Source organism: Mercenaria mercenaria, chromosome 4 (assembly GCF_021730395.1).
Source record: "Mercenaria mercenaria strain notata chromosome 4, MADL_Memer_1, whole genome shotgun sequence".
NCBI lineage: Eukaryota > Metazoa > Mollusca > Bivalvia > Venerida > Veneridae > Mercenaria > Mercenaria mercenaria.
Window position 1 is genome coordinate 45254865 of NC_069364.1, and position 72089 is coordinate 45326953.

General features: G+C 35.5%; 1 long non-coding RNA gene across 1 annotated transcript; it reads right to left on the reverse strand.

Moving 5' to 3' along the window:
* Positions 1-28973: 28973 nt before the first annotated feature.
* Positions 28974-41876, reverse strand: LOC123562684 (uncharacterized). Its single transcript, XR_008370580.1, has 6 exons — positions 41719-41876; positions 40524-40634; positions 39290-39416; positions 37339-37436; positions 36038-36127; positions 28974-29698 (listed from the first exon to the last, which is right to left on the reverse strand). It is a non-coding gene; the product is annotated as an uncharacterized LOC123562684 (long non-coding RNA).
* Positions 41877-72089: the final 30213 nt, after the last annotated feature.

The window sequence follows — 72089 nt, forward strand, 5'->3', positions numbered from 1 at the left end:
ATTTTGATGACATACACAGTTTTGCACACAAATCGTAAAACTGAATTTCATTGACCATGAATGTGACCTACTGACTTTCTTAATATTTTATCATCAGTTTGACATTTGAATCATGTAGCTCATATTACTCAGGTGAGCGATCCAGGGTCATCATGACCCTCTTGTTTTTGGTTAAAATTTGTTTTTAGCTATCAGACTTAAAACTCTTTTTCTCTAGAGTTTTGATATTTGGCATTTCATATAAGGGTTTGACTCTCTGCCATATTTGTCCAAATAATTAATTATTATCATATGGTAAAAAAATGGCCATGGCCCTGTGTCTGACATGTACTTACTACAAGCTTTTAATATATAAGAAATTTTGAAAACCTTTTTCTTTGAATCAATAATGGCTAGGACCTTGATAATTGGCATGTGATATCAGACTTGTAATTTTAACCGTAATTATTCAAATATTGCCCTAGGTTCAAAAATGTGTGTGAAATGTATATAATATAAACTAACATAGAAGAAAGCTAACTTTGTTCCAATACAAGCACAACTGAAGCCTTGTACACAGACGAGCGTTTTAGGGTCAGTGACCCTCTTGTTTCAGTGTTTGTCTCACTGATCGCTAGGTCAAGTTCAGTACTGGGTCTCTTGGGGTAAAAAACTGCACCGCTTAAAAAGCTAAGGTCATGAGTTTGCCACATGCTCTAGATATGGTATTCAGGTTATCATGATTCTCTTGTTTTGGTGCTGCTGATAAGTAGTGAAAGAAAGAGTACTGGAGTCAAACCCGTAATGTCCATAATCAGTCCAGTGTTTAATTTGAAATAGGGAGAATGCACAAACATCAATCATGGCAATGTGACAGTAGACATTGTCAGGTTTATCTAAACCTTAAAAAAATAAAATCTAAGGTAAAACTTGAAGTAGCATCTGACATTTGCATGAACCACGGTGTCGGGTGAACAGATAAGACAATAAAACTCGGTCTGCAACATTTTTATTGTGACCGCATTTTTTGGCTCAAGGGAATTCTCTTTGTGTCCTGACTATATTTAGTAACTTTTGTATCATTTTATACCTAAAAGGTCAGGATATCTTATGATTTGCAGGTGTTTCCTTTTCAAGTTATATGTCAGTGTATCCAGTTATCAACATAAAGTGCAACAAATGTACTTAAGTTATAATATTAACAAGCAAATGCGATGAATTGGTATCCGCCGCCGATGGTCTGTGGTGAGGAACGGCAAAAATATATCCAGCAAAAAGTTTTTTTTGGAGGGGGAGGGGGAAGGGTAAAAAAGTTTACATTTTGATTATAAATATTGATGGAAAATTAAAAATGAAAAAAAAAATGGTGGGGGAGGGTGTTGGGAGGGGGAGGGGGTGTGACAAAGGCAAGGTGGCGACCAGGTGTGGGTACACAACTTCACATGTTTATAATAAATGTTCATGGAAAAGAATGAAAGAAGTTTAATGAAATTCTTCCAATTGGTTGATTTGTTATGTACAAATCTGTGGATTTTTAAACAATTAAAGGGCAATAACTGTATGGAAAATTGACCAATAAAAAAAGAAAATGACGGGCATTATCAAAGTATGTTGGTTCATATTTATTTCAAGTTTGACGAAATTCTACCTGCTAGTAACTGAGAAATGGCTGCGGACGGATATTTTTGTTGGGAAATTGATCAATCGAGAAAAAAAACTTGAAGGGCATCATCGCAGTATCTTGGTTCATGTCTATTTCAAGTTTGATGAAATTCTACCTGCTAGTTACTGAGAAATGGCTGCGGACGGACACTTTTCATTAAATCAATAACTCTAAGGGAAATTGACGTATCAAAGAAAAACTTGACTGGCATCATTGCAGTATGGTGGTTCATGTTTATTTCAAGTTTCATGAAATTCTACCAGGTAGTTACTGATAAATGGCTGCGGACGGACGGATAACGCCATTTCAATACCCCTCCCGATTTCATCGGCGGGAGATAATAACTGTAACACACATTGGGAATATATTAAACTTGTCTTTTCTTGCAATGGATGTACAACACATAGCACTGCTGCTTTGCTATATGTATCAAAGTTTGCACAATGTAAATTTTCAGTTACAACATATGATTCTATGAAATTAGTAATAGTTTCACATCTGTCATTGTTTGCAGGATCATACTGAGCGGAAACAGCACCTAAAGCAGCTGATAGGTAGCATAATGGCCACTAAGAGGACAGAGCGGCAATCTGAGTCAAAGGTAATTGGACAATTTTACTTTTAAGAACCGTCATAGATCTATGGGCTATTAATTATTATGTAGTGGTGCTTGGGAAAATGAGTACCATAATATTTAACAACAGTAGTCACAGTAGTCCCATTTATAATACACAGTGTTACGATGCAGTTTAAACACAGATGGTACAAAACTATAGATAATGATTTTGTGTAATTGGGCAATAACCTGGTTATTAAAATAAATGTTTTTAAGGCGGCAATGACAGAGGACATTGTTACATAAGTAACATGACTCTTTCGAAAGCTGTGCTCTTTTTAATGCAGCTCAGTTCAGCAACAAGCACTATCAGTGAGGCATTGCTCTTGTTTATTTACAGTTTATTGTCTCCTTTTCTTTTATATAGGTTATAAATGATAAGTTTTAAATATTAAGTTTTAAGGAATAAGTTTTAAATAATAAGTAATAAGTTTTGAAAAATAAGTAATAGGTTTTAAATAATAAGTTTTAAGTTTAAATTATAAGTTTTAAGGAATAAGTTATAAATAATAAGTAATAACTTTTAAATGATAAGTAATAACTTTTAAATGATAAGTTTTAAATAATAAGTTTTAATTAATAAGTAGTGGTACACATAGTCCTTTCGGAGACATCCCCAAACTAGGCACAATTCTTTATATATAGCTTATTATCATTTTATTCATTTTCAGAGCACAGGTCCTTATACAAGAAGTGGTTGTGGGCGGGGAAAGCGCTCTGAGTATAAAGTCCATATTGGATGGCAAATTTATAGCAAGAATGCATACCGAGTAGTGACAAGTACCAAAGAAGGGGGAACACGATATATTTATATATTTATAGAAAAAGCAGTGAAGTGAAATCATTGAGGAAGGAAAAGCGTTATTCTTTAAGAATGGAAAGAGCAAAATGGGTTCATTAGAAAGAATGACTGTGTGTCTTGTGAATTCAGCGGGGATGAAATTTCAGACTTTACGGACAGGAATGGCATATCCTGCAGTTTTAGTGATTACCTGAAAGCTTATGGGCTGTTTCCATCCCAGTGTCATTTATACCTACACACAAAGTGCACATCAGACGACTCAGATACAGATACATGTATGAAAGAACAAGAACAAAAAAAAGTGTTTTCTGGTAAATAACACAAAAAGCGGGTACCCTAGAAATATCTTATGAGAAAATAACACATTCTGTATATGATAGTTCGACAAGTTCACTTTTCTGTAAATCATACAGAACTTGCATGTCACTGGCTAATGAAGTTCATGAAGGATACAATGTTTTTGATAATGGCTTCAAAGTGAATGGTTTGTCAAAGGAAAATAAAGGGTACTTGGTGGACAACGATAATGTTTATAACTATCTTGAATCAAATTTAGACTCAAATAAGTTAGTTTATTTTTTAATGGACCCGATGTGATACATGGGAGTGAAAAAGATGATTTTGAACATCTATTTTAGGATGTCTGACAATATTTCATAACAAGGGTCATCTCCACAATTGGTACAAGGATGGTGTACTGATTGACAGTGGCAATGATCATTGTCTTCTTCGTATATCCGAACCAGGAACTTACACTGTTAGGTAGTAGTAGTAGGTATTGAAATTTTGACATTCAGATCTGCATCTGTGTCTGTCAGTATTGAACCATCACATCAGTCGACAACACTCCATGAACAGACATTACAGCAGAGAACCAGCGGTATTGTGCAATCAGATCAGTCCACAGCATTGCCTGAACATAAATTACAGCAGAGAACCAGCGGTATTGTGCGATCAGATCAGTTAACAGTGTTCCCAGAACATACATTGCAGTGGAGAACCAGCGGTATTGTGCATTCAGATCAGTAGACAGCATTCCCTGAACATACATTACAGCAGAGAACCAGCGGTATTGTGCAATCAGATCAATTGACAGCGTTTCATGAACATACTTTACTGCAGAGAACCAGCGGTATTGTGCAATCAGATCAGTCGACAGCAGAACATATATTGCAGCAGAGAACCAGCTGTATTGTGCAATCAGATCAATTGACAGCATTGCCTGAACATACATTACAGCAGAGAACCAGTGGTATTGTGCAGTTGGATCAGTCGACAGTGTTCCCAGAACATACCTTACAGCAGTGAACCAGCGGGATTGTGCACTCATATCAGTCAACAGCATTCCCTGAACATACATGTAACATTACAGCAGAGAACCAGCAATATTGTGCAATCGGATCAGTCGACAGCATTGCCTGAACATACATTACAGCAGAGAACTAGTGGTATTGTGCAATCAGATCAGTCGACAGCATTGCTTGAACATACATTACAGCAGAGAACCAGCGGTTTTATGCAGTTAGATCAGTCGATAGCATTCCATGAACATACATTAGAACAGAGAACCAGAGGTATTGTGCAGTCGGATCAGTCGACAGCATTGCCTGAACATATATTACAGCAGAGAACCAGTATGATAACTCAAAGAACACTTGGACCTAAGATCAAGAAAGTTAATAGGGAGGTTGGTCATCACAAGCAGATGACCCCTACTGATTTTGAGATCAGTAGGTCAAAGGTCAAGGTCGTAGTGACCAGGAACAGTAAAACAGTTCCCAGACGATATTTCAAGAACGTTTGGGCCTAGGATCAGGAAAATTGATAGGGAGATTGGTCATGAGCAGCAGGTGATCTCTATTGATTTTGAGGTCATTACGTCAAAGTTCAAGGTCACATTGGCCAGGAACAGTTGAACGGTTTCCGAACAATAACTCATGAACGCTAGGGCAAAGGATCATGAAAGTTGATAGAGAGATTAATCATGACCAGCAGATGACCCCTTTTGATTTTGAGGTCAGTAGGTCAAAGGTCAAGGGTACAGTGACCCGGAACAGTTAAACCGTTTCCAGAAGATTACTTGAGAACACATGCCTATGATCACGAAACTTGATAGGGAGATTGGTCATGACCAGTAGATGACCCCTTTAGATTTTGAGGTCATAATGCCAGAGGGCAAGGTCACATTGACCCTGAACCGTTTAACCCTTTTCCGGACAATAACTGGAGAACACTAGGGCTTAGGCTCATGAAACTTAATAGGGAGGTTGATCATGACCAGAAGATGACCCTGTTGATTTTGAGGCCAATAGGTCAAAGGTCAAGGTCACATTGAACCAGAACAGTAGAACTTTTGTTTACAATGGGCAAATGATTTTTGTTTCTTGTGCAATAACTGTCGTGAATGCATTAAACGGGGCATTTCGTGTTCTACGAGCTCATGCTTTTTTCTTTTTCTTTGTTTTCTATTTTGGTGACAAAAAGGTCCTTTTAATGCCATTGGGTAACTAAAAATAGAAAAATATGGTCATAGTTATAATAAAAAATATATGTATAATAGAATATGACCATTTTTAAAAGAACCTGTTGGCATGGTGCAATTGAAAACCTGGTTTTAGTTGAATTTCCTCGTTTTTCGTTTCCCATCTTGATCTTGCCCGATCCTATCATGCATTCTAGGCATTATTATACCCCCACAAAACAAAGTTTGGGGGTGTAATAGGACTGAGCTTGGCGGTCGGTCGGTCGGTCCGTTGGTTTTGCATGGTTTCCGGATGATAACTCATGAAAGGCTTGACCGATTTAAATAATTTTTGGTACACAGATGTAACATCAGAAAATACAGGTCAAGTTCGAATTTGGGTCAGTAGGTCAAAGGTCAAGGTCTCAGTGACCCTGAACAGTTAAACGGTTTCCAGATGATAACTTGAGAACGCTTGGGCCAAGGATCATAAATTATGGTACACAGGTGTAACATCATGAAATGCATGTCAAATTCGACTTTGAGGTCTGTAGGTCAAAGGTCAAGGTCACAGTGACTTGGAACAGTTAAATGGTTTCCGGATGATAACTTGAGAACGCTTGGGCCTAGGATCATAAATTTTGGTAAACAGGTGTAACATCATGAAATACAGGTCAAGTTCTACTTTGAGGTCACTAGGTCAAAGGTCAAGGTCACAGTGACTTGGAACAGTGAAACGGTTTCCGGATGATAACTTGAGAATGCTTGGGCCTAGGGTCATGAAAATTGATAGGGAGGTTGGTTATGACTAGCAGATGACCCCGAATGATTTTGAGGTCAGTAAGTCACAGGTCAAGGTCACGGTGACCCGGAACATTTAAACAGTTTTCGGACAATAACTTGAGAATGCTTGGGACTAGGATCAGGAAACTTATTTTGGAGGTTGGTCATGTCAAGCAGATGACCCGTATTGATTTTGAGTTCCAAAGGTCAAAGGTCATTTAAACCTTTTACGGACAATGACTTGAGAATGCTTGGGCGGAGGATCATGAAACTTCATAGGGAGGTTGATCATTACTAGCAGATGACCTCTATTGATTTTGTGGTCAGTAGGTCAAAGGTCAAGCAAGTTTGGCTTTGACATTGGCTTAGTTCTGTGACAAGGCCATATTGTGGGGGTATAATTCGTCACTCCTGTGACAACTCTAGTTTTGCCTTCTCTGCATAATAGTCATTCCACTTTTATGATTTGAACTAGTCTTGCACACAGCTTGAGGCAAAGTGTCATGCGCAAGATCCAGGTCCAAGGGCACACTTGGAGGTCAAAGGATAAAAATTTGGACATTTTTGTGTCCAGGCCATAACTTCCTCATGCATGAAGGGAATCTGAGATAACTTGGCACAAATGTTCACTATGATGAGGCAGTGTGACCATGTCCCTAAGTCGTAGCTTCAAGGTCACATTTAGAGGCCAAATTTTGAATGAATTGGTTTCGTGTCACAACTTCCTCATGCATAAAAGGAATCTGAAATAACTTGGCAATGCACTTACAATGTCAAGGTCACATTTAGAGGTCAAAGGTCAAAAGTCAGATTCATTATCACAAAGAAAAACACAGCACCAGGTAGATGGAAATTATAGAAAATTTGTGGGGATTTGAATGAGGGGGTTGGGAGTACAGAGGAAGGGACAAATAACTCTGTAGTTGAATATTTTGTTCAGTGACAGTTATGTTTTCTACTTTCGGTTTTCATGGCCGGATGTTCATAACTCCACATTACAGTTACTAGTATTTATTTTTATTTTTCAAGAAGGATGCCTGGCGTTTTTTAGAAAGTGTTCAGTATCAACAGTTTTCCAAAGAAAGAAAACATATCCAGAATTATATTATTCAGGAAGTTTCTCTAAATTGGTGCAAAGAAATTGATATACAATTTTTTAGAATAGCATGCATATAAAGACTGAAAATGACCACCGTGACTTTGAGGTCCTACACTGTAGTAAAAGTAATACAAGAAACTTAACGTGCCTGCATGTAAGACTAAAGATGTTTAAGATCTAACCATTTTATGACATTTTCCAGATTATATTACACATACACAATATCATAATTATAGTGATAACTACTTCCCAAAACACTATGGTTATCGTGAATAGGTTTCATTTGATGAACATAGTCTGTTAGTTTTACCCCATCATATTTCTTGTTCATACAGACTGATCAGTTCTTCATATAACTTGAAACCATCATCTGCGTTGCACGGAGCCTGAAGATCTGGTTTGAGGATATACATTTGTATGCCAGTTCACGAAACTCGCACAACCTTTTTGTTTTGGCGAAGCATACATTTCTTGACAAAGAATTAAATCAACGAAATCAACGTTTTTATCTATTCATATCCACCAAACAATTCTGGAACGTTGAACAAGATTTCGGGTTTACCTGAGGGAAGCTCGTTTACTTTTTTCTGAGGCCGAATATTGTGCAAATTCCAGTGTTGTGCTATCCAGTCAAGTTCTGCTTGCAGCACATCCATAAGACAAAATCTGACGCATTTTATGTGAATCGAATTGAGTGCGTTAAATCTGCCAGAAACTCGTAAATCTTTTAGTTTATTCATCCACCAGTGTATACCTTGGCGTCTAAGGTAGCTCCACCAGGCTTCAATTCGTTGATTGGAAGTACTTCTCCCGGACATAAAGCTCTTGACTCCCGCCATGGTATCATTGTGACTCAGTCGAAGTAAAGGCTGTATGTAACTGAGTTTCGTGTTTTCAGTGCCGCAGTCAGCTCTGATAATCCGTGGAGCACGCGTCAAACTCTTTACTGTTTCCAGATAATAATTTGCAATGCATTTCGGGTTGTTGTACTTGCTCCAACCTCTAACCACATTATTCTGCGACTATACCCATCTATTGCTGCATAAATGCATAAACCAAATTATTTTAAGTTTGTCGTATCCGTCGACGTGCCAGATATAATTTGGACCTTGTGCACAGTATCTTCTTCTGTTTAGCCTGTGAGCCTTTCTCAAGCTTACTCCCTCAGGATCTATATCTTTTATCAACCTCATTACATCACTTCTCTTAACTTTCAATTTATAATCGTACATTAATTGATGCCACATACTTCTATAACCAACACAATTTCCACTGAGTTGGAGTTCCTTTTCTATCAAGTCTTTAACTTCTTCTAGCCGCGTATACACATCCCCACGGCGACGCAAATTATTCGCTTTCAATATTCGTTTCAAGTGTCGAATACTTATTTTAATATTGTGTTGACATAACAGTAGAAGAACAATTTCAAAGTATGTAAAACCAGCGTAAAAGTATTCTTTCACCAGTGTAAGTCTAGACTGCGTATTTCGACTTGCTGGCGGCAAATATGGAGGCACCACAGCTCCTACATTACCTATGGTCCACATCATAACGGTCGAAAAAAGTACAATCACAGCACTCCAAAGCATTTTTCCAATTACTTGTACATGTATCTGCAATTTATAATAATAGTTTTAGACATTTAAACATAAAAGACAGATAGTTTATACATTTATCCTTTTCGTTCAGCAGTACGACCATCTATTCATATACATTTTCTATTAGGTGTTCGTTCAGTTGTTGTGACTACATCTTATGTGGTAGCTTAACTATATTATTGTTTATAACTTATTATCTATTACTTTTTATTTATTATTTATAATTTATTAGTTATAACTTATTATTTATAACTTACTAGTTATTATTTATTACTTATTTCTTATCATTTGTTACGTATAACCTATTACATATAACTTACAATGCATGTCTCGTCTTCTGTCTTGTCTTGTGTCTCATCTTTTGTCTTTTCTTGCCTAGTGTCTTGTTTTGTGTCTGATCTTGTCTTGTCTGGTGCCTTGTTTTGCGTCTTGTGTTTGGTTTTATGCTTGGCTTCTGTCTTGTACTGTGTCTTTTATTTTGTCATGTGTCTTTTCCAGCTTTGTGTCTAGTCTTGCGTCTTGTCTTGAGTAATGTATTTAATCATTATTTACACTGTATGTTTTCAATTGATATATATTCAAAAGTTAACATATTGAGGGAACTTCAATGGGCCGTTCTTTATGGAATGCCTTCGAAATGTCGAACCGAACTTCGTCCGTCTGGTCCATTTTATTGTTGGTCTTCCCTTGGTCTTGAAGTGGATTGACCAAAGCCTAGTCGGGAACTACTTTATTGAAAGCTTTACTGTAATTACCATAAGTTTTGGGACAGTAAAAATAACTAATTATTTTTCTTGTCCCAGTATATTTTAGGGTCATAGTAATAATGCAGAAATCAGCAAAATCAAGCAAAACCTTCTCTTTCTATTCTGCTTTATAATATAAAAAGTTATCCAAATAGATGAATTACGATTCATTCGAAAATGAAACATTATTTGTAATTAAAACATTATTCGATGGTCACAAAAACTTAAAGCAAATACTGTGTGTACCAAAATTAGGGAATTCTGACTGCAAAGGTGTCACAAAACTTATGGTAATTACGGTAAGTTCTTTACATATTTCAATTCATATTTTTTCTAATAGGTTTTTGTTCAGTTGGTATGACTACACCCTATACAAGCAGCCACTGTGGTTTCATTTCATCATCAATGTGGACCAGTTTTAGAACATATCCCTGAATACCTCCTCTAATACACCCACTCACAAAGCTCGTAATATTTTTTTTAAAAAACAAATCAAGCGCCAAAACATTTTGCATGCCACTCGTAATACAATAAATTTATTTTCATCTAACCTAGCTGGAAACAACCTTAATAGACCACCTGCGCTAGGTCTTTCTGATTTTCACGGGTGTCGAAAAATTGTAATATTGCCTGAATATTATTCTATGAACTGCTTTCTTCACAGTAAAGCATCTGGCAATAGATACACTGTATGCAATAGGAGTCATACGCGTAGCGTGGCATACTCAGTTACTCGGCTGAGTAACATTTAAAAAAGGCTAAAAACTCATTAGAAGCAATATAAAACCGATCAGGAGTGGGTATGGTGGTAGGGACAATGTCATAGCATATGAGTATACTGTTGTCTTGGTCCTTGACTAATAAGTTTTGTGACGGCAGATTGCTGTTGCTCTTTTATCAAAAGTTCGATCAAAATTCATATATTTTGTTGTTTTTTTCTTGCTCCACTTGCACTTGTTATTGTAAATACATATTTAAATCTAAATACATTGAAACTTCTAAATATATATATGATTTCAGATGCATATATACTATAGCTGGTATTGACCATAAGAACGATCTTCCTAATGGCAATTCTCCATCACTAGTAAAATTTGGAAGGATAAGCAACCGTGTCTGTAACAACTATCAATTCCCAAGCATTATTTCCTAAACAAAAATAAGTTATCTATCCCATAATCAAAGAGAATCAACAAGAGCAAAAAGAACAAATTCATAAATTAACATTTAGACTTTGTTATCCTCATTGCCATAGTATAACATTTTATTTCAGTCATATAAACTATCAATTCATTAATTTCTACTTGGAAAACATACCGTTATGACTTCATATTTCCGGGTCATTATACTGCAAAGCACCTATTCAGTCCTACATCACTCCGTCGAAGGAGGGGGTAGTATAAAGAAACCAAATTTCAATTCCAGCCACCTTCTTCTTATGCCCTTACACTCATCTATCAAAATTTATTGCAGAAAAAATACATCAATCAAAATTATTTAACGCACGAAAAAAGTATACATCCTACACCTCAATACGTTTGAAATACGGTAATACCTCGATTTCTTTAAAATAAAAAAGTGGAAATCCACAGGCCGCCCAACACGACATAAACGAAAATGTTGCAGGTTCGGTTTGATTGACGGTAGTGGAAGTGCAAGCCCTCTAGCCCCAAGTTGAGCAGAACTAAACATTTACACATGTTATATATACCAGAAAGTAATTTAGAAACCTAGGATATACATATGTGCATATTGCCTTTTGTTTGAATAAACTATCTATCTGTCTATCTAACTGTGTAATAAATACTCAAAACCAGCAAATATTTAATTACTAATATCGTCTGGACAATTCCTTTATTATTGTTTCGTGATATAGATTTTATATTTCAGCCTAAACACCTGTCACAAGACTTTTGTCTCTGTATCATTACTTACTTGATGGTTTCCAATAATGCAATGATACATTTCACGGAAATTGTAAGTTTTGAAAGGAAGGCGATTGTGATATCAAAAACATGCAACAGATGGCAAACAATAGCTTGGTCAAAAAATTTATATAATGCTTACAACATTTACCTATAACTGCAATAATTAAAAGAGAATTTACCGTAAATTTAGTTGAAGAATGAAAAAAGAATCTGTTGAAGTAGCTTCGTCATTTTGTCTGTTTTGAAATTGTGCATAAGTCAAAGTTTGTCCTCAGCAGTCTGATCAGTTTATAGGCATTTTAGAGTATTTACTGCAAGTTCATTTGCATATATGAACACATGTGTACTTTATTTAAGAACTGAATGCTATTTTATGTGCGTTTATACGGGTATAAAGCACATTGGGACTTCCTGCAAATTCATGAATCGATCAAGCGATTCTTGGCCTTTCAGTGTGGTTCATACCCATATGAACGCACAAAAAATAGCATTCAATTCTTATATTTACATTTTACGATAGCTTGCTACAAAAATAACTGATTTTCTTTTTAGGAGTATCAGAAAATCAAAATAAAGGTCAAGATATTGATCTTTCCGCCATCCTATAACAGAACAGTCATAAACGCCCGCCCACGTTCAAATATAATTCGCCTTCCGATAAAAAATACAATTCCTGGTTTTTGTTTGAAATATTTTAACTCCAGTGAAAATTCATACAGTCGTGTTCTGTGATCTGTGACACCACAAAAATTAGTTAAAGCTATAATTAAATGTTCTTTTCAAAGTTTTGGCTTCCAATTTTTAAATAATTTTTGGAACGTGACCATTCTGTTCATGTTTTTGGTGAAGGACGTCAGTTTACGCGTGCAATCTCGCGGAAAGGGTCGTCATTGATATTATTACTCTAATGTTGTTTTTGTGAAAATTAACGCATTTGTCTTTCCATATAAAATGTATAGTGAATGCAAATTTTGTATACAACAAATAAGTTTGGAAACAGAACTCATGTTGTTAATTTGTGAATAACAAATTTCGTCCTGCCTAGTCCAAGTCTTTCCAAAATGTCTGCCCCACTCCTCTCCCCGACCCCGATTTGTAACGTTTATCAACTTATATAGACCTTTCTTTACATTCCGAGCCGTTTGTGAATATTTTGTTCTAAACTAAAGAAGCATAGTTTTGGTTAGAAAAGTCACCAAAAATTTGCTCTAAAATTTCCACGGGGAGGCTCCCCGGACCCCGCCGGAGGAGGGGATTCCTCCTCCCACACTCTCCCCTTGAGTAACATCTAAATTGATCACGCTACGCCCTTGGGAGTACCACTTTGAAGGCAAATACATGTAGGAGTATATGGGGGTCTATCATCAACACGACTGTATACTTCGTATTGCTCTTTGTTTAATGGTACTGTTTTTACAGTCTTAGCCAGAATGTCAATTTTCACAGGAATTACGTGGTGTAGCCTCATGGGTAAAGTGGGCAAAATTACAGTGACATTAGGGAAAAGATCGCCCCATCCTCATCAGTCACCGCAGGCAATCCCTTACCTTTCTACCTGATATAGTGCTGCCGAGATCTGATGGCACAATGATATTTACTAAAGGAATGAATGTCATATTTTTTTGTTTTACACACTTGTAAAATCCAAAACCGAAGTACACATATCCGATAAGGCCGTTATCGTAGATATGTGTACGAGGCTTCGGGCTTTACAAATGTGTAAAACAAAACAAATGACATTTATTACTTTGTTTCTTTTTATAGTCATTGTTTTCAAGTCAATCATTTTCAAGTATAAATAAAAAGTGAAAAAAGTAGTCTAACATCGGGAGCAGCACAAAAGTTATCCGAATAAATTTGTTTTTTACAGTTGTAAAAAAATTCTGTTCGCCAATCAAATTGAAGGAAATGGTCCAAAAAAGAAACAAATATAATATAAATATTATTGAGTCTTCAAATCATGGCAGTATCATACACCCTTGATAGTTACGTTGGAAAAAATGAGCGAAACAACCACAACACAAACAATTTAGGAGCAGTTCGAGAACAAACTTTAGTAGAACTATAGTATCATCCCGCATGTCAATAACCCGGATTAACCGAACGCAGTCTAGTCTTACCGTATTTAAGTTACGAAGTTGCTTTGTCTGCCATTTTAAAACTGGCTTTTAGTCTTATTTAAACACTGCGACATACAGAAAATTTTATATGTGTTTCGAATATACAATACACTTCTTTAAGTCATTTTACTCACAGTTTCATGAAAGGCTCGTAAAGTAGAAGGATTGCCTAAGGGTCACCGGGAGACCATTGGGTTGGGTCAAACTTGGTCTCAGATCAGTTTGGGTGTGGGTTACATATAGCACCAAATACTACTTTTCTATAAACACTGATAAAAGGAAATTCGGTATTTTCGGTTGCACATGTGTATTTATACCTTTTCTGTTCCTGTGAATGTTAAACATCAGAAGACGCCGCCTTTCGATGAATAGAAACGATGTACAAGCTCTCAGTGTACTCAAACATAAAGATCTCCCGCCATAATGAGCAATATCCATAACTTATAAATTATAAGTTATAAATAGCAATTAATAAGTTATAAGTTGTAAATTATAAGTAATAAGTAATAAATGTCCCTCCAGGGCTTCCGTAGCAAACCAATTAATGCGCATTATCATTGATGATTATGGATTAATGGACTTTTTATTCGGCACTTATGATCTCGACAAATTTAGGTTCAGTAAAATGAAAAAAAAAATCCATGAATAAAAGTAATAAACAAAGATTTTGTTTTATTTCCTAACGTGATCCCACATAACTTACAACGTGTCGCAGTTACAATACATATGTAGTTAAAAGTCGAACTTGGAAATAAAATGTTCAGTTAACAAAGTTCAGCCTATGGTTTTATATCTAAACATACTCCAATGGGGATCATTTCACTCAGTATTCAAAAATAACAATAATCATCTTAAAATAGAAAAGGGGCGGGTAGCGGGGAGGGGTGTTTTACACTTACATTCTTTATCTGTTCTATTTTTGCGGAATTCAAGTTTATCATAATTATGGATAATGACTTTTTTGCGCGGTACATTTTCGATATGAAAATGATCCAGCATGAAAACATAAAAAATAGAATTTTATATCAGGCATTTTCATTCAGTGTGTAGTTATAGTCCTTGAGTTGATTCATATCTTACGAATTTAGTTTTTTTGTAACTACACTTTCATCTTTTTAAAAGGAAATGTCCATTAAAGTTCCAAATATATAGCATAACATATATTCTTTTAGATTTTATGATACTAGATATCACGTGAAATGTTTATTTTTTGATTCACAAAACAGCTTCGCCACATGATATATTTATCCGTGTGCGTTCTTTATTATGACATTGATGACCGAAAGCATTAATGTATATCACATCAGCTTCGGTAACTTTTATAATCCACCCTAATTAGGGGACACTCTCGAAATTAAGTTACGGTCTTGATTACCCAGGTGACCTATGTTTTATCATGACATTTGCATAATATTACGCAATGATTTCCGGTATATCACTTAAAATAGCAACCTCAGTGACATGGAGCCGCGACATATCATTCAAGGTGGAAAAAATGTATATAACAACTATTTAATGTTGTGGTAAAAATAGATATTATGAAAAAAAAATATGAATTTTTAAACGTAAGGAACAAGTTTTATATTTGTATGATGTGTGAAAAAAACTGGAAATGCTTGTTATTTTCTGACGAAAGTACATGCCATGAATATACTACCACTTTAGATTTCATACAGTTTGCCGGGTTGTAGTGATGAATATAGCCAGTCTATCCCTCTGATCCGTGACATTCCGTGCAAAGCATGATTGCAAATTATCTAGATACATGTATGTACACATTGCTGACTAGTGTACAAAATAAACCAACTACAGTCAATGCGGTCTCAATCAAATTGAGTCTGCAATATTCACTATTAGCCTTGTCATTAGTGCTTCCGAGGGATCCACTTTTCAGATTTTGTTAATATATTATGTTATTATTAAATTAATAAGTATATATCTGTTTCAAGAATTTTACAAAAGCAGTTGATAATTTTAGGTTTTATTTATCAAAAACATCCTTACATCTTTTAACGATGTTTCAGCAAATAACTTCTTATTTACACTACAGTATGTTCTTTGAATTTTATTCCTCGAAGGTGGGCATATTAAATTCGCCTTGTCTCTCCGTCCGTCCGACTGTAAATTTTGTAAATTCTTGTCCGGGCTGTAACTCTGCCATCCATGAAGGAATTTTGAAATTGTTTTGCATAAACATTAACCTTAATGAGACGACGTTTCGTGTGATATACTCAGATCCCTAGTTTCAAGGTCAAGGTCACACTTAGAAGTCAAACGTTAATAGGGGTTGTTTCGTGTCCGGTTTTTAACTTTGCCATTCATCAAACGGTTTTGAAATTACTTAGCATAAGTGTTTATCTTTATGAGATGACGTGTCATGGACAAGACTCAGACCCCTAGCTCCAATGTCAAGATCAGACTTAGATCAGACTTAGATCAAGATCAGACTTTGTTCCCATGGGAACAAATTGTGCACCCCTTGTTGCAGATTTGTTTTTATATTGTTATGAAAGAGATTTTATGTTGAGCCTTTCTCAAGATACACAGGCAGACATTATAACTGCATTTAATGATACATCACGCTATCTGGATGATATACTTAATATGGATAATCCGTTTTTTGATCAGTTAGTGGAAAATATATATCCCAGGGAGCTGCAGTTAAATAAAACTAACAACTCGGATAATACTACTTCATTTCTAGATTTACATCTCTCTATTTACGACAATTTCATACATACCAAAATTTATGACAAGAGGGATGATTTTAATTTCAGTATTGTAAATTTCCCACATTTGAATGGAGATGTACCCCAGGCTACATCTTATGGGGTATATATTTCTCAGTTAATTCGGTTTGCAAGAGCGTGTAGTCATGTTGAAGATTTCAATTAACGTAACTTATTTATTACAAATAAGCTTCTTCAACAGGGCTACCGTTATTATAAATTACGTAAATACTTTTCTAAATTTTACTATCGTAATTCAGATTTGGTTTAAAATACAATAGCAATTTAAAATCACTTCTGCGGGAAAGTATATCAAAACCCGTTTTTTATGGGGATGTGGTTTACAAACTTCGTAAGATTTTGGGTCATGGCAATTTTCCAATTGTATTTAGTAAAGTAATTAAACGTTTTATGAAAAGAGGTTATGACCCAAATGTTTTGAGACACATGTTTGGTGTTCAACCCTTTTACAGTTGGACGCTACGCTTTCCTCTTTGATTGTGTCTGACGGATCAGGTGGAAGACTCTATGATTGGTAGTTCTTAAATCCCACCAGGACTGAGCTATTTTGATTTCTGTCTTCTGGCCTGTTCCGTCGGGCCCTTAAGGGTGTTTCCCTTGTTGCTCTGTCTTCTGCAAAAGCATTGAGTACATGCGTTTTAGGTTCTTAAGGATTGCATTTTTATATTATATCTACAAGAGCATCTTTGTGTTTTACATTACATACCTTCTGTTGCCTTTACGTATGTTAGGGTTTCACCTGGCGAGGATTACTTTTATTTACACTGTCTTGTGACTTTGGAACATGGTGGGGCTAAGAGTGAGGTTAGGTGCACCATACACCGGTTTAAACTCCCCAATGGTGGTTTTGCCACTGACCGTTCCAAGGCGGTGCCCCACTGTGTTCCTGTGTTTGTTTGTTTCGTCCTTTTGTGTTCGTTTTTGTGTGTGATGTGCGAGGGTTGTTCGTGCGTGTCTTTGGGGAGGATGCGTTTTTTGAGCGCGGCTTTCCCTGTTGGATATAATTCCTTGTTTTTTAGAGTTCAAATGTTAACAGGATCTGTTTTTGTGTCCGGTCCATATTTCTGCCATCGATGAAGGGATTTTGAAATACCATAGCATAAATGGTAACCATAATCAGCGTCATGCGCAAGACCCAGATCCCTTGCTCCAAGGTCAAGGTCATACTTAGACATCATAGGTTAATAGGATCTTTTTCGTGTCCGGTATATAACTCTGTTATCCACTGAGGGATTTTGAAACAACTTTGCATAAATGTTTACCATAATGAGGCAATGTGTTATGCTCAAGAACCACCCCTAGCTCCAAGATCAAGTTTACACTTAGAAGTCAACTCAAGTCTGAAATACATATATTATACATAAAAAACACCAACCAATCGACCATACTACAATTGCCTCGTTGGCGCAGAAGGTTAGAGTAAACGTCGCATACAATGTATGAGGTGTAGGTGTGGGTTCGAATCCCCGAATGGTAAGACTTTTTTTATTTTTTGGTAACTGCATTGTATTATGTCCAGCTTTTTTCACGAAATAAATGTGCAATTTTGTGAAAGCAAGTTTGTGAATATATTGTTCAATTTATTTGACCTGTCAAAAAATGGACCCGGCTTTCATTATATTCTGTTCGAGCCTATATAAGATTAACATGAAAACCGGGAACATGTTTCGACAGGTCAATTAAATTGTACAATACTTCATGTAAAATATGTCACAGTTACAATGTCGAAACCGGTGTATAGATATAGTGATGACGCTAGAAACGTGTACAAATTTTGTATGGAAGAGAAGGAATCTGGTTTGAAACTTCCACTTGCTCGTGCCTGCACTCACCGTCGTCAGCAGATCTACGGCACAGAAGATTGTTACTGAGAAGATGCAAACAACATAATGAGAAGACAAAGAATAACACTATCTTCGATAACTTCAACCAGGGTGTGGTGCGAGGAACTATTGCAGGGATGTACGAACAGAAGAAAGCTCTTCCAAAGTTGGCGAACGTTCAAGTTGCGCGTGATGAGATTCCTGAACCAATCGTTATCAACGTTCATGATACAACGGACAATTCAGAAACTGACACTGCCAGCGAATCGGAGGATTAACTTTGTTTGTGAATTGAAATAATTTTTTTTCTGATATGAAATAAATTTTGAGAGAAAAAAATATAAAAGAAAAGAAATGGGAAAAAACGAAGAAAAAATTATTCAAAACAGTAAATATTAAAGTCCAGTCAATAAAATATAATACGTACTTTTTGAATTATAATTCATAATACAATAAAAAAATCTGTTGGGTTTCGAACCCACATGTTGTGTGTGTGCAATGTTTCAGCGGCAATCACACTTACCAATAAACTGTGCAGTCTTTGATCGCAACTCATTTAATTTCTAACATTACATACCAATTTCTTACATAAATCATCAGCCGAGATGATCCGAAAACCAGATTCACCTTAGTTGATGAACTCGCCCAAAGGTCATTTTTGAAGGTCAAAGTATATCTAGATATACTTGTATTTTCCCTATAAAATGTCAATGTCAGTAGTGGCTATGGTTAAGTTACCTTTAAGACACACCATAAATAACTGTAATCTTTTGTATTTCCACGATGGTAATTATACATTTTTAATGAAGAAATGAGAAATAACAAGTATCTAGTTACAATTTGACAGTTACAGATACAGGGCTAAGACAATGTATTTAATGTCTAAATACATCATTCAGTTAATGTAGTAGTATGCACGATTATTTGCACTAAGTTCATGCGAGAGGACAAAGTGGACCACTAGGTATTGGTTGGTCTTTAACACTTTTAATTTCTTGAATACCGACGGATAAAAATAGATGCTATAGCCTATAATTAACGGTTAATGCGAACAAGATAATGATACACACCGATAGCCACACGAGAACTGCATGCAGATATAGACTTGCCACAGTTCGCTACTGCGAAAATACAAAGTGGTAATTTGGACTGGGAATTCACGGCATGAAGAATAAAGCAGACTTTTCAGGTAAGATATGTTTAATTAACACACATGTCTTTAATCAAAGTATACTGTATGATAAATTACTTGAATGAAATTATCTTTATAATGACAAAAAAATTCGTAACATGATGATAATTTTATGTAGGTTTTCTTATGGTTGAGAGTTCTTTTGCCACACGTAAAGAGCGCATGCGCGTTAAAACCAAAACATCCGCCCGTTAGCATAGTTACCAATTACTTGTGTAAAATCATCTATACCAAATTTTAGGTTGATGCAAGACTTCCAGTTGTGAAACATAAGTGATCGATCTAGGCCATTATAACTCTCCAGTTTAAAGGAAAACGTATCTCATGCGTTGTACATCTCCAGCACATGATATCTGAACTCGAGGGCACGACATCTTATCTCGAGAGCATGACATTTTACCTTGAGCGCGAGACATTTTACTTCGATGAAATTGCATCTTATGTCTCATTTCGAGATGTGAACATCTTTCATTATACCTATTTTTTGTCTACAATGATAAAATCCTATTACCCGAGAAAGAGATATTTTGACTATCGAAAACTTTTTCAACCTTTATAACACGTGACTAAGCGGAAGTGACCGTTAGGTCATGTGACCGCGCTGATATTTAGAATCTCATATAAGTACAATTAACTGCTTCATGGCTATATACCAATAAAAGAAATTGTTCTTTGTAACATATAAAATTCAGCTACTTCAGAACAATTTTGTTACAGTTCTAGATTTTCACTTTGTCGTAGACCTATTTTCCACAAGATAGCCATACATTTGCTTCGAGAAAACGAAAAGAAAAAGGGATGTTGAATACCTGTAGTATGCAGTGAAATGCAAGTCAACTGAAGTCAGGTACCCTCATTTCGCCCCATTCCAGAAAGCGGTCCGCAGAATAAACACTCTACTTTCCTTTTCAAGTAAACAACTCGAAATCATGCAAATACTAGCATGAAAAGTGTACTATTTTATATAAAATTCATTTCATAAGTGAATGCCCATTTGGCCCCTGATTTACGCGCAAATGCGCGTAAAACGGAAAAACGAGGATCTATTTATCAGGGACTTCTTTCGACTACATCACGGAAGCACATTATCGTCCGAATAACTGCTATATAACCTCATCTTTTAGCCATATGATTGCCTCCCTTGTACACATAATTGTAGTAGTAACGTCACTTTTAAGTGTATACACAGGCAATAACCGCGCTAAAGATAAAACTGTTAAATTAAATTTAATTAAAACATTTTAAAACATTTTGTACAAAAGATTGTTCGGTATAATAAAACAAATACTATATGGCAGCGTATGTGACACTGGTATTGTCAACCTCGAAACAGAATGTCACCACGCGGCATTCGCCTCGGTTGACATTCTGCCCTCGGGTTGACAAATTCAATTTCACACACGCTGCTGTATGATATTTATATACGAATGTCGATATCTATCTCGACAGTATGACATTATAATTTGAGCGCAAGACATCTTATTTCAATCGCACAACATCCCATCATGAGAGCATGACATTTTATCTCCAGCACTCGACATGTAAATTCGAACGCACGAAATCACGTCTCGATCACTTCACACCTTATATCTTCTGAAAAATGTATGATATATGCGTTATATAAAGGCCTTGCCACCGACGGATGATTTCCTGCCAAGTGATCATGGGTTCTAATTCTGTGTTGAAATTTTAGTAAATGTCATAAGGCGACTATCCAGCCGAAGATCATGTGTTGTCCTCATTGCACTATTTCAAATACCTTGATATTTTGCATATCTTTAGTTTCTTGGCATTGCCTCATAGTATCACATTATCATTCTACCTTTCTAAATTGATCCCTTAGTCATCTACCCTCACCCCACAAATCAATTTCTGTTTCCCTTAAAATTACTTCTTTACTATATTTTAGATTCCTGTATCATTATTAATAATAACAATATTATCATTATTCATTCACTCCCTTCCCCACCTTTACCCCATCCCTACCACACGCCTCAAATACACGACATTACCATCCCGTATCATTTAAGTGGAAACTTTTACATCTCCCGGTCAAAAACACTGTCCCTATTTCAAAATAATTTCACTTTTTTTCTTGCGCGACCCTCTATCAAAATCATAACTATAAAGGCAAGGTGAGCAAGGTCCTCGTCTTTCAATATGTACAAGGAAGTAGAATATAGATAATTATACATGTTAAGACTGCTGTCTTCAGAAAGTATACTTGTAATAGAATGTATAACTTCCGTTGGGCTTAAAGCTAATACCACATTATTTTACTATTGAAGATCCAAGCCTATTACATAATTGATTATAAATACATGTCTTAGTTTTCAATAGGCATTGCTGACATTAAAAGTTCATGTTACGATGTATATCTGTGTACAAATTCTTGCGACATTTAATGTCAAAAGTGCAACTTATTGTGGCAGACGATTTTTTCTGCAACACGTTTGCTAACGGTGGATGCAACATTTAATTTCATTCTTGCGACGTTTAACAGTACTTGCGACACTTAACGCTAGTGCGACAGTAAATGGTGCTAAAGTAAGTTAGCGTATGTTTTGGGCCGTATGTTAAATGTAGGATACGTCAGTACCTCAGTGAAAAATCATATATATGTGGGACCGCTGCTTTGTGGAAAATACACATTTCTATCCTATAAATTGACGTAAATACACATGTTTTGATACTTGTAAAAATAAATATCGTCATTATATGACCTTCACATTCGTTATATAGCACATTCTAACACGACCCGATTTATTTCCATACTAAACAAAGAAGACTGAAACTGTTTATTATTATTCAAAACACATACAGATCGTACGTCAGAATCATTACGCCAAGCGTAACGTCATAACGGTGCGCTGTTAAAGAAAATCACATGGAGCATGCAAATATTTAGAGAATATCTTGGAAAATGTAGACAGAAATCTTTAATAACTTGCTAAACTCGAAAGTATATTATCTCAAATTTCTCATGATGATGATGATGATAATAATAATGATGAAGCTAATAATAATAATAATAATAACTTGGTCATGCCTAAAAACCAACTTAATCACTAATGATTCCCAGCCGAACGTGTAGGACATAGCTCGATTTGTCAACAAGAGGTTTCCCTTGCCATTCATAAACAACAATTTAAGAGCTCTTTCTCTCTGCAAAATAGCCTCTGTGTTTAAGTATTGTCATTTAATAATAATTTCATATAAATACAACTAAAATTGCACCGATGCACTTAAAATTCGCTTGCCTGACACGTTAAACTTCCCAACAAATGCTAGCTATCTGCCATCGATACGTATCCCTGAATTAAATGTACGACAGTGACGTAATAACAATGCGGGGTCACTGACGGCGACAAGAACGACATTATAAGCCAGTGGGTGACTTTCTACGGGTATTGCAAAATGCTCATTTAGTAACATAGCATATGTTGCACAAAACTATCTGATACATATTTTTCTTTTCGTTATTATAAATTGATGTATTCACAATCATTTCCAGAAAGCTTAAGTACCTCAATGTTCGCAATTAAATTTAGATAAAGATTGAAAGAAAACTTTAAAGCGCTAAACCTTTTAATTCGGATTTCTTTTCTTTTCTTCCGCGGCTTAGATTATCCAAGCCTGAAAAAATCCTCGAGTCATATATAACATCAAAGATTAAGATACTGTGATAATAACTAATATCGTATTTCATATTAAACGAAAGAAACTTACTTTTTATATATGTAATTCGAAAAATATATGTATTGTTCTAAACAGAAAAAATATATGTCATATGATCACCGTTATATAATATTACAATTACATTTCATCAATTTTTATTCATTAAAACAAGGAAGTAAAAAACTACTCCTTGCCACTGAAAATCAATTAGCATTTATCCCAACAATGGTGAGATAATCTTTGTAGCAAGATTCTGTGCTTGTCGATTTAAATGTGCCAACATAGGAAATCTAAAATCTTCTCTGTTTCTCTTGTATTGTATTTCATAATCACTAAAATTATCGAACTTCCTTTAAAAAAAAACTTAATTTCCATGGCAAAATAAAAAAAAATCCTGAGTTATCGATATGAAACAACATATTTCTACCAATACATTCGTTTGGAGATAGTAAAATCACTTTTTATGAAAAAAATTTAAAACATGTAGCAGTGAGCTCATTGCCCAACTTCATAATGCTGCCTCACTAGAATATAACGCCGTAAAAACGTGATATGATACACCACCCAGTAACATTATACTGACACCGGGCTGACAAGTCCTAGGACTACCGTCTTGAGTGCCAAGTGAGGAAGCTTCTAGTACCATTTTTACGTCTTTGGTATGACACCACCGGGCATCGAACCTATAACCGGTTCCGCTGGTGTGTGACTGTCTACGGGTTTTGCAAAATGCTCATTTTTGTAACATAGCATATGTTGCACAAACCTATGTGCATGGGAAAATCTGATACACATTTTTCCTATTCGTCATTAAAAATCGCTGTATTCACAATCATATCTTGAATGCTTAAGTACCTCAATGTAGATCAAGAATATAAGAAAAACTTTAAAGCGCTAAACATTTTTGTTCGGATATTGTTTTCTTCTATTTTTCGGGGCTTAGATTATCCAAGCCTGCTAAAATTCTCGAGTCATATTTAACATCAAAGATTAAGATACTATGATAATAACTAATATCGTATTTCATCAACGAAAGAAACTTACTTGTTTTATGAATAGATATGTTCTGTAATTTAAGTAATATTTGTATTGTTCTAAATAGAAAATATATATGGCACACGATCACCGTTATATAATACTACAAATACATTTCATACATTTTCATTCATTAAAACAAGGAAGTAAAAAACTATTTCTTGCCGCTGAAAATCAATCAGCATTTATCCCAGTGATGGTGAAATAATCTATGTAGCAAGATTCTGTGCTTGCTGATCTAAATATGCCAACACAAGAAATCTAAAATCTTCTCTGTTCCTGCCAGTATTGCATTTCATAATTACTAACATTATCAAACTTCCTTTAAAATATTTGAAAAAATAAATTAATTGCCATGGCAAAATAAAAACAGCCTGAATTATCGATATGAAACAACATATTTCTACCAATACATTCATTTTGAAATAGTTAAAATCACTTTTTAAGAAAATTGAAAAAAAAAAATTGCAAAATCACGAATTTTCTTGCCATGGCAAAATTATTATGGCAAAAGACCGATTTGCCATGGCAAAACCACTTTTGCCATGGCAGAATCTTGCCATGGTAAATTTGCCATGGCAGAATCTTGCCATGGCAGAAACTTGCCATGGAAAAAATGCCATGGCAGAACATTGCCATAGCAAATGTAATTTTCTCGTACTGATTTACAAAAAACTAGTAAATTAATAATAATATTATATCAAAACATACTAACTTTAAAATAGGTTGGTTAATGTAACAATTTAAGGCAATTTACATTTTTGTAAAGCTCGTATAAATATGGACTGAATTTGCCAAATACCGACGTTGCAAAAAGAAACCGGCGGCTATTATTATTATTTTATATTCCTGTTACAAAAATGTTGATTTTGAGAAATTTAATTTTTTTCGACCAAACTGAGGGCGAGCAGCTTTAAGTATTTTTCTCAGAAACTGTTAGGTTTATAGAGTTTAAACTTCACATGCGCCTCCGTGGTCATTAGGCACTGCACAAAGCCAAGTTCCATAATCTGACATGAATGATAACAAAATTATCCCCATTTCAAAGTTAGAAATTTTAACGTTAAGTTTTTATGTCTCTACATGGAATGTTTTCCAGTTATGTCCCTATATGGCCGTCACTGCTGATTAGAATTTGTGGTCCAGCTTTATATAACGCAGACATTTTTAAAATTAAAGTGTATACAGCATTCCACGTAGACACGTCAATTTTGATACACAGAAGACCTGTTTTGTGTCATAGGTGAAACAATGCAGATCTACTGTACTTGTTTCCGCTGGAAAGCATGTCTAAAGACTTTATATTTTGGCCAATTAGTTGTCACATTTGCAGCTGTATAAATTCATAAACGGGAGTCCCAGACGATTGTATTTACACCTAGAACAACATTGTTTTACATGCACATTTGGTCAGTTTTTTTCCCAGCTATTTGCAACTGGTGGGTTGTTGTCCAGTGCATCTGTCAAAGGTCACATTGTTTCTCCCATCCCCATTCAGCAGGGTTTTCGACTTCCATTTGGCAAACAATGCCTGTCTCCATATCCAACCAGCTTGGTATGCAGCACGCTTTGTGTGTTTGGCGAGGGCTGCTTGTGTTGGGCCAAGAGCATCATGTGACATCTGTTTTCGGGCAAACATGTCCAGTCTGAATACATGAATAGCGGTGGCAACTAAATCTGTATCTGTAGCTTTTCTGGCAAGCTGTTTATGACCCTCCACAACAGCATGCATGCATAACAATCTGTATATCGAATTCCTGCATGGCGTCAGACCTTCAAGACTTATTCTCCTGATTGCATACAGTCGTTTCCTCTCTGGTCAAAATTACAGTTATTTGTGTGTGCATTTCAACATGCCTGTCAGTCGAAAAATAAAAAAATCAGTCTTGTTATCATTATCTCCCAAGAAACTGCACCAAATGGGTAGGATTTTCCTGTTGCTAGTAACCCTTCGTCTAGCGCCATGACCTCATTTCGTTTTTGTTGTCATCGCTTTTTTCATGTATTTTCTGAGCTGGAAGGGCTTGGCCTTGTACTGCTGTGGGTAGCCTTCAAACAGGGAACAAATTTGAATTGGATTCCATACATGATGCCATTCAATCATTCGGCCATGTCAATCTGTATTATCAGGTTTCAGGGGAAAGGGTATAAAGGCTGTTTGTAGAACTTGGAATGTTTGCCGGGAAGTGACAGATGTCTTTTAGAACCAAGGAGTATATCGGACAATGATGACTAATGGGGACAAGATGGTTTTTGAAAAGTTTATTGTGTCAGACTAGACATGTTTGCCCCAAAACAGAGGTCATATGATGTTATTCCCCCAACTCAAGCAGCCTTTGCCGAACACACAAAGCGTGCTGTATACCTAGCTGGTTGGATATGGGGACAGGTACAGTTTTGCCAAATGGAAGTCGAGAATCCTGCTGAATGGGAATGGGATAAACATGGTGACCTTTGGCAGATACACTGGACAACAACCCACCAGTTGCAAATAGCTGTAAAGAACTGACCAAATGTGCATGTAAAACAGAATGTTGCGGTAGGTGTAAATGCAACTGCACTCCCGTGTACAGATCTATACAGCTGTAAATGTGACAACTATTTGGCCAAAATATAATGTCTTGAGACATGCCTTCCAGAGGAAACAAGTACGGTAGATCTGCACTGTTTCACCTATGTCACAAAGCAGGTCTTTTGTTTATCAAAATTGATGTTTACGTGGATTGCTATATACACTTTTATTCTAAAAATGTCTGCCTTATATAAAGTTTGACTACAAGTTCCAGTCAAGCAGTGACGGCCATAAAGGGACATAATTAAAATATATTCAATTTAGGGACACAAAATCTTATCGTTACAATTTCCAATTTTAAAGTGGGGGGTGGGGGGGGGGGCGGGGGTAATTTTGTTAACATTCATGTCAGAACATGGAAATTGGCTTTGTACAGTGCCTAAAGAACATGAAGGCATGTGTGAAGTTTCAACCCAATTTAAACAGTAGTTTCTGAGAACAAACTTAATACGAAGACTTAACGTTGTTCAAATTCTGATGTTTAAAGGGGAGGTAATTTTGTTAAAATGTATGCCAGAGTTAAGGAACTTGTCTTTATACATATCGTTACAATTTCCAATTTAAAAAGGGGGTAATTTTGAATTCATGTCAGAATATGGAACTTGGCTTTGTACAGTGCCTAAACACCATGAAGGCATGAGTGAAGTTTCACGCCAATTTAAACTGTAGTTTTTGTGAGAAAAAACTTAATATGAAGACTTAACGTTGAAAATTCTAATGTTTAAAAGTAGGATAAGTTTGTTAAAATGTAGGTCAGAGTTATGGAACTTGTCTTTGTACAGCGCCTAATGATTACAAAGACGTGTGTTAAGTTTCAATCCAATAAACAGAGTAGTTTCTGAGAAAATAGAACTTGACATTCAACCTTAACGTTGACGTCACCACCGCCGTGGTCATTGCCGTCGTCGTCGGAAAAGCTACGCCTCTGTCCGCCATCAGTTCTAAAAGTCGCAGGCGAGACTAAACTGTCGTTCAACACTCTAAATATGTTATTTGTCCATAAAACAGTGTATTATTTAACTGGACTTATTATTAAATCAAGACTTCAGGCCTTTTGTGTTTTGAACAGGCTATACGTGGTATTTCTTAAATAATTACACTAATAAAGAGAACAGAAATGGCTCTCCTATCTTCCGTAATAACTAACAATGATTCCGTGGTAAAACCGCTTTCCTATTGCCTATAGTGTCGAGGGCTGACTGGAAACAAAACCAACTGCTTAGTGTTTACAGTTCAATTTCATGAATCAGTATTGCTCTAAGGATATACCAAGTCGTCCTTTACTTACCGCTTCTCCGCATCTGGTAATTTAGATAACTCTGTCGGTCTTAATCACAGGAGTGAGCATCGCTAATGGGGCATCCGTCGTTGCATGTTGTTAGACGTTCTGGAATGACTAACCTTCTGTTTTGAGTTAGACGTTCAGAAATGACTAAGTTAGACGTTCCGGAATGACTAAATCGCCTGTCTAAGTTAGACGTTCTGGAATGACTAACCCGCCTGTCTGAGTTAGACGTTCAGGAATGACTAACCCGCCTGTCTGAATTAGACAATCTGGAATGACTAATCCTTCTGTTTAAGTTAGACGTTCTGGGATGACTAACCCACTGTCTGGGTAAGACGTTCCAAAATGACTAACACGCATGATCTGAATTGACTAACCAGACTGTTTGGGATAGACAGTCTCAAACGAATAACCTCCGGTTCTGGATCAGATATATTCTTGAAAGGCTAATGTCAGGAACTGTGTTAGACATTCCTGAACAGCTAATTTTCAATAGGAGGTATATTTCAATACTTGGTTGGCGTATGGGGATTGCTTTAGTTTTGGATTTTTTTTTAATAATTGGGTTTAACATAATACAGAGCTATTTTTCCCAAATCACAGCCCTGGGTCGCTTCCCCGACTTGTAACAAAACCATGTTGTGAGTTATCGTTATTCTTAATACTCTGATATCCCAGCACTCAGCCTTTTGGATTCTACCATGCTAGCAATAAATGTTAAACGGGACATGTTCGCTACAGGCACTTAGGCAGGGATGTCGGAAGAAACCAATTTACATCTAATGAATACAGTCTTCTGTGGTATGGTTTATTCAGACTTGGAAAACGTACAAAAGTACAATAAATTTTATCAAGATTTTTATTCCATATTTTTTTATCATGCTAAACTGTAAGCAACGTAAATAAGTAGTGTTACCGATGAGGAGGTATTAGGTTTTTTTTGGAATTATAATGTCACCTCAGCGCCAGATGTGGGCTCATTGAAGTAAAGAAGCACAAACATGCATACAGTTTTTGCGCCGAGATGACGATTTTTGCCTTAATATATCTAATGGTGGTGGGCGGATAGCTCAGTGGTTTGCATACTGGCCTTCCAATCTCACTATTATTTGGTGCTATAACAAATCTACTTTTTGTACAATAAAATTTGCACGGAACATTATGGTCAACATGACAGATTTGGTCAATATATTCTTCACCGGTTCACCCACAATATCATTTCATCAAATGGAAAAACATCTATAGTGACCATATACAACATATTCCCTCGCATAAAAAGTGTAAAGCAGTTTTAACATTGTATTACCTTTTACTGCATTTATAATGAAAAACAGTTGTACATGGTTAAATATTACACTGATACTGTCACAAAATTGTTGCTGCATCAGGTTTGACTTCTTAACATTTTATCCTCATTAAGTCCTCGTTCATTCACAAAGATAAATATCACATTTAGTTTTAACTGAGTGTAATCTGTTCCTCTGAACCACTGGAAATACTAAATGATCACAGATACTTCCATCATCAAACAACTTCTTGTGACTTTGATTTCAAACTTCTTGCCACACCTGTATTATAAAAAGAGGAAAATGGAATGAGTGATGTTAGTTAAGATATATCATATACCATATACTAGTAAAATCATTCTCAAATGGTGTTGCAAAATTAATGCAAAGGATGAAAACAAGGTAAATTTCAGGTATTGTTCATTTAACAATGTTAACTAAAAAATGTAAACCTGACAGTTACACCAATTAAAAGACTTAAAACAAGAGGGCCATGATGGCCCTATATCGCTCACCTGTTATCATTGCACTTGAGGACAAGAAGGTCCTCAGAAAAAATATCTCAGTCCAAAGGACAGGAACAACAAAGTAAGAAATTTAACCAAACAGAAAAACAAAATTCTTACAAGGTACAGATATGTCAAAATACACCTAAAAATTGGAAGTACCATCCACGTTGTACCACAGAAAATTGGTCTCGGGTTTTCCCTACAGCCAATAATAAAAAAGTTACTAAAAATAAGCTATTTATAGTAACGTAAAAGGGAAGTAATCAAAAAGAAAATTATTGTAAGTGAACAAAAGAAGGATCTGCCAAATAAATCTGTTGACATAAATGAAATTCCAGATCAGTATCTTCATTAGTTACGGAGATATACCAATTTTAATCTGAAATAAAGGGAGGTAATTTGACATAAAATCAGTCCATAGTTATCTACCCTGATTGGCTCAGTCCAACTAATGACAATAATGAAATTTCAAATAAGTCCTAAGTACTTACTGATATAAATCCATTTTGACTAAAATCAGGGGAGGTAATCAGATATAAAATAACTCTGGAAACTACGACTGGACCTGATTTGTCATGGAATCCAAGATTTATTGTTGTTGAAGATATTTTGGAAGTTTGTATCAAATAAAACCATAAATGAAGTCTCTATATGGCTGCAAAAGCCAAAATAGCCAATTTTGGACCTTTAAGGGGCCATAACTCTGGAACCCATGATGGAATCTGGCCAGTTCAAAAAAGGAACCAAGATCTTGTGGTGATACAAGTTGTGTGCAAGTTTGGTTAAAATCAAATCATAAATGAAGTCGCTATTGTGCAGACAAGGTCAAAATAGCTAATTTTGGTCCTTTCAGGGGCCAAAACTCTGGAACCCATTAGGGGATCTGGCCGGTTCAACAATGGAACTGAGATCTTATGGCAACACAAGTTTTGTGCAAGTTTGATTAAAAATCAATTTAAATCATAAATGAAAAGGTCAAAATAGCTAATTCTGGCCCTTTCAGGGGCCATAACTCTGGAACCCATAATGGAATCTAGCCAGTACAAGAAAGGAACCAAGATCTTATAGCGATACAAGTTGTGTGCAAGTTTGGTTAAAATAAAATCATAAATGAAGCTGCTATTGTGCAGACAAGGTCAAAATAGCTAATTCTGGCCCTTTCAGGGGCAATAACTCTGGAACTCATATTGGAATCTGGCCAGTTCAAGAAAGGAACCAAGATCTTATGGTGATACAAGTTGTGTGCCAGTTTGGTAAAAATCAATTCATAAATAAAGCTGCTATTGTGCAGACAAGGTCAAAATAGCTAATTTTGGCCCTTTCAGGGGCCATAACTCTGGAACCCATCAAGGAATCTGGCCAGTTCAAGACAGGAACCAAGATCTTATGGTGATACAAGCTGCGTGCCAGTTTGGTAAAAATCAAATCATAAATAAAAGAAAAGAACTTTAACCAAAATTTTCTAAGTCCAAAAGGGGGCATAATTTGCTCAAAATACATGTCAGAGTTATGGGACTTGACCCAGAGAGGTTGGTAATTGACCTAGAAAAAGAAAAAATAAGTTTCAAAGCTATATGCCTTTAATTGATGGCTGTATGTACTTGCATGCAAAAACTTAATCAAGGTGTGACGCCGACGCCAGGGTGAGTAGAATAGCTAGACTATTCTTCGAATAGTCGAGCTAAAAACCCAAGAAACTGCAAAGTTGGAATAGGGGCATAATATTTGAAAAAAAAAACAACAAAGTAGAGTTATAGAACCTGTGCACTTCATGTCAGATCATCACAGTAAACGTGTGTGAATTTCAATCCATTCCCTTGATGGGTACTGAGATACTGGCTTACGCATGGGTAAGTCCAACAGCTCTACCTACCCAAACGAACAAAAAGGGGAAACAAAACACTTAAACAAAACACTAATACTATACTGTGTTTTGATGATGTTTTATTAGTATAGCAAATGACATGCAAATGAGGTAACAAAACACTAACAAAACACTAACAAAACATTGCTAACGAAATACCAACAAAACATGATATGCAAATTAGGTTTATACAAAACACTAACAGAATACCTTATGTTTTGTTAGTGTTTCATTATATGTGCTAAAGAAAACACTAACAAAACACTGCTAACAAAATACCAACAAAACATATGATATGCAAAAGAGCTAGGTTACAAATTTAAACAAAACACTAACAAAATATTTTATGTTTTCTTAGTGTTTCATTACCTGTGCTGAAAACATACCATAAACAAAACATTATTTACATGCATGAAACAAATTTATATATGAGCCGCGACAGGAGAAAACCAAGATACTACTAGTGGCTTTGCGACCAGCATGGATCCAGACCAGTCTGAGCATCTGCTCGATCTGGTCAGGATCCATGCTGTTCGCTTTCAAATGCTATTGCAACCAGAGAAACCATGGATCCTGACCGGACTGCGCGGATGCCAGAAAAAGTATACACACAATATGGTGCTAAAATGTCACCATTTTCTACTCAGTTCCAAAGTCATTGAAGTATATCAGTATTTTCCACTTTTTGCCATGGGTTTTTCAACAATCTTCTGATGTATAGTCAGTGTAAGATATGCCATTACTTTCAACTGAGTGTCACTATTGGTTGAGAAATTTTCTGTAAATGTTAGCCACCATCAGTGTAAAATGCGGGTTTTTTACTAACTGCCACAAAGCCATCATTTGCCACCATTCGTCTCACTGCAAAACCTGTAGATGTAATAAACCAAGAGATATTAAACCATAAAAGCAGTTTCTTTAGTTTTTTTCCTTTGTTTATAGTTTCAAAATTAAATTAATAAAATACATGGTAATTTTTGGTATTCAAAATAGTGCATCTTTATGATACAGGCAACACTGCAGATTTATTAGCAAGTAATAATTATAACGTTATTTGTTATATTTTGGACTTATGCATTGCTATTACCATTAACATATTGTTATAATAAATAGTAACATAGTTTAATTTCTGCCAGTTACCTGCACTTACACCTCAAGTTATGTTGACTGTCATGTGATTACTTAATATGGTATAATTTTTAATTATTATATATACTGATTTGGACTTGATATAAAGGAGATAATTATAAAACCTGCCATGAGTTTGCTGGAAATAAGTTTTAAAATTGTTCCATTAAGTCATGTTCAGGGAAACTTTTTCAATTGCCCACTTCAATCAAACATACAACTATGGTAGTGTGTACATGTATATAGTAATATATAATGCCAGTATACTAACATGTTTTTGAACTGCTGGATTCATTAAGTCTACTTTGAACACAATGCGTTTATAATGAAGGTCCCAATTCATTCATGTGTGCCATACTTAATATACACATATGGTGCTATATGGGAATACCTGAAAAATAGATTTAGTTTAAAACTTAAAATGTTCATAAAAACATTTGGTTTATTATTGGGTATGTCAATGAACTAAAATTTAAACTGTATACATTGTGATGATGGGGCCAAAAAATGTCACTAGTTCTACCAAATGTATAGCAAATAGAGGGTTACATTAGTCTTTATTCTTATTACATTATACTCTTTAATAGATTAAAAGAATTATCTGGATGAACATGATTAAATTAATAAATTTGAGTATTTTGGAGAAGTTATTCATTTGTTATGTTTTAAATTAATTACCCCAATCTTATAAAATAAACAATATGAGCCGTGCCATGAGAAAACCGACATAGTGGCTTTGCAATCAGCATGGATCCAGACCAGCCTGCGCATCCGTGCAGTCTGGTCAGGATCCATGCTGTTTGCTAACAGTTTCTCTAATTACTATAGGCTTTGAAAGAGAACAGCATGGATCCTGACCAGACTGTGCGGATGCGCAGACTGGTCTGGATCCATGCTGGTCACAAACCCGCAGTGTTGGTTTTCTCATGGCGTGGCTCATATAATCATTTTGAACAACAAGTAAATAATCCATAAACAATTCTTTTTGTTAAAAATAATTTTCATTTACCTTAACATAAATGTGTGCAACACCAATAGACTAATTAATAATTAAAAAACAGGTTAAAACACTAATTTTAAAGCAAAATATTATTCTCTAAATTTACAGACTGAAGTAAACAGTACGTGCCATGGTAAGCAGACTGGTCTGTAATTGGGGAGATAACTCTACTGGTTTAAAGCTTTTGTCTCTGTTGAATAATTAATCATTTAAAAATATCCACTTTTCCTTTTAGTAAATTAAAAGCATGATAAACTAAAAAATACAGCTGCTTAATAGTTGCAAAACAAAAGCATATGAACAAAAATATATGTGAAGCAAAAGTCATTTGTGAAAGCTACCCAAACAAAAAGTAAACAACCTGCTTCCAGTTTGAATCCATAATTTACTAGTTACAGGTAATCTAGATTACTGCTGGAAAATGAATAAATTATATTGACTCACCATTTGTATTCTTTTCTTTACTCTTAAACTTCCATGTTAAATGTAAACTGCACATAGTAAACAAATAGCTAATATAAATAAACTTCTTTGTAGTGAAATAACTCCATCCTGCTCTCAAAGAACTTCCTGTTTAGATTTGAAATTTTGATATTCTTGGGCAGATGTGTCATTTACAGTCAGCTAATGAAGGATACATCTAGGATGTTGAAACTATTTCTGTACTAGAGTAAGATTTTATTCCATTTAGATAACACATAAATTTTAAAGGTTACTCTGATAAAAAAACCCAAAAGTTAAGGATTACTTTTTGTGGTACATGCACACACCCCAGAAGTAGTTCACTGACTTTATTTTCATTGGCTGACCACTTGATAGTCTAGAGTTTCTAAATATAAAGCAGACTTGTTTAAGATCTTATCAGTCTGTGGTAATCTCCTGTTGTGAGACAAGCAACATGTACACTGCAGTAGATTAATTTATCAACCCTTAATAGCCAGGTGGAAAAAATTGCAATATTATCTATGCAACTACTGATAGTGATGTTCTTTTTGGTGTTACTCTAGGAGAAAAAGTAATGATAATTATTTCAATAAATTTTTAATTAGTTCAAAATGAACTTTTCTGCAAGGTGCATGAATACATTATATATACAAGTTGCATTACAATACATGTTTTAATCCCATTTGTTTTGTTACCTATCTAATTAAGTTTATTGTAGTTATTGGTCATAAAAATACTTATCCATTAAAATATTCTTTTTTTTTTTTCTTTTTTTTTTGGATTTAACGTCGCACCGACTCATGATAGGTCATATGGCGACTTTCCAGCTTCAGTGGTGGAGGAAGACCCCAGGTGCCCCTCTGTGCATTATTTCATCACGAGCAGGCACCTGGGTAGAAACACCGACTTTCCGTAAGCCAGCTGGATGGCTTCCTTACAAGAAGAATTCAATGCTCCGAGTGAGGCTCGAACCCACATCGATGAGGGGCAAGTGATTTGAAGTCACCGACCTTAACCACTCGGCCATTAGGAGGCCCCTAAAATATTCTATGTTCACAAGAAATACCTCCCAAAAATTCCGTGACTATAGTTTCCATCACAAAAGCTTTCTAAGTTATTATTTTTCATGCTATTTTCCATTCCAAAATTTTACTAATTAAGTCCAACTTTCCTAGACAAAAGCTCGTGTTTCTACAAGTCAAATGAGATACCAACAAAATATAGCATGTACAAATTCAAGTGTAATGAAACACTAAGAAAACATGGTTTTCATTCTTCAAAGTGTAATAAAACATCAATAAAACATTACTGATATAACAAAACATTAACAAAATACTAACCACATAAAATCCTGGAAGTACAGTATTGGTGTTTTGTTAAATGCTGTAGTAACAAAACATCCTAACAAAATATCAAAATATGTTTTGTTGACGTTTTGCTAGTGTTTTGTTAGTGTTTTGTTAATCATTTTTTTCGTTTGGGTATTCTTTGAATAGTCGAGCTAAAAATATTGACAATTGTGGAATGTAATTTGCCAATAGAAAATTGAGCATTCAGCAAGGCCTTTTACTAGCCAGATAGTTTTAACCCTGAATTCAGATTGACAGCCTGCACTATAATTCATTATATTGTTTTTCACTGAAACATTTAGACTATTGTTTTGATTTGCTCATTACCTGGTACTGATTCTCCAAAGGGTTATCAATGGTTTGTGCACTTTCACTCCACAACAGCATGCTTCTGTTTAAAGACATTACCCCTATAACCTATTGAAATAAAAAATTAATTTACAGGCATTGTTCCATATCATTGCTGCATTTTGTAAATTTAACAAAATTTTCATTGAAAACAGCCAAGTAGTGACCTAAACATCCTTCATTACACAGTCATGAAACTGTTAAGTTTTCATTTAATTCAGCTAAAATACAGTGAAACAAAATGTTTGAAGTTATTTCTTATCACACTGATAATGTTAACAAACAGATAAATGCTTATTAATTAAGGTTTAGGAGTGTATCTTCAAAACACAGAAATATTTGATAAACGAACATCTTTAAAATTAATCTACCTGACCATTATATGTTCTGCTGTGCTGTCCCATACGATTGATACTTAAAATATTCCCAACAAGAGGGTCATGATGACCCTGTATTGTTCACCTGTTAAATATGCTAAATGCAATATATGTAAGGTCTGTGCCCTGTGGTAGAAGAAGATTTTAAGTTTACTACTACCTGGTACTTTATCTATGTGACCCCAGGGGTCATGATTTGAATAAACTTGTAATTTGAGCACCTGAACTAGTTTTTGACCCCACATGACCCAGGTTTGAACTTGACATAAAGGATCATCAAGATAAACATTCTGATCAACTTTCATGACAATGCTGCGTGGTGTTAGCAGTCTAGCTGTATAGCAGCGTGAAGTTACGTCATCTTGTACTCTTACTGGTTATCGACCTTGGTCAAGATATTATGCCCACAAACATTGTCACCAAGTTTGGTGAAGATCAGATGAAAACTGTTTGACTTAGAGAGTGGACATGCATTTGGACGCCGACCGCCACGGGTGTTCTTGTCATAACTCAAGAGTGCCTGGGGCGATTTTGCTTTTTATCAAACTTGGCCTAGATATTATGCCCACAAACATTATCTGCAAGTTTATTGAAGATCGGATGAAAACTGTTGGACTTAGAGAGCGGACAAGGCTAAATTTGCAGTTTTTCGAGTAATTCAAGGGCCAAAAACCGAGAGTGCCTGGGGCAAACTTGCTGGTTATCGATCTTGGCTAAGATAATATGCCCACAAACATTGTCACCAAGTCTGGTGAAGATCGGATGAAAACTGTTTGACTTAGAGAGTGGACATGCATTTGGAAGCAGACCGCCACGGGTGTTCACATAATACGCCCCGCTCTTCCAGAGACGGGCGTATAAAAAGCTGAAAACATAACACAAATTATATCAGGCCCTATTTACCATAGAATAGTTTATGCTGCCAAGCCATCAGTCTTTGCAAGAGCACCTGTGACTGTACAAAAAGTTCAGTCTTCATACACTGGCTGTAACATCTTGTCCTGAAAACACAAGCCAACAAATGACATTAAAAATTGAAGTACAACAACAGTAATAAACAAGAGCTGTCAGTGGACAGCGCGCTCAACTATTTTCAGTGCTTGATAGTATAATATAAGCTATGAGTAAAACTATAACATTACAATAAGCATATTCTAAGTCGAAAAGGGGCCATAATTCAGTCAAAATGCTTGATAGAGTTGCCTCCTCCTTTTTACAGACTGGGGTCATAATGGTAAACAAGTATGCAAAATATCAAAGCAATATCTCAGTGGACTTTGAAAATATTTTGGGTGGTGCGCAAACTTTAACATTTATTCTAAGTCGAAAAGTGGCTATAATTCAGTCATAATGCTTGATAGAGTTGCCTCCTCCTTTTTACAGACTGGGGTCATGATGGTTAACAAGTATGCAAAATATCAAAGCAATATCTAAATGGACTTTGAAAATATTTGGGGTGGTACGCAAACTTTAACATTTATTCTAAGTCAAAAAAGGAGCCATAATTCAGTCAAAATGCTTGATAGAGTTGCTTCCTCCTTTTTACAGACTGGGGTCATGGTGGTTAACAAGTATGCAAAATATCAAACCAATATCTCAATGGACTTTGAAAATATTTGGGTTGGTATGCAAACTTTAACATTTGTGTGACGCTCACGCTCACGCACACGCTCACTCTGATGCCGACGCCAGGGCGAGTAGGTTAGCTCCCCTATTCTTCAAATAGTCCGAGCTAAAAAGTGTTGTTTTTTTTTCTGACAGTCGAGTTATTTCTTTTGAACCATTTTGGTTGCAAAATATCCTTTGTAAAATTTGTTGACGACCCTGAATCACTCACCTGAGTAATATGAGCGAAATGTTTCAAATTTATGGCAATTTGATGCTAAAGTATTAAGAAAGTAGATTAGTAGGTCACATTCTTTCAGAAAAGAAGATTTTTAATTTTTCATTTCTATATGCCGTAATGAGTAGGATAGCTCTAGTTATTCTTCAAATAGTCGAGCTAATAACATTCATACACACACATACAGATCCTCAACATTTGATACTTTTCAGTACTATAACCATTATTACAAACTGTATTTTATTTGGTTATTTTACTTTTTATCAATCTTTATTTTATCATATAATTATATGATTCATAATTACCTGGTTGCATATGTAGCTGTTAAGATAATATTATCTAAAATTTAGGTAAAATATGTCACACTTGGTACCTGAGGTAATGCCAGTGTTACTTTTAAGTCATAAAAATTGTTACATCAAGGACATAATTATAGTGCATAAATTTCAAAATTTTTAAAGATTATCTAATCATTATATTTTTTTACGACCTCATGACTTTTTTATGTCTGAAACAGTATTTGATGTAGAACAGTTGTTTCATTTTATAACTGAACACTAAATACTGACAGTTTTCATATCATTACACTGTGGTTATAAAAAATTCTGTAGCTGTCATCTTGCCAGTTTTAAGCAGCCTAGTAATTGTGGCGAATATAAGAAATTAAAATCATTCATATTCAACTGTTGCCTTTGACCTGTTGTCCCTCTTACTGGTTTTTATTATTGTTTAAATATAAGAATAGACTGTTCTCCTACTTAGATATGTCATGTATAATCATACCTAAATCTTACAGAACTTATAGACATTAAGCGCAAAATTATGTGCATAAATCTCCAACACCATGGCAGCACCATTTACCCTGCACAAATTCTTACACTGTGTAACACAGCTGAACTTTCGGGCAAAAACAGCTCCTAGCTGTCTATTTAAGGTATGAATTAAGTGTTCTACTTTGCCCGCAGAATTTTTCAAACTCTACATTGCTGTAAAAACATATGAAATACAAACCGGAGAAACTACAATTGATTCCCACACAGCGGCACTTTTTCCAGTGACCAGTTTGAATTACAGTTACCATTCGTGCAACTGACCCCTCAACTTGACTGAGATTGAAAGTCCTGTAGTTGTACAACATCTGAAAAATGATGGAAGCCAGTCTTAAATAAAGGAACATCTTAAATGATCATATGTTTGTGCAACAGTGTCAAAACAATCTGACTGCCAAGAAAATGTGAAATTATATAAATAAAAGTGCCTTTGGCTTTCACAGCAACTCCACCATGAACATTTATATCATAAATTACTCTGACCTTTTCAAAAAAGTAAAGTGTCAAAATGTGATACAAAAACTCTAAACAAACTGATACCTGTATGTAAATTGTGCCATAATCTACAGTTTAAGTAATAAAAATATCAAGTACAAAGCAGTGTGATCTTATACCTCACTTAAATCTAACCAAAATTTGAATTAAGCCAAATTTTTTACCCATATTCTAGTAAATTAGGGTATTGCGAGAAATACTCAACAAGGCATTCTCACCACAAACTAAATTCTGTACCGTAGTAACACTTTAAACATGAGGCTTACTCTGCGGACAAATTGGCTCGGAAACCGGTATTTCAAGTGAAAATAGATACATTAGGAAAATTGTCATATCTTGAAAAAATTTTGATGGATTCTTATGAAATAAAGTTTGGTGTCACCGGCTTGTCTTGTAGAATCTTTTATATAACAGTATGCCTTATTTTTTTCTGCAAACTTATATATCAAATAAGAAATTACTAAAAAAATAAGACATTTTTATTTAAAAAATACAGAATTTGCTAACTAAAATGAAAATAAATTGATATTTTAAAGATTTAAAGGACAAAATTCCATGACTGAGACCAATTAGGATTACTGCAACTAATATCTGAAAGTAAAACACACCCATACACCACACTATTTACTAATAATATCAATTAAGATCAAAAGTGATTATCTAAGACTTAACACCTCTTAATGATGCACTTCAAACAGACTTTCTGATAGCAGGATTAGCAATTATTTTCCTTGAAAAAACAACCTGAATGTGTTAATAATGGCACAAAAACGCTTCTACTTACAATACTGCCAGTCTTTAAGCAGACAGCATCAAAATCTTACATCAACTGTATAGAATTCAACATGGCAAAAGGCAAACTTAAGCGCCCTGCTGCTGGCGGACATTTCAAGCCAGGAAATAAGAAATCACCTGCTTACCTTCTTTCTTCTAAGGCTGCAACCGATCCTGGATGTAGTTCAGCTGTAAATGAAGACCAGCTGGATAGGGGCTGCCCAAAGAAACCCGAACTTCGACCATGACAGCTGGATCTGAAAATGGAATGTGAACCAATTGGGAACAGGGTTGTGAATCTGGACCAACTAATTTACCTTATGAACAGTGTGTATCAGCAACATAGTTCTGGAAAGTGTAAACAGTTAAATATCTCACTGCACAAGGAAGAGAAATATGGACTAGGCTCAAAACCGCAGTTCAAGTGCAATTCCTGCCATTTCCTCTCAAATAAAATGGAAACATATAAAAAAACGTCGGGACAGCAAAGGAGCAGCAATTAACATGTTACTTGCTTCTGCCCTTCAGGATACTGCCATCGGAATAGAAAAAGTGAACTTGCTCTTAACATCTATGGACATACCACCACCAGCTAGAAGCAACATGCAAACTTTACTGAATGCTGCAAGCCTCAACACTGTCAAGCTGAATGAGGACATGGCAGCAAAAAGGCAGCTAGTCATTCAGCATAATCTGGAACAAGGACATCAGAACCCGCCAAATTCTAGACCTGTCCTTTGATGGCCGCTACAATGCAACAAGAATGGTGTCTTCTTACAAACCTGGACAGGCAGCTTCACAAGCTTATGGAGTTGCCATTGAAAACCATACAAGCTACAAGTATATAGTGGGACTAGCTGTACAAAATAAACTCTGCTGGACAAGGGCCTATCTGAGGAACAAGGGGTTCGACATAACTTGTCCTGGTGGCCATGCTGAATGCACAGCAACAATATCATGCATGCAGCCTCATTCTGAAAGAAAAATGGCATATGGCATTGCTGAGCAGTTGTCAAATGAAGACCTACTTGTCCGCACACTGACAACTGATGGAGATACAGCAGCTCATCTGGGAATGAAGGGACTACTATGATAAGCTAGGCTATGCCGGGAGTGTCAACCGCCAGCAGATCCGCATCATCTTGGCAGCAGGCAAGTGAGAAAAGCCCGGACTTCCAACTGGAGCCAGACAGTATTCGAAGGCAAGAAACTGAAAAGGCAGTGCCAGACAACAAGCCATTTCCGCTCTGGGTAAAGATATCAAGGCCAGATGTAGCGCCATCATAGAGAAACTTCGAACCGATGGAAATGGACTGACAGAAGAAGTAGTAAATCGCTTACCGGCAATAAGAGCAGCTACTACACAGTGCTACGCTGGAAACTGCAGCTTCTGTCCACACGACTCGATAGTTTGCTCTGGTCTAGGGGGTGTTGGTGACTGGTGGTACCATTCTAAGTTTCTACCAACCCATGGAATTCATCACCTGCAATTGAACAAAAATGACCGTGAGCTGTTGTCAACAATTCTTGAGATAAGACTCAGTGAGTGTGCCATCATGAGTGTGGAAAACAACACTTCAACACAGAATGTGAGGGTTCAACAGGGCAGTACTATCTACCATGCCGAAAGATATTAACCTGTCCAGAAACTTTGCTGGTAGTCTGGCATCAAAAACACTTCAGCTGAACAATTCATTGCAAGCTTCTGTGGAAAAAAAAGTCAAAAGCATTACCGGACTGGCTCTTTCACCACAGGCAAAAAGGTATCTGAAAACAACTTCAAAGAGGTCACAGAGACACAGAAATCATCAAAAAACAGCCAAGTTCAAGACCCGCAGAAAAAATAATCGAGCAAAGCTGGAATATGCTTATCATCAAGCTCGCAGTTCAGGCCAGTGTTTCTAAAATTTAATGCCTTAGAAACATGGCGGTTGTTCACCTACAAGGAAAAGAAACAGAAAAAAGGGAAAGAGCACTGTCACATTCATGGCAGAATGTCTGATGATGGCCTGATGCCGGCCGAAACGGAAAGAGCTCTTGAACATTTACTGAAACTAAAATAATACATAAACAACAACAACAACAACAACCAAAACAACAGGCATAACTAGTATCCATCTCAAATTCATTGTAATACAAACATTGCCCTGTAAATTAAAAAAAAATAACAGAAAATTAAAACTATAGTCAATGTGTTGATAAATGCACTAGACAGTCTGCTAAGCGGTGCCCTGCCACATCAAAATGCCCATAACACCTAGAATGAGAAAAACATTTTTCCTTAAATTATTTGTACTGTTTCCCTCAAAAACAAGGTGTTCAACATTTATGCACAGTTTATTATTGCACAAATGTGATGCCTGTTGACTGCCTGAAATATCAAAATCTCTATAATGAACCATTAATGCAACACGGTGACTGGTTCGTGTTCTATAACCGGCAGACGGTGGGTCTCTTGGATCTCTGTAACGAAACTGGCCGTAGCCAAATTTGTTAAACTGCACGTGGCTTCCATGTTACTCCTTTTAGTATTGACCGCGTGTTAACAACTTAACATCACATTTAGTATTTGCGTTATATTTTCGTAATATCGGGCTATCTTCTACCTTATAATGGATTTCCAAATTGAACTGGAAGCAGACGTTTCTTCAATTATTTTGGCGGGAAAACTGCACGTGCCTTCCATGATGCTCCTTTGGTATTGATCGTGTGTTTACAGAAAATTTAGTATTTGCGTTATATTTTCGTGTCAGCAGCTATATTAAATTTTCATGGAAGTGTAAACAAAATATTCTTCAACCAAATGAGAATGCATGCTTCAGGGCTTGAATTTATTTCGTTTCTGTAAGCCAGTGACCGTTTCTGAAATGGTTGAGTTCATAGTATTTTTCATTCGAGTGTGCTTAATATTTCATTGATGTTAAAAAAAAAAATACCGACCCAGAAGTAATGGGTCGGAAATGGCAAACAAACATATTTAAGGGTGGTCTTGAAATGCGAAATGATTACTTGCAGGCTTAATTGTCTGACTTGTAAGACTTATCGACTGAAAAAGCACATGACTGCTGCACAATAAAGAAACAATTATAACATAGTCAAACATAAACACTCATTATAAGAGAAGTGAGACATTTTACACTCAAATGTACTCACTTTTATTTTTCATAAAATTTGATGTACAGCAAAACCTGTCTGTAGAATTGATATTCCGTTGTAATTTTTCACCCGCAATTCTTATCAAATTTAGACGCATAAATTTCAGAGGCTATTTGGCTCAGTTTTATTCAATTTTTATATGTGAAACGACTTAAGAAAACTAAAATTATCTAGTTGATCGACACTGAATGCGGGTTAAGCCCGCCCACGTTGCATACAACTAAGTTGTTTTTAACTCGACTATACGAAGTATGGAGAGCTGTCTACTCGACCTCGGTTAAATTTTTTGATGCGCTTTCCTTATATCTCTGTAATTGCTTGAGAGATTGGACTGAAACTTAAAATAGTTATTCATTCCTTATCATCATCCACATCATGTGGCACAAGGGTCTGGTCATAAGTCTCGCACCAATATTTCATGAATTATCCCTCCCCTTTTACTTAGAATTTCAGGTGATATTTTTGGTGCACTTTCGCTCTATCTCATTTTATTATTAAATGGATTTCATTCAAAGTTAAAACAATCATCCCACATCATAATCCACATCATATGACACTAGGCTCATAACTCTGGTACTATTTTATCTTGAATTATGCCCCTTTTTACTTTGGATTTTAGGTTAATTTTGATGCATTTTCATTAATCTCTGTCACCGCACAAGGGATTTATTCAAACATAAAGTATTTATTCTACATCATCATGCACAGCATATGACTCAAGATAACATCTCTTGCACAGTATTTCATTAATTAATCCCATTTTTACTTAAATTTTCAGATTAAAGTTTGGCGCCCTTTCACTTGACACAAGGGACATAACTCTGGTAACCGTACCAATATTCAGTTCGGATCAATGTATATAATGAATGTAAAAAAGTAAGAAACAATTAATGCAAGATGAGGTAATATTCTCAACTATTATGATAATGTCTTCTTACTTGCAGAAACTTAAATGACAGTATTGACTGGAGTTGAATTACTCAAAGGGAAAAAGACAAAACAGTCAAAAAAAAAACAGTCGTCCATCTTTCATCCGGCATATATCCATAGTGTTGGATAAAAAGCGAAGTTATGGAGCCGAAATGGAGTACTTGGGGAAATTATCTTTGAAGGTAAAGTTTGTATTTAAACAGCGTCAAACGGAATACATTAGAGAAATATATTTATAAAATTAATTAAACTTAACTATGAAGAAGAACAAACGTTCCCGGCGGAACTCGAACCAAAAATACAATAACCAAATTTTATATGTAGTATGCTTATAAATATTCTACTTGTTCGTGTCTGCCGGTCTGTCTCTATTATATCTTCAAATGTATCAATCAGTTTATCAATCCATACGTCCGTTCGCACATCAATCCATTTGTGAAGTCACCATATACGTCGAACTCTACATACATTTGCCAATTTTTGTTTTACTTTGTTTTTTTTTTTTGTTGAATGTTCCAAGTGGTTACAGAGCGACTTCAGAACTTAGATACTGGAGAACCTATGATAACAACCTGCACATCACGAACTGCACTGTAATAACGCGGTTTAATGACGAACATGTTATTGTGACAATAACTTTTCAACTCGAGTGGTGAGAGATAGAAATTGGCTAGCTTTTGTTGTCAAGTAAAAAGGGAAATAAAAATAGGCTGCGTACTTCCGTCCGAATGACTTTGTACTGGTTGGAGCGTTCGCTTGTGAATCGAGGGGGTCATAGGTTTGGTGTCCGGTACAGTCACTCTATCCGTGACTAATATTTTTCAATGGGACAGTTGTAAGTTACTGTGGGAAAGAGCTTAGTGCTTGTAAATAACGAAATGTTGTCGAAAACGGGCGTAAAACCAAAAAATAAACAATAATTATTCCCGGTTAATTCTAACTATTATGTTGATCGAACTATGCACAGTCAAAACGAAATGAAGTTAATGTGTACGGGCATGAAATAAATAAGTTATTGCACTTGCGCAATTGATAACTATTATTTGTGTTGGGTTTACGCCGTTTCTCAGCAACCTTAAATTTACACAGCCTGTCTTTATAGTTTCTAACCCGTAGACACTCCATAAAAAAAGACAACTTTCACTTCATGGAACGCTGTGCTGGTCGAGCTTGAACTAACATCTCCAGATTCCGGGGGGAAAATTTTATTTAAATTCCAAACTTTCATTGTAGCGTGAAAATGGACTCGATAGTCAAGGAATTTTATAATCTTATTCTGTTCAAAAACATTTCAGGAACATTTTCAGAAAATTCAAATTAAAAAAAAAAATGCTATGGAGGAGAGAACGAGCAGTAAAATGAGCCGCGCCATGAGAAAACCAACATAGTGCGTTTGCGACCAGCATGGATCCAGACCAGCCTGTTCGCTTTCAAAGCCTATTGCAATTAAAGAAACCGTTAGCGAACAGCTTGGATCCTGACCAGACTGCGCGGATGTTGGTTTTCTCATGGTGCGGCTCAAATGTTTAATAGGAAGTATCTTTTTTTTACATTACGCTTTTTTGTACGTAACATGCATTCATGTATACAAGTGTGACAATAAGAATCGGAAAGAATACAAAATTAGAATACGCTTAAAATGAAATTTATGTTGTAGTAAACTTTTTTTGGGATTAACTTATTTTTCTCTAAAATACAAACAGTTCTTTTTTGTGTGAAATTTTGATGCCCAAATTTGCGCGTGAAAATGGGGATAGGGAAAAAATTAAGATAACATAGCGAAAACGAAGTCGGAGACCTCCGATCCTTTTCGCTCATTTTACAGTAAAATAAATTGATATGATAACTTTAGTGTTTTTTTTAAAAAATCTATGGACCAGTTGCTACACACTATTTAGTCATTCCGCTCGCAAACAATAATTTCGTAGAAAGATTTTGGCATGATTTTTGCATAGAGTAAGCGTTCCTTCGGGGAATAGTCGGAGTGCATGTTTGAAAATTACATGACCGTATATGCCATATTGTTTTTAGCTCACCTGAGCAATGCTCAGGGTAAGATATTGTGATCACGCTGTGACCGTCGTGCGTCCGTCCGTGCGTCCGTGGTCAACAATTGTGTTTAAAAGACATCTCCTCCATAAGCACTGAATGGATTTTGATGAAACTTGGCATGAATGGTCCTCTACCAAAGTTATTCAAACGGTTCCGCTTGGTTGCACACAGAAGCCACCAGAGCTAAAAACAGAAAAATCTTCAAACGACATCTCCTAAAACCGATGGTCCGATTTTGAAATAATTTCACACAAATGGTCCTTATATCACCCTATACCAAGATTGTTCAAACTATATTGATTTGTCAAAAATCATGGCCGCCCGGGCTAAAAATAGAAAATCTTCAAACGACATCTCCTCCTTAACCGATGATCCATTTTGAAAATTTTCACACAAATAGTCCTTATGTCACCCTCTACCAAAATTTTTCAAGTTATATTGATTCGTCAAAAAAACATGGCCGCCAGAGGCGTGGTCACTTTTCCCTATATGGATATAGTGGAAACTTTAAAATCTTCTTGTGTGAAACTACTGGCCCGATCTTAGAATAACTTTACACAAATGGTCCTTATGTCACCGTCTACCAAGATTGTTCAAATTATTTTAATTCGTCAAAAAACATGGCCGCCAGAGGGCGTGGTCACTTTTCCCTATATGTATAAAGTGGAAAATTTAAAAATCTTCTTGTGTGAAACTACTAGACCGATTTTAGAATAATTTTACACAAATAGTCCTTGTGTGACCCTCTACCAAGATAGTTCAAATTATTTTGATTTGTAAAAAAAAACATGGCTGCAGAGGGCGTGGTCACTTTTCCCTATATAATATAAAATATATATAGTTGAAACTTAAAAATTCTTCTTGTGTGATACTTCTAGCCCCATTTTAAAATAATTTTACACAAATGCTTCTTGTGTGACCCTCTACCAAGATTATTCAATTATTCCGATTTGTCAAAAACATGGCTGCCAGGAGGCGTGATCACTTTTCCCTTTATTTATACCATACTTGTCCAAATTATTGCCCTAAGGTGACTAGGTCAAAAGATGGCCACACCCCTGACATATACTTACTGTAGGCTTTTATATTAGAAAGTTTGAAAATCTTCTTCTCTATATCAGTAATAGCTAGAGCCTTGATGTTTGGCATGTGATATCAGATTTGTAATGTCTATCGTAATTTTTCAAATGTACATGAGATATTTTATGAAGCTAATAGCGTACGACAAGTAGACGGAATATTGTGAACTTATATGCCGTTCGTTCGTATTTCCATCTGTCTGTATGTCGGTTCCGAAAAACTTTTATATATTAGTATAGATTTTTTTTTTACGAAACCTGGTGGATATTATAGAATAAATGAGTTCATGTTTCGTTTCCTTGCTTGTTTCTGGGTCTGTCTGTAAGTCAGTGTCTGCACGGCCTTCAGTCGTCACAAAAAAGTTGGTTCTGCTGTAAATTGTAAAGGAGCATGAGATTTATCTCATAGAATGCTACTTGGGAAATTTGAACCCAGGTCCTTTTATTATGCTGCATTTTTTTTAACAAAAGGCAATATGGAGAATATACATGTACAGGCAATTTAGTTTTGCTACACCTAAAACTGTAGATGATATGTACACTTTTCAAGAATATTTATGTCTCCCACCCTCTGGGGCAGACATATTGTTTTTGCCCTGTCCGTCCGTACGTCACACTTCATTTCCGATCAGTAACTGGAGAACCATTTGATCTAGAACCTCCAAACTTCATAGAGTTGTAGGGCTGCTGGAGTAGACGACCCCTAGTGTTTTTGGGGTCACTCCGTCAAAGGTCAAGGTCACAGGGGCCTGAACATTGAAAATCATTTCCGATCAATAACTTGAGTACCACTTGACCCAGAATATTGAAACTTCATAGAATGATTGTACATGCAAAGGAGATGACACCTATTGATTTTGGGGTCACTCTGTTAAAGGTCAAGGTCACAGGGGCCTGAACATTTAAAACCGTTTCCGGTCAGTAACTTTAGAACCACTTGACCTAGAATGTTGAAACTTCATAGGATGATTGGCCATGCAGGGTAGATGACCACTATTAATTTTGGGGTCACTCTGTTAAAGGTTAAGGTCACAGGGGCCTGAACATGGAAAACCGTTTCCGATCAATAACTTGAGAACCTCTCGACCCAGAATGTTGAAACTTCATAGGATGATTGTTCATGCAGAGTACATGACCCCTATTGTTTTTGGGGTCACTCCGTTAAAGGTCAAGGTCACAGGGGCATGAACATTGATTACAACTTCCGATCAATAACTTGAGAACCTCTTGATCCAGAATGTTGAAACTTCATAGGATTATTGAACATGTAGAGTAAATGACCCTTATCGATTTTGGGGTCACTCTGTTAAAGGTCAAGGTCACAGGAGCCTGAACATGGAAAACAATTTCCGATCAATAACTTGAGAACCACTTGACCTAGAATGTTGAAACTAAATAGGATGATTAGACATGCAGAGTATTTATTTTGGGGTCACTTGATCAAAGGTCAAGGTCACAGGAGCCTGAACAGTGACTTGAGAACCACTAGGCCAAGAGTGTTGAAATTAGCGGGATGACTGGACATGCCAGTAGATGATCCCCATTGCAGCCAACCATCAGTGTCTCTTGACTTTCGCTTCATGACCCCTATTGACTTCTTGCCCATAGACTTTGCAATGGGGGAGACATGCGCTTTTTTACAAAAGCAATTTCTAGTTTTATTATGCTTTGTGCTTAGTATACTTCAGGTTTAAAGGGATGACTCGTTTTCAAACATGAAATTAAAAATAACGCTCGGAAATTAAAAGATGGATGTTGCCACTTTTACGCTGATTTCATTGTAATATTACTGATTTTATAATTTCAGGAAAAGTTACCAAGAACCAGGCGCAACAGGATTGTTCAAGGATACAGAAAATTACTTACTGTATTACTATCCCCACTTAGATGATTGCCGACATCTGTCAAAAAATGAAACATTTCAGGAGCTCTAAAGAATTGTGAATTTAACTTAATCATAATGCATCTGAATGGACATATATTTGATATTTGTTCAGTGGTATTCAGATGCAGACGACGGTGCAGAATACTGTGATTGTAATGCTAAGAACTGCTTCATGAGTAGTTGATTCATGAGATTATTTCCCAATACATTTACAGACATATGTCATTTAGTGCAAACATTTTGTAGTGAGTTACACAGGATTGTGTCTTCCATGATTTATTTGCATTAATATGCAGAAGAAAAAAACAGTGATCATAAGATGCATAGTTTTGTTTAAAATCAGAGACATTTTCTTACTGTCACCAAGTTGTTACACTTGAAATTATTTTCATGTTATGTTTTTTTGAAAGCGTCGTTTATAGACATATCTTTGGTAGTTTAAAAGACAATGACTTGAAATTAAAAATATTTCTTTATAATCATCATCTGCGTGTGTGGTTGCAATCACAATAATTCTAATTGTATTTCTTGACAGAGTTATGCCCCTTTCATACTTAAAATCAAAATTAAAAATAAAGAATGTCAGTACGCCTTCTTTACTTGACCTTTAACCCCTCTGTGTAGTAGGGGCTTTTCATATACTGGTGTATCTTCCTTTTAAAGTAGAGGTCTCTTATTGAGACATTAATTTTATTTATTTTACTGTCAAATTGCCGAATAGTGGAGCGTGCTGTCTTACCGACAGCTCTTGTTATTTTCACCCTTATACATTATTCACGATGTTGACAGGCACAATGCCAGTGAAGTTTCTCTGAAGTTATGGCCACTGAATTTCTCAAATTTGCTAAAGTTGACCAGACTTGAGCAGTTCTTATCCCTTGTTCACCAAACTTGACTACTATGCTTACAGGCATAATATCTCAGAATAGTTCTATAACTAGCTGGCTATTCCCAGTTATGGCCCTTCATTTACTACGAAAAATGACAGTACCTTAGCCAAAATTTTGTCAGCTCATTATCTGGATATTCCCAGCTATGGCCCTTCAGTTACTACGAAAAATGACAGTACCTTAGTCAAAATTTTGTCAGCTCATTATCTTTGCTACTCTAAACATCGCTCTAAATCTCTTGCCCTTGAATTAATCAAAATTTTAAAAATGTTACATCTGTCTCAGAATTCTGAATAAGGGGTTTATTTTGGTGGTTTGGTTCTGTTGTTTATTTTCGTATCATATGTCAGGTATCACTATATAAATCTAAACTTGATAGTCCTTTGAATAGAGATGTGTTATAAACATTAAATAAATTTCGTAGAAGCAAGATTTGAGTTGCATTTATACAGTGTTCGAGTGAAAAATATGTACTGTAGAAGTTTGAACACTTTATCTCCTGCTTCAGAATAGGACGGAAAAGGGAAAACTTTTGACAAATGGAAATTATTATTTATAAATATATCGATCGTTGCTAAATTTGCTATGATTTCTTTCGTAGTCAGAAACATCAATGTTTAAATACAGCTTGGATACCAGTAATGAATACTTACCCAATATGAAGGAATCAAATGCGTTGTAATAAGAAAGGACACGCTTAATCAATATCATACTGAAAAGTTGATTCTGATACGCTTGTTGCTGTTAAAACACGCTTACGCTAAATGACGTCATGTGTACATGCGATGACGTTAATATTTTTGTTGCAACCAAGAAAGAGCGCTATTACATTTTATCTACTGACTTAGATTAAGGGCATATTACACTCGAAACAATATATAGCAAAATCCTCTTTTACTAAAATTAATACACTCATAATCACTCATACGTCGCGAGAATAATTCACTTGGGCTACGATCTCGTGAAATTAGAGGCTATAACCAATCTAATTGCTGAAATAAACAGATACTTGAAAAGAAACTGTATAAGAAGGTCAAAATTAATTACGCCAAATATGTTAAACCCAATTATTAAAAAAAAATCCAAAACTAAAGCAATCCCCATACGCCAACCAAGTATTGAAATATACCTCCTATTGAAAATTAGCTATTCAGGAATGTCTAACACAGTTCCTGACATTAGCCTTTCGAGAATATATCTGATCCAGAACCGGAGGTTATTCGTTTGAGACTGTCTATCCCAAACAGTCTGGTAAGTCAATAAAGATCATGCGTGTTAGTCATTTTGGAACGTCTAACCCAGACAGGTGGGTTAGTCATCCCAGAACGTCTAACTCAAACAGAAGGATTAGTCATTCCAGATTGTCTAATTCAGACAAGCGGGTTAGTCATTCCTGAACGTCTATCTTAGTCATTCCTGAACGTCTAACTCAGACAGGCGGGTTAGTCATTCCAGAACGTTTAACTTAGACAGGCGATTTAGTCATTCCGGAACGTCTAACTTAGTCATTCCTGAACGTCCAACTCAAAACAGAAGGGTTAGTCATTCCAGAACATCTAACTTAGTCATTCCTGAACGTCTAACAACATGCAACGACGGACGCCCCATTAGCGATGCTCACTCCTGTGATTAAGACCGACAGAGTTATCTAAATTACCAGATGATTACCAAATAGTAGATTTGTAGAAGCAGGTGAAGGCACAATAGCAAGAGTGATGTGATCCCCTGCAGAACCCAGAGACGAGGCCGAGGGCATCGTGGCTCTCGGCATAAACAACGCCTGTTGTATGACCAGCACATATTGTTGAGAAACTAGACGGGTCTACGGAAGATGTTTAAGGAAGGACGGAATGATCTACTGGACCGGGCTAAAAGGGGCGATTTCCTTAAAAAGAATTATTAGGAAAGGGGTTTGCATGTTGTTTTGTTTTTCTGTATGAGGTAAAGCCATGTTTGGTAGCAGTAATGCAAAGTCGATGAACTTGTTCTGAATTTGAAAAAAAAAAAAAACAAAGAAGTCTTTAACATAAGCAAATATTCATGAACAGCAGAACATAGTCTAGAAAACAGCTGTAAGACAAACATAATAAAATCAAAACACTGTGAAACTTAATAATACTATTTCATGTATATATCATACGTCAGAACAAAGTCTGGAAACTCGGAAAAAAATCTTGAACCTCAGAACATAGTCTGGAACATCAGAACATAGTCTGGAACCCCAGTGCTTAGTCTGGAACCTCAGAACAAAGTCTGAAACATCAGTCAGAACAAAGTCTGGAACATCATAACATAAGACTAGAACATCTGAACAAAATCTATAAATTCAGAACAAGAATACATACAGTCCCTGCCTCACGGATTTTGCTTTTTCACCGCGTTACCACCGGCACAAATATTTGCCTTGAGTGGAAAATTGCGATGATTTTTTCACATTGAACGGCTGTTGACAAGGGGCGAAAAATCGCGATGATTATATAATACACCGCAATAAAAGTATCACTAAATGCCCACGGCGAGTCACGAGGAATAATCTCAGCGGGTCGCGATGAATTGCGATGGATCGCGGTGAACCACCGGCAATCACCGCAAAATCCAGGTAAATTTTGTAGGTTAAATACATATAAACTCTCTACTGTTGTTACATGTAAAATTGCATTAGTTTTTTTCTGTTAAAATGGACAAATAATAGGGTTTAAGAACAAATAAATAAAATTAATGTTGATATTTGATCATTCCATTAGTTTAATAATTTATCTATAGTATTTAACAAATTAAAATTTATTCCTACCTTACCTTTTGGATAAATTTCAAAATTTACACGTAGGGCTTGGCGTCGCAATTTTGTAGTTTTATGTTGAAATTTAATGATTTCCTGTAGAGGATGAATGTTTATATTCATTCGCAAAATAAAACAGAAATATAAGTAATATATAGCATTTAACAAAAACTGTCTCATGTCATTGTGGAGTACCTAGGTTGGAGAAAAAAAAAATTGACCCGTTTCATACTTGCAGGAAGTGTCACTTTTCATACTGTATATTGCCATCAATATTTTAAGCATAGTCAAATACTATATGATACACATACTTGACACTTTTCTATTTTTGTAAAGAAACAGTTGCACAATGTGATATGTATTATCAACAGACATTTTATCAGGCATTTTTATTTTACAGAATATGATATAAAATTTATAAAGAAATAGTTGTTTAAGTACTTTCTAAGTAAATCACTTTACATTTCGGCGAGGATGGTCACCTGTTTTACCAATTTAGTTTTAAATATAATTTTATAATAAAATTTTATTAAATCTTTAGGCACAATAAAAATCAGAAATAAGAGTCTTTGCGATTTCGTTTTCGGCAAAGGCCGACTCTTATTTTATCCAATTTTAGGTAGTTTTAACAGTTTTAACCAATTTTTACACAATTTTTACATGTTTTACGTAGAAATAAGAAATAACTTTAAGAAATTCAGAAGGAATCACAGGCAGTAAATATTATTTAAAGTAAAGTTAGGCAAGCATTTGTAGATAGATGTTAGGGACCTATGATGGCATAAACAACATACAGAGCAGGTAATAGGTATAAGAAAGAAGTCACCATATGAAAATCCAGTATTGAGGAAGTACAGTAAAAAAGCAGACGACGACAGGCAACCGAAAGCAGGCAACAGGTAAACAGGTAAATTTTAGCTAACTTAAAGAATTATACCGCGAAATTGAAGTGTCCCGTACACAGGAAATGCGTGTAGAGCTTTTATTATCCAATAGATTTGCTTCAAACTTTCCACATCGTTAAAAGATAGATACAGCTAGATTGTCAGGGTATTTCCATTAAGATACAAATATTAAACGAAACAAAATTACATAAAAACGGCCGATTTTATCTGACGTAAATACATTGTTGTTATAAATGTGTTTTTAAAGTTTTAATATATTTTAAATGTTTTAAAGTTAGTAAATAAAGTAGTAGTGCATAGACTTTAGTTCATGAGCAGTGGCAGTCTTTTTCTTGCGTACCGTAACAAATTTCACCAAACTGTTTCCAAAATAAATATAACAAAACAATGTCGCGCAAAAAGTAAAATGGCATTATAATTATATTCAAAGCGCATCTATAGGTTATCGGTGTTGTAATCTCTGTGTTGTTTTAACGCTCCTTATTTAGTGGCAATTCGGGGGCCAATAAAATGGATAGATGGATCCCTTTTTTTTCTAATTCCATAAAAAGTTAGTTTATATAAAGAAAACATACGTATTTCTGTTGGAGGTTAAAGCACTGACTTAAAAATACATTTATGATATTTATTTTGCATCCATGGAAAATTGATCATGATATATATTTCAAGTTTTTATTAAATCGATCATGAGTATTGCAAATGTTTCATGAAAGTTATCGTGTGGAAAGTCAATTTCCGTTTTAAATACAGATACTGGTTCGAGTCGTAAATTCGGCCGGGTTGTAAATAATCGGCTACCCACTTTAAAGCTTTTTTTAGAGCCAGGTGCTTGAGAACGCATCTGAGTTATCACAAGCGATTGCGTTAGCAACTTAGTCGGAAAAAAAAACAACAAGTTAAGGTAATAATAAGATATAAGATAACGAAGTGAAATCTTCAGTTACATCGTCGTACGTTCTAATAAATCCTTTAATTCTGATCTGTTTCCTGTCGTCACACAAGTATTTTACAAGAAAATGCGAAATTTGATTCGTTCATTGACGAAGTGCCATCATAGGTTACTTTTTAATTCCAGCGTAATTCTATAACTTTTAAGTTAAACACAATATCACAACTATGTTGAAAAATGACTGTTTTCAAGTCTTTAATTTTCACGTGTACTTGATGCTTGACTAGTAACATTTTTATTGGTTAACGAACTGATCAGTGGAACATAAAACACTCAAATAAGTAATAAACTATTATTAAATTCATATCTCGGAATTAAAACAAATGGGCATCATTGAACTTGGGACAATTATCGACCACAATACGTTGATGAATGAAATCGAATTTTCGATGTGTAATGTATTTTCGCAACTCAGCCATCAACATCAATTACTTCAACATAAATAGTGTTTTATTAAATATTGTTGCAATATTATAAAAAACCAAACTCATCTGGTTAAAATGAATTAGCTAATTATAGTATACGAATTCAATGAAATTACATAACGCCGGAATTTTAAAATAACAGTCTTTTGTGCAATTATGAAACTATAGAATTTAATGGAAATTATACTTGAAATAGAATAGTTAGAAGATATAAATGCTTGCAAAATACAAAATACTATTTATTTTCATCTTGTCTAAATGAATTAACAAATTATACCGTAGTACATGTATATATACATGTATTATACAAGTTCAAAGACATAATGATATTAAATTTCATAACCCTGATGTTTTGAAAAAATAAAATAGAAAAAAGTGGACACTTCACAGGTCGCTCAACATGTTGCATTTAGCCTGTTCATGGACGGTAGTGGAAATGCATGCTACCGTCCACGCCCTCTAGCCCCGGGTTGAGCAGAACTCAACATTTACACATGCTAAAAGTACAAAAAGCAATTTAGAGACATCCGCAGATGTATTCAAACGGCGGTGAACATGGAACCTTCAATGATACACGTGTTGAGGCGTGTATAAGCCTTGCATTTATTAAATTATATGAGTTAATGGAAATAACACCTGAAATAGAAAAGTTAGAAGAAATAAATGATTCGAAAATATAAAACATTGTTTAATTTCTTCATTTCTTATCCCATCATAGTTTTGAAATTTTAAATTAACTGTATACATAACAACAAGCCACTGCATTTACCTGAAAATCGCGGCGATTCATCGCAATTCACCGCGAACCACCGGCACTTCATCGCGATGCGCCGCAACATTCATCGCGGGACACCGCAATCGATTTTATTGCATTTGGTCGCGGCGGACGCTGTTAAATGTATTGCGGAGATGCATGAAAAAACGCGCATCCCCGCGGCTCAGGAAATTGTCCGCACTAGGGTACAATCGCGGGGAAGCGCGGACTTTGAAAAATCCGCGAGCCAGGGACTGTAGTCTGGAACACCAAAACATAATTCTGGAACATCAGAACAGAAGTCGGATAAAATAAAATAGTCTGTAACACAAGGAAATACTTGTATTCGGGAACTTCAAAACATAGTCTGGAAACATCTATAAGAAAAACATGAGAATATTAAAAAACTGTGAATCTTAATATTACTATTCCATGTTTATATCATACGGCAGAACATAGGCTGGACCATCAGAACATAAGTCTGGAACATCAGAACAGTGTTTGGAACATCACAAACGAAGTCTGGAACATCAGAACATAGAATGAAACCTCAGAACAAAGTCTGAAACATCATAACATAAGTCGGGAACATCAGAACATAAGTCTGAAAAGCAAACTAGTCTGTAGCATCAGCAAACATTAATGAACTTCAGAACATAGTCTGGACAATATCAGAAAATAGTCTGGAAAACATCAGAACATAGTCTGGAAAACACCAGAACATAGGCTGGAAAACATCAGAGACATAATCTTGAACATCGTAACTTACTGTTAAAATTTTAGTTATTATTATAATTATTATTATTTTGTTACAATTATAATACATCAGAAAATAGTCTGGAATATTGTCTGGAACATCGGAACATAGTCTGGAACTGAAAAATGGACCAGAGTTACTAATAATTCGAGGAATTACAGCCAGTCAAAACTATGATAAAATCTTATATTTGTCAAAAAAGCAGTTTTATCTCATTTATCTTTAAACACCCAACATCAGATCGGACTATCGGATGCACATGAGCTATGTATCTGTACAGAAAGAAGCTGGTTTTATCAGTGATAGACAGCAAGCAAATGCTGACTAATTGTACTGGATCTATAAATAGCTAAAGCAGACGATGGATTTTTACAAAAATATTCTACCTTTATTTTTGCATGCCTACAGGTCAGTTTGAAAACATAATTGTAATAGCTGCACTTCTTTCATCTCAAAGAGTCAACAAAATTAAGCCAAATTTCAGTCCACCAGTTGTATGTTTTCCGTTTCAGAACTTTTGTGTTACGTTTTTACAGCACTTGGATTGTCCTTATAATATTTTCTCTTTTCACCTCGTTTCTCCATAATTATTTTTGTTTTCGAAACAACTGACCTATAATCATATATACCTCATGTAGCCCTATTAGAAAGTGTATTGCCATGCTGCTATCAAATCATCGATAAAACAAAATATCACATTTCTGTTTTAATTGACACACTACAATACAATAGAGGTGTGACAGGACTAGCTAGTTTGTTATTATCTTGTTTCTAATAATTTATATACTTAATTAGTGCATATTTTCTGAAACAATTGATGAAAGAAATTCAGTATTTCATTTAGTTTAATTCCATTAAAATAGAAAAAAGTGGAAACTTCACAGGTCGTCCAACACGACAAAAACGAAAATGTTGCAGGCTCGGTTTGATTGAGCCTGTTCATGGACGGGATCGAAATATAACAGCCCTGATCAGTTTAAAATATTTTCAAGTATAACAATATGAGCCTGCATATGTTACTTACCCTTACATATTTGCTTAGACTATATTTAGATGACCTTAGTCTGAAATCATTTTAGAAGGGAATTGCATACTTTTAGGAAAGCTGCTTTGTTTGTGTATTGTGTTAATTAAATCTAGATGGATAAGTTTGTTTTACCGTTACTGCTCACTGAAGAGCAGATTCTTACCATTGAAGCTCTTTTCAATCACAACTATTGGGATTTTATAATAGTACCACTATTATATAAAAACAAGGGGGGGGGGGGGGGTGAGGTCAGTGAAAATGTTCACAATGCGTCACAGGAAACTGGCAACAGAAATGTTGTAGCTGATGGATCAGCTGCTACTGGAAATTTAATATCTAATGAAAGTAGTGATTCTGATTCAACAGATGATGGTGCATGTAAATATTACATTTGTTATCCATGTGTAACTGCAAATGAGCAGTCCTGGATGGGAAAAGGGTCAAGGCCAATACCTACTTATCATGTTTCAAGAAAAATTAGATACAAAAAAATGGTCAATGCTAGAAAGAAGGAACGTCTGGCGTAAAAGAAAGTAGTATCTTAGGAAAAATGCAAGAATATTCGGGAAAAACGAAGAAAACACTGTTCAGGTACAACGAGAAATAATGCCAGATTGTGTATTATGTACGGGAACGGTATCCTAATCCACCTGGAAAACCATATACTGAACACTCTTAGTAACCCCAACCCGTTAAATTATACTAATATTCACGTACTGTGCATAAATGAAAATATCAAAACTTGCATTTACTTAATTCGAGGATTTTATCATTATATAGTGCTACTGACACTGTAATCACTGATGAATTTTTTCGATGTGTATTTCTGGATAAATGCACATTTAAACCTATAACCAGTTCCATGTTATTCAATTAATTGGATGTTATTTGGGTAATTCTGACAATACAACACTTTTTTCAAGTAAGTCATAAAGCATGATTTTCATATAGCATGAAGAATATTTACATTGCATGGACTGCCATGTGACCACACTGCTAATGTTTAAAAACAATGTAGTAACACGGTTATTTGTATAATAAGTTCCTCCCCAGAATTCAAATTTGGACTGATGTCATAAATTCTATTGGAGAAAAAAAAACGTATGAACAGCCACAAATTTGATTTATGTAATTTCATTGACTCTGCATTCCCTTCCAATGTTGCTACACATTTCAATGAAAATAATCATTGTATGAATGACTTCTCATTTATGCTGATTGATATTAGAAATATCTTTAAAAAAGATGGTTGGCGTGATGTAACTGAAACACAAGTTATATATGGGCAGAAACCTGTATTTCAAATCTTTTGGCAATGTTGAAAGGGGCCTCTGTGACGTTTTGTATAAATGAGGACAGTAGTTCTGAAGAAGACTGTGTTTAGAAATTGTTGAGGGACACACGACGGACACCAAACAATCACAAAAGCTCACTTTGAGCCTTCGGGGCTTAAAAGATGGCAACAGTAAGCAAACAATATTGAAATACGTTCTATACTTTATTTCTGGAATTGTTGGAAGCAACATGAACCCTTACCCTACTTCAGCTTATTATCAAATTTGTCTATCATTCAGAATATGTACCGTACTCTTTTCGCCGGAAAGATTAATTTAATATTTAGAGTCTAAACTTTAACAGTGTCGGACATGTTGTTGCAGGTTAGAAATGATTTGCACTGGTTAGAAATTGTTGCTGTAATGCAGGGTAAGAGTTAATGACTGTATAAAACAAATAACCTTTTTGTAAAAACAAAACTTAAGGAAAGGAAACTTAGAAAACGGAAATAACTTAACAAGAAAACTTAACAAAACAGAAATATGTCCGGATGAGCAGTTGAATATTTGGTTACGCACACCTGTTCAAGTGGTACGCATACAACCCGATGGTGCTGTACTTACATAGGTTATAGATGACGAACGCGTTGTCATTTCACTCAGTGTTACACATGACTCAGAGTGAAGCATTTTCAGCCTTTCCTCCAATCAGCGCCATTCTTACAAAATCTCTCATTATGGCTGAAAATACCGAGAATACCTTACCAAGCAATCCGATTGGTACATCATTCAGGCGGCATAAGGTCATACGAGGTCATAAAATCGTGATTAATACGGCACGCCGAAAAATAATATTGACCGTCTCTGTAAAGAAATTTTCTGGATCCATAAACTAAAAATAAAAAGTCCGGAAGTATTAAATTCAAAACAGCTACAATAGATTAAATTCATGAATATTATGCATGTGCAGTTGTGCATTTACACATATACTCTGGGTACTATTCCTGTCACCGCTTTTTTATATATATTTTCATATCCGGGATAGTACCTCGTAGATATAATTATATGTATTTGCATTTTGATATTTTGATTAACGATTTCCCGCCATTTGACGTTACGTTATCAGTTTTACGTGACGTCTGTTGTTTATATTTGTATGTATATTATCCTGATGAAGGCGTTAGCCGAAACGTTGATGAGATAAAAATACTATACATAATACGTGTTGTTGTTGAAATACCTATCGCATAAATTCTTTTGAAAATATAAGAACTTTTTTCTTCAAAGATTTGAGGTTTCTCATCTAGACTGATAAGAAAGTCATCTGGCTTCATGCAGGCTATTTTTTACTGATTAAAAACACCATTTTTACATCATATATTTTAAAAAATCTATCCCTAAACTGAAAAATGTTCAAAAATCAAGGGAAACCTCCCATCAGCCATTACCTCCCTTTTATAGCTAGGTTGGGTCTTTAAAATGATAAGTTTGAAACTGATAAGGCAAAACAATACTTTAAACAATCATTATATGAAACTAAATTTCCAACTGTTACCTTTATTGTAATTTCAGTCAATAATTAAAAACTCATTCATGCTACACCGCAATCGTTTATATTGAATTGAAGGCCAGAGCTGTTTACATCATTTACCATACCATTTAAAATGTCCGACTGCGCTGCCTAGATAAACCTGACATTGGATACAACAATAAATTTCATAATAACGAAAATAACAGAGAATTATCATTTTACTGAATGATTATTTACATCAGGAAAAGATTACATTTAATTCACATGTCTCCATAAGACAAAAACAAGAGCTGTCACTAATGGTGACAAATGCCCCTGCAGCACCTTGACCTTTGACCTGGTGACCCCAAAGTCAGTATGGGTGGTGTACTCAATAAGTACTATCAGCATGTGAAGTTTGAAGGTCCTGGGTGAAGTGGTTCGCGAGTAAAGTGCCTTCATGCAAAAAGTTAACGTTGGCCCCTGTGACCTTGACCTTTGATCTGGTGATCCCAAAGTCAGTAGGGGTAGTGTACTCATAAAGTACTATCAGCATGTAAAGTTTGAGGGTCCTGGGTGCAGTGGTTCGCGAGTAAAGAGCCTTCATGCAAAAAGATAACGTTGGCCCCTGTGACTTTGACCCTTGACCTGGTGACCCCAAGGTCAGTAGGAGTGGTGTACTCAATAAGTACTATCAGCACGTGAAGTTTGAAGGTCCTGGGTGAAGTGGTTCGCGAATAAAGTGCCTTCATGCAAAAAGTTAACATTGGCCCCTGTGACCTTGACCTTTGAACTGGTGACCCAAAGTTAGTAGGGGTGATGTACTCAATAAACTATCAGCATGTGAAGTTTGAAGGTCCTGGGTGCAGTGGTTCGCGAGTAAAGTGCCTTCATGCAAAAAGTTAACGTTGGCCCCTGTGACCTTGACCTTTGACCTGGTGATCCCAATGTCAGTAGGAGTGGTGTACTCAATAAGCACTATCAGCATGTTAAGTTTGAATGTCCTGGGTGCAGTGGTTCGCGAGTAAAGTGCCTTCATGCAAAAAGTTAACGTTGGCCCCTGTGACCTTGACCTTTGACCTGGTGACCCCAAAGTAGAAATGGTGTACTCAATAAGTACTAACAGCACATGAAGTTTGAAAATCCTGGGTGAAGTAGTTCGCGAGTAAAGTGCCTTCATGCAAAAAGATAATGTTGGCCCCTGTGACCTTGACCTTTGACCTGGTGACCCCAAGGTCAGTAGGATAGTGTACTCATAAAGTACTATCAGCATGTAAAGTTTGAAGATCCTGGGTGCAGTGGTTCGCGAGTAAAGAGCCTTCATGCAAAAAGTTAACGTTGGCCCCTGTGACTTTGACCTTTGACCTGGTGACCCCAAGGTTAGTAGGAGTGGTGTACTCAATAAGTACTATCAGCATGTGAAGTTTGAAGGTCCTGGGTGAAGTGGTTCGCGAATAAAGTGCCTTCATGCAAAAAGTTAACGTTGGCCTCTGTGACCTTGATCTTTGACCTGGTGACCCAAAGTTAGTAGGGGTGATGTACTCAATAAACTATCAGCATGTGAAGATTGAAGGTCCTGGGTGCAGTGGTTCGCGAGTAAAGTGCCTTCATGCAAAAAGTTAACGTTGGCCCCTGTGACCTTGACCTTTGACCTTGTGATCCCAAAGTCAGTAGGAGTGGTGTACTCAATAAGCACTATCAGCATGTTAAGTTTGAAGTTCCTGGGTGAAGTGGTTCGCGAGTAAAGTGCCTTCATGCAAAAAGTTAACGTTGGCCCCTGTGACCTTGACCTTTGACCTGGTGACCCCAAAGTCAGTAGAAGTGGTGTACTCAATAAGTACTAACAGCACATGAAGTTTGAAAATCCTGGGTGAAGTGGTTCGCGAGTAAAGTGCCTTCATGCAAAAAGTTAATGTTGGCCCCTGTGACCTTGACCTTTAACCTGGTGACCCCAAGGTCAGTACGGGTGGTGTACTCAGTAAGTACTATCAGCATGTGAAGTTTGAAGGTCATGGGTGCAGTGTTTCGCGAGTAAAGTGCCTTCATGCAAAAAGTTAACGTTGTGACTAACGAACGAACGAACTAACTAACTAACGAACGAACGAACGAACGGACGGACAGTTGAAAACTAATATGCCTCCCTTCGGGGGCATAAAAAACAAAGATAAATCTTGAAATGTTATCGTTCTGTCACGTATTTAGCACGGCAACATATTGCACAGGTTGATACAGACTCATTAATTATTGACCTTGTTAGCAATCAAAGCAGTAGGGTATGTAGAGTAAAATTTAGTCAACGTAAATCATAAAGAATGCCCTTTGTCTTAACTGCTGAACGATATTGATATACTCTTTTCAAACCTAAAGCATGCTATGAGTAAAAACGTTACGTATCTTCTTCATCTAAGTCTGCAGTTCTCTGTTTAATGTGTTATCCATTGCAGCATGGATGCTGTAATATAACTGCCGTTGGCCCCCATCTGACAGGTGTACACCGTCTGCTAAGAAGGTAGTGGACTGGGCCATTTGCGACCAAAATCCTTTTATACGCCAAAAAGTAACCCGAGTATGCGGAAGTTCTTGAATCCGTCCTGATAACAGATAATTTATGTCATCAACCCAGTGATTACATAGGGAAGAGTCTACTTGGTAGCGGCCTGTTTCAGAAGGTTGTCAGTGGAAAATATAGCAGATTAGCACTCTTTTGACGTGTTCAAGAAGTATGAACCTGTCCGCAAGATCCACATTTGATGAAGTAACAGTGTTGAGGTCCGCCTCTGTTCGAGAGAGATCGTTTGTTCCAATCACAAAAACCACAACGGAGAAAAACTATCAATGTCCGACAAATTATTCCGTAGTGTTTCGACGTTAGCTCCAGAATAACAAGAATATTTGACCAATGACGACGACGATAGTTTTAAATGGAAATGTAGCTGTGACTGGCTTCTAATGGAATGTTTCAAACGAGTCACAAAAGAACGACACAAAATCTGGATGGAAACCGCCATTTTGAATTATTTAACGAAGTTTACAGGCCAACGCCGTGTGCAGGAAAACATCGAAATTTACAAGTATATCCCATACGTACTGCAGTAAACCAGAGTGTAAATGTTAACAAATATGTTGTGTATTAGATTACCATAAAATTCAACCGAATCACTTAAGATAAAACCAGAAATTAGCCAAAAAAGAATTAAAGAAAGAAGCGTGCTTTTCACTCTTGAATGTTTACGAGGAAGAAAGATCTCGTTTCCCGATTGGATCAACGGTATCACGTGATAAAAGGAATTCCCTGATAGGCTTTTACCGTAGTACATAAATTAACATAATTCAGAATGGGTCCGATTCGCCCAAATGTACAACAATGACATAAATAATTTCATCTACCTATAAAATTCATTTTTTTACTTGTTCTGTGTGTTATTGGATAATTACAGAAAAGTAATGATAAAAAATAGATAATAGGTGAGTTATGGGGCGTTTTGTGTCTTCGAGTAAGAAAAACGAATCTGATTGGTCTGGGAAAAGAAAAGAAAATAGAAAAATTCATGCAACATTTGTTAGAAAATGAAAGACAGAAACAATAACATAAGAATGAACATAAATCCAATCGGAAACAACGCCAATGATGTAAAGGTGATCCCGTTAAGTGAGCAACAGCGAAGTACAAGTGGCAGTAGTGTTTCAAGAAGAAATGAGTCATTAAAGGCAAGTGCAAGCAAAAATATTACTTCAAGTACAAGTTAGTCATTGCCGATTTGCAGGTGCCTTTCCATCAACGAAAAATAAAACAAGGAAGATAAATGTCTCCAATGGCATCGGCTTAATCATACAAAAAAGACAAACACTAGAGGACACCTGAGAGAAAACACCAAAACGCACAGAAACAATTGCAATGTTTAGATGTTGCCATGCATAATGAAACAACACAAACCACACTTGACTAACTGGTCTTATCATTTTGATCATGAAAAAGAAATATTCAAACATACTTTGGATTTGTGTGTTAATTCAGGGGCTTGCAATTCACTCAACGATTTGAAAAAGGTTTTGGTTTACATAAAAAGGTAAACGGACTGCGTGTTTGTGTATATATCCAGTAATAACACGTTTTTGTTTAATAAAATATACATATATATAATAAAATATAATATACGTTTCGGTTTTTTTGAACGTTGTGTTGCCAATATATATGAACCTCTTTATCATCTTATTACGTTATGTTAGGAGAAGTCAAGAGGTTTCATAAAAATGAAAGCAGTATGAGTCAGAAAGAACAAGGGTTGAAATAATTCAGATTCACATAGTATAACATACCAATACTTTTGAGTGTAAAACCTCATGTCATGTCGTGCACACGGGATTTGAAAGATGCAACTACAGCAATTGCTAAATATCGTGAAATAACACCGATGTAGGATACAGTGATGCATTTTTTTTTTTGGTTTTCATTTGATAATTTTATTCAAAGGTATCCTTAATACCTATTACATACTTTACGAACTAATAACTGACTTGATCTGTTTATTGTTCTCGCACTGTTTGTCCAATACTTTAGAACTGTATGAATAAACAACGGTTCCCAAAATGTGGGTTTCATATTTACGACATACATATACATGTATAATATACATATACATGTATAATATTCCTGAATGGTGTCCTTAATAGCTGTTACATACTTTTCAGAACTAATAATAACTGATCTATTTATTGACCCCATAATTTTCATCCAATACTTTAGAACTGTATATATATCTATAAACTATGGTCCCAGAAACTATGAAATATTTCTCAATTATGGTATCCTTAATAGCTGTTACATATTTTTAAAACTAATAACTAACTTGATGTGTTCATGCTCCCAATAATCTCTGCCTATATATATATACTCAGCGTTACTGAAAAGTTACCACCCTAATGGCCCTAATATTTTAAAAATCGCGCTGGACTGTGTTAAAAGCATAACGCGACTACAATTTTGACGCAGCTGAGACATCCCTGGTGTAAAGATTTGTCAAATTCGATTAACTCCATTTGAGGCACGGGTTGCACGTGCAAAATGACTTTTTCCAGCAATGTCGACATGTACGAATTTTCTATCGCAAATCATTCATCGCACTTAAAAGAGGACCACAGGGAAGATTGGGCAAGCCCCAACTGTGCCTTCCTCTATAAATAAAGTTATTATTATTATTATTATTATTATTATTATTATTATAAAAGTTAGTCGACAGACAAAGGAATACGTTAAAACTCCAAAAATATCCTTGCTAAGAATGCCGCGTTGAAGGCACGATCAACGCCATTAGGCCATTGGCATGTTTGACGCCGAACTTTAATGTCGCGAAATTGCACGTCGTACATGTTGTTTCCACCTGACAGTAATGAAATGGGTTAGGAGACATGATCAGACAGGGTCTATGAGTAACAGTCCGCGCACAGACCATGAAAAAGTGACGTCGATATTGTTTAAAATAATAAAGAGGTATATATTAGGTGGTAACATTTCAGTGACGCTGAGTATAAACATACATATATATATATATATATATAGCGGAAAAAAAGATGAATCAAGGTGCCTTGAATTTTTTTACATATTTAATTATGCTAATCCAAGTAAATTGTATAAAATAATGTAACTCAACCGGTTTCACCCGTTTACGGGATCTTCAGGAATAATACTGTACTGTTGACGTTAGTAACGTCACTTGGTAACAACGTCGTTTTATTGTAATAAGGGACGTTACTATTCGGAGTTTTTCAAGGGACGTCACTTTGTAATTATTAATGTATCATTTTGCATTTAGTTCTAGACAAAAAGTATTAATTAATAATGTTTCTTTTCTCCTTCTTTTAAATCTGTCTTTTTCTTGTAATTTATAAATTGGCGTTATTTAAAATTTTTGAAGTAAATCTTTTGAGCATTCTGCAATGTGGCGACTGACTGGTAGAAGAGCGTTTTCCGGATTCCTTATATGTTGATTTTGAAGAGTTACTCGATTTCGTAAATTAGACTTTTCTCCAATATAGTCTTTTGAACATCCGGAACATTCCATTTCATATATGACATTTTGTATTTTATATCGAAAGACAGTATATATATATATATATATATATATATATATATATATATATATATATATATATATATATATATATACCGTCTTTCGAACGTGAAATCATAGTTAATAGTTAATCAGCATTATCTTTTCACCCTTGAGTTAAATAAGTGATAATAATTCAAGCCTTCGTTTGTGTACTACGAATTGTATACAGCTGTGTGTGAAATATGTATATTACTAGAACCTGCAATCTCGGTGAATTGATATCTATCGTTCAGAATAGGCTCCAATTTCGATAGTTGACTAATTTCAAGACCAATATTAAGATACTATTGTAAAATTAAGCTGGGGAATTCCCCGGTTTGTGGCGTATCTACGGTTTGTTAGTGTGTAGCGCAGAGCAAGAGAACATACGAAACACAAATTCAGAGACAGACAGAAAACAAGTTAAATATAGGGGCAACGCCTGGAAATGCTCAGTGACACGTTTAGGACATGTTAACATCTCTCTTACCCTATTTTCAACAAGTTAGACGACATAGTATATATAAATCACTCACTGCTGAGAAAGGTTTTAACATTATGGACAAAATACAAGATCATGTGAAATACAACATATGAATTGGGTCAATCTAAGGTATAATTACACCAATGTAGTCAACAATTCGTGTACAATCAATGCACTAAGATCTTAATTTTTAAAGCAAGACTAAGTAAGCTGCATGAGAAAACTCCACTCCCTCCTTCCGTAGTTATAGGATTTAGGAGAAAAGTATCATAGAGACTTACACTTATATCGCTGTCAAATAGGAAAGCGTAGCGACTAATTGTAGAGGGGTCAATCACTGAAAACGATTTTCGCAGTACAAGTATGCCCTTTTAATAATTGTGTACACATTTTAAAACGATTTGATTGAAATAAGCATTATGATTAATTTTCCGAATTTTATAAACTGTATCCCAAAAAGACACCGAGTGAGTAAGTCCAAGTTTTAAAAGGGTTTTTAAGGTTTGTGTTATATTTCTTTAAATGTTCGGACGATCTGTGGTAAAAGTTAGTGAAAGCCTTCCGTAGTTTATGATATCGATAACCCTATTGTAATATATGTTTGGTAATATGAAGACTTTTATCATTAAAATCCTCTAACTTTGAGCAAGCTCTTGTAAAACGAAAAAGCTATAAAATACAGACACCGTATGATGTCGCTCGAGGGACATCCCCACCACCAAGGTGGGTAAGTTGACAATTACAAGTTGAAATGCTTCTTCTGTCAAATATTTTTGCATTTAGACAACTATTCACAAATATTAAATTTACGTCCAAAATTGACGCTTCTAAGTCTGATGTATTAGCCTTGTTAATCTGTAACAAATTTGGATAAATGTGTTTCATAATTTCTGAAGTATATGAACTATTTACATATACATTTTGCTAACTCATCAAGGTTCCTCGAGGTTTCATTAAAAGCTTCTTTAGTATCAAAGTGTGTTTCAGCGAATGTCATAATAATTCTTTGTTGCATGTTGCAATTCGGCGTTAAGGCCAAAATAATTAGTTCTGTTTCCGGACTCCCGACCGACCTTATTTTTTACCCCCGACCCTAAACTTTTTATCGAGAATAATTTTCGCCTGATAAAAATATTTTCGTTTTCATTTTAAAACGTTCGCGTCCGCCGCGTTTTGATCCGCGAAAATGGGGTTGGTGTGTGTGGGGGGGGGGGGGACCATTAACAATTAATACCCCCTCAAAGAGCTAAAAGAAGTGTGTCGGTATCATGGCATCTAAAGTGGAGATCAAAGCGGTATAGTTGCCCGAGATAGTCATGACCTTACGTCATGTTTTCGCGCCATGTGACACATCATTGTTTGATCGTACCGCCTCGGTTCTTTAAATTGCTGAGAAGAAATCAATAAAAAAGTTTCTTCTTTATTTATTTTTTAAAAGCGAATGTGCAATATTCCGTATTAACTGACAGATAAATGTGTCAAACGATAATAGTGGATATCCTACCTCTGTGATCTACTTGCCCTTGTTTTAGAAGAATGTTCACGAGGTCACGTAACCTATTCTGTCGCCCTAACAGAAATCTGTTTGCCAAAAATTGTTTTACTTCATGTATTTATATTGCTGCCGCTTTTTCATTATTTAAGATTTTTTTATTTTATTTGTTTTTACTTTATGGTCAAAAGCCTGAATTTTATTACCATAGTATATACTATTCATTTACTTTTAGAAAGAAATTGTTTGAATTTTTAAAAATAATCATATGAAAATGCGATCGTTTTTATAAAACAGCATACATTTCTGTCGATAATGTAATACTTCAGGGTACAGTGGCCTACTTTACTGAATGGGACCGTAAGCTTAAATGTAATTTTATTATAAGGTTACAGGCTATTTTAAGTAATTATTTATCTAGTTTGGTCTTGGAACTTTTGATTTAGACCAGCCTCACCTACTTTATAAATTTATATAAGCAGTAATTCTTGTTAGATCTCTAGACACAGCTGACTTCCTGGTTTTGCAGACATGCTGTTGTTGTTGTACTTGCAGTGCATTGTGGGTAGTTGCTTATCAACTACTGCCTAGACTTTGTTTACATTGTTGTATATAGAAATGCCATTTAACTTTAAAGCAAATATGCTTCCTGGGAACTCACTTAAAAGGAAATTTGAAATTATAATCATTTAGATTATTCATTTTATTTTCTTTTCATACTAATATTTATTATGATCTTTTATGTTTTAGTAGAATTATTGGCTTTTGTTTCCTAACAGTCTACAGTTCACAGCTTCCACAACTCCACAGTATTTTATGTGAAGCTGGGTTCACATTTATTTGTGTGGAGTTCACATATCCTCACATTTTTGTGTGTGCGCTTCCACACTTAATTTTGTGAAGTCTGGGAGGTATAAATACCCCATTTTGCCTGTCTTCAGGGTTCAGAATCTTAAATCTCTGGCCTTGAACGGCTGTTATAGTCAGATAATTTTAAAGAAATATTTAAAGAAGGCTAGCAAATTTTATACAAAGATAGTCATACTTGTTGTGTATTTTTACCTGCTGTATTTTAATATTTTAATTTTTGACAAGCATTTTTAAACTCTTAGCTGAATAAAACAGCTATTTTTTTTTTTGGATTAACTTTAAATTTTAACTGTTGCTCTGAGTTACATGTATTGGAAGCTTAATGAAAGTTATCAAAATTATCAGAGGCTGGGTTTGATTATTATCATTAATGAGTAAAAGTATAAGTAAAAATACCATATTATCACACTATTCTTGAGAACTGTGAATTATTTACTGAATTATTGTGTGAGCTTTTTTTAATGATGTTTGTTGCTGAACATGAACTGTTTCTGTTGAAATTCTTACTTCAATAAACTATAGTTTAATTGTCAAAGGAGTTGATAATTTCTGTAGTTAAGTTCAAGAAAACCGGCCAGCCTAATAGTACCTCCAGTTACATACTTGAAGAATTGTCAATATAAGTTTCCCAAAGGGCTTATACTTCTGCCATAGTGTAACACTTATAATCAGGCGACAACTATTTGCCAGTTGCACCATACCGAGTCAGCATAATCATAGAAATAGATTCCATCAATCGAACTTTACATAGAAACTACATCGGCCATAGCGTAACAATATCTCATCTTAAAGAATTCAAACTGTATTACTTTCTCAAGCGGTGTTAAACATTTGAAGCGATTATATAAAAAAAATGAATGGACTACGCGCGTTTTTTGTGTAGATGTCGATAAACAAAATTAACGGCATTGTAAATTAGATATTACGACAGGTCGCACGTGTCTGCCGTGGAATGGAAAATTGCTGGCATGACGTTTTGATATCTTTACGATTCGTTGGTAAATTTTAGTCAATCAGTCCAGGTAATTTTTCGCGAAATAATTCTGGAATTTGTTAAGGTTACGACGTAAAAACACTCGCCCGATCGGTAAACTATACAGTGAGGTAAGCTCGTCCTATCCACACTTTAAGGGGAAATGTCACAGTTGTGTGGGTTTTTATATAGGCAAAGAAGGAAAATTTTAACTAGCAGAGAGAATTTTCTTAAACTTTGCATGATCATGGAGCATCATATAAGAAGCATATGCAAAAAAACTGGGGTTCCCTGTAACACTTTTTGAGTTATCTGCACCTGAATGCAAGATTTTTGCTCTTTTAGGTCATTTTCAAAGGCAGATAACTCAAAATCTAGCAAACGAATACCTTATTTCATTTCACACTATTTTTTGTTATTAAATTTCCAGTCATTGTGCAAAGTTTTAAACCATTCTGTCAAACAGAACTTTTGCTCTGTTGTGATGAGTAAACATAATGTAAAGATTTTTCTTAAAAACAAAAGGGCATATTTGGAAGAAATTTTCTATTTATTTGCGTAAGCGACTATAGAATAAAATCCGTCAAATACAATTTTTGCAAATTTTGTACAATTGCAAGAAATAAAGTAACAAACACTAATCTGAAATCAAATAAATTGTAACTAACCAATAATTATAGTTATCTGCCCTTGAAAATGACATAAAAGAGCAAAAATCTCGCATTGAGGGGCAGATAACTCAAAAAGAAGCACAGGGACCCCCAATACTTTTTGCATAAATTTGTTTCTATTATGACGCTCTATGATCGTGCAAAGTAAAAGAAAATTCTCTCCACTAGTTAAAGTTTTTCCCTCTTTGCCTTTATAAAAAAAAAACACACAACTGTCCCATTTGCCCTTAACTCGTCAATGCGAGCGTGTGAGTACAAATTATGTTGTGTGATGCGATTATATCAGCCGGTCGACCTTAACGATCTATAGCAAATTTATAATCATTGCCGAGGCTCGGTTTGGGCCAAAACTCGGTATTAACTTGTTTGTTAATTTATATAAATGCTTTAAATAAGCAGAAAGTATAAGTATTGAATTAATGAAATTAAAACAGGTATTATATCAAGAATTCTAAATATTTACTTGAGTTACCCATATTAGTCATACGTTTTCGCGACCGTGATTTTCAGACATTTTTTTATCATTTTTATTGCATTTTTAGCACAATCTAAATAAAAGCCAATATTAAGTCAGCATTTAGGAAAACTATAATAACTGTTGCACAAACAGCTCTTATTTTGAAGCATTTTTCGAGCTGAAAAAAACGTGCAAAGGCACCAAACCTAGTCCAACTAATTTGACGCGATCCAAGAAAATATTGAGATATTTTTTTCATATGGGCAATATCCCCACTCGTTTAGATTGCAAGTCACAAATATAA